Source organism: Beta vulgaris, chromosome 3, assembly GCF_026745355.1.
Source record: "Beta vulgaris subsp. vulgaris cultivar EL10 chromosome 3, EL10.2, whole genome shotgun sequence".
Taxonomy (NCBI): Eukaryota; Viridiplantae; Streptophyta; class Magnoliopsida; order Caryophyllales; family Amaranthaceae; genus Beta; species Beta vulgaris.
In genome coordinates, this window is record NC_079204.1 from 33,962,057 (window position 1) to 34,034,145 (window position 72,089).

The 72,089-nt window shown below is 37.7% G+C and overlaps 4 protein-coding genes across 4 annotated transcripts in view; 2 read left to right on the forward strand and 2 right to left on the reverse strand.

The window, feature by feature from the left end:
- Positions 1-5,791, forward strand: part of LOC104884927 (hypothetical protein) — a 26,328-nt gene extending 20,537 nt beyond the window's left edge. Inside the window, 2 exon segments of the mRNA XM_010669629.4 lie at positions 48-126; positions 5,526-5,791. Coding sequence (XP_010667931.2) covers positions 48-126; positions 5,526-5,618 — 172 coding nt within the window. The 3' untranslated portion in view covers positions 5,619-5,791.
- Positions 5,792-12,111: 6,320 nt separating this feature from the next.
- LOC130590797 (uncharacterized) lies at positions 12,112-13,221 on the forward strand. The gene has a single exon (XM_057393353.1). The coding sequence runs from the start codon at positions 12,112-12,114 to the stop codon at positions 13,219-13,221; it is 1,110 nt and encodes a 369-aa protein (XP_057249336.1).
- An 8,270-nt stretch (positions 13,222-21,491) lies between these two features.
- On the reverse strand, positions 21,492-22,061 carry LOC104884928 (uncharacterized). Its single transcript, XM_010669631.2, has one exon. It carries the CDS (start codon positions 22,059-22,061, stop codon positions 21,492-21,494), a length of 570 nt encoding a protein of 189 aa, XP_010667933.2.
- Positions 22,062-41,688: 19,627 nt separating this feature from the next.
- Positions 41,689-56,241, reverse strand: LOC104884663 (hypothetical protein). The gene is made up of 6 exons (XM_010669349.4): positions 55,706-56,241; positions 52,320-52,476; positions 43,725-43,901; positions 43,543-43,626; positions 42,410-42,491; positions 41,689-42,301 (listed from the first exon to the last, which is right to left on the reverse strand). The coding sequence occupies exons 1-6, from the start codon at positions 56,074-56,076 to the stop codon at positions 41,871-41,873; spliced, it is 1,302 nt and encodes a 433-aa protein (XP_010667651.2). The 5' UTR covers positions 56,077-56,241; the 3' UTR covers positions 41,689-41,870.
- Between the last annotated feature and the right edge of the window lie 15,848 nt (positions 56,242-72,089).

A 72,089-nucleotide genomic window follows, 5' to 3' on the forward strand; every position in this document is an offset into this window, starting at 1 on the left:
TACTCACAAAAACAGGGAGTTGTCATCTGACCCTTTGTTTTTCTCAGGAGTCGTCTCTCTTATGAACAATTTGGTGCATTTTTAGCCAATGTGAAGGAGCTGAATTCACACAAGCAAACAAAAGAAGTATGTGATCCTTTACTTACCCACCATCTGTTGGATTTAGTTTTAAACTCGTGCGTAATGGTTTTCTTTGAATTAGTTTGATGGTATTATTCTTAAGTATGCATTATTTTACCAATTATTCTGCCTTGACTTTCTCTTTGAACTTTTGACATTTCCCATTTCTTGCTTCCCCTTTCCTCATCTACCGGTGCATAACTTAAGTTTGGATAAATTTTTGGTTTTTCCGGTTCTGTATCCGCTTCTATGAAATTTAGGTCACATCCAATCTGAACCAAAACATCCAATCTAAGTTAGTGATCCGGATAAGTTTGGAGTGGACTTTTGATATTATCTGAATAGTTTACAATTTTACATCCCTTTCCGGGATTGGAAAAGAAGCCACCAACTGGAAATAACTGATGGTCATTAATTGAAGCATCTCCCACAGCTAGCACCAACTTTGCAGTAGACTTGAATTTGTATCTCTCACAATAGAATCTGATCTCCAGTCCTCTCCCCTGGACAACAACTCTTCAAGTTTTACATTCTGTAAGGGTCTCCCTCTCGGCTGTGCTGGTTAGGCATTTTCTCTAGTGTAAGTAACCACTTCATTTATGCGTCAACTCTTGGAACCTCTGAACCAATAAAAGACCTGATTCTCCATAGCTCAAGAGAAATCACATAAGAACGAATGCTGCAATGAATCTTTGGGCTAGAATAGATGGCTTTTTCTGCCAATGATAACCAGTTGCCAATTTGCAGAACAATCCACAAAGACGTGTAGGTCTGTTGTTGCAGGCTAGGCAACCTCTATGTCCCCCCAGACTTTGACATCTTCCCCATAAATAACTTGCTGTTGATGCCACGCTTATCCATTAAATCCCTGGAGCTTTCTTATGTTGGATGGGCATCAATTCCATGGCTCCAGTTACAAAATTAGTTCAGGTACAGAGTGTATATAATTGTCTGTTTCATGTGGGTATGTTACCCACTGTCCACTGAGTAGATTAGATGTCTTAATTATTTATCTAGCAAGGGTGCCTCGCCTGGAAATCCTTCTCAAATCTTCGTGATTAGAGTGAATCGAGTAATCCTGAAATCTTTACCTTGATAATATAGTAAAATAAAAGCCAGTGCAGCATATTTTTCCTCTTAAAATTACCTCATGCCTCATTTGGCCTTATTTTGGAGGTTGTGCCTTATTTGCCAAGTTGGTGAACACCCCAATATGGCTTAATTGGATGGGGCTATGAATGATTATAGCGCGGTTAAGTTGATTTTCAGTGGAGAAAATACAAAGTTTTCCAATGATCGAGTATACATTTGGAGACTTTGATATGTATATGAGGTTAATCATGGTTATTGAAGGCCTTGAATGAAAAAGTACAAATGCATGATTTATTCTCCCTTAACATCATTCAAAACAAAAATCAAGATGATAGTATTTTAATGTATTTATTTGTGAGAATTTATGATCAAAGTTAGGTTGACAATAGAAAGTGAAGTTTTATTATTATTAGAAGACAACAAAGGCACAATTTGAGAAGTGTTAACTATTAAAAGACAACAAAGGCTATGAATAAGACAATATGGATTATATCACGTGCTTATTTTGTGACCACTAATAATGGGGAAGTGAGATTTATAAGAAATATGTTTTTAGATAGCTTCAACTCGTTTGAAGAGTACACAAGTCAAGATTTTAATCACAAAGTATCCATGTAATTGAAAAAATTATTCATGTAAGCTTTAAGATAAATGAAGTGAAAGTATTAGGTCAGATCGTTTGATCTAAACATTTGGTAAAACGGTCCACCTTGAAGCCCAAAGACCAAAAGAAGGAAAGTCCAAATCTCTTGTAAACTTTCTCTCTCCGTCTTTTCCCCTCTTTTCATACAAATCCATTACCAATGACTCCTTTTCACCACTACCGTCGTCTACATCTCCGATGGAGGCGGATCAATATGGGTGTTACAGCTGCGCGTCGCCTGTGAAATCGAACTGTGTCAACCCGACCACGTCATCTACACCTATTGCATGTCAGAAAACATCGAAATCTCCGACGAACCTTCCCCTGGCAACAAGTTCCTAATGGACCTCCGCCTCCTTCTGGCGCTTCAAGAAGATGCTCCACCGTCTCAACTTGTCCTCCTACATTGTGCTTTAAGTATATAATAAAAAATTATGCCAGATGCTCAAAGTTTAATATAAGATAATCAAAGTTTCATATAGTTAATTGAAGTTATAAATCAGATATTCGATGTTTTTTTAATTAGAGCTAATGTTTTTTTTTTTTTTGAAGGATTTTCAACTGAAATAAGATATTCAATATTTGATATAAGACATTTAATTTATGATATCATACATTCAATATCTGATAGAAAATATTGAATATTTGAATTAGACATGAATATCTGATATAAGTTATTCAATTGCATTGGTAAGTAATAAAAATTATGTCAGATCTTCAAAGTTAAATATAAGATAATCAAAGTTTGCATTAATTAGTTAATAAAAAATTATGTCAGATGTTCAAAGTTTAATATAAGATAATCAAAGTTTGCATTAATTAGATAAAAAAAAATTATGTTAGATGTTTAAAGTTTAATACAAGATAATCAAAGTTTCATATTAGCTAGTTGAAGTTTTAAATTAGATATTCGATGTTTTTTTATTAGATATTTAATGTTTTTTTTTTTGTTTTTTAAAGGATTTTCAACTGATATAAAATATTCAATATTTGATATAAGACATTCAATTTTTGATATCATACATTCAATATCTAATAGAAGATATTGAATATTTGAATTAGACATGAATCTCTGATATAAGTTATTCAATCGCATTAGTAAGTAATAAAAAATTATGTCAGATTTTTAAAATTTAATATCAGATTTTCAAAGTTTCATATCAATTAATCAAATGTTCAAATTAGATTTTCAATAATTTTTTTATCAGATAATAAATGTATACTCATCTGACCATAAGTTTCGGTCAAACAAGTCTAACCTAATACAACAATACCTTCTCATAAATGGATCATTCACTAAAAAATTACTATTAATATGGAACATCGCTTTAAAAAGTTACACTTATTACAAAAAGGATATTGGATTTAGGGTAGAAAGTTACTTCTTATAATAATTGAGCATCTATTCAGAATCTAACTCAAACATGTCAATAACAAGAGAAGGTATTGTGTCGGACCGTTTGACCATAATATTTGGTCGGACGACTTTCAGTTGGTTTCAATTTTTTTAAGTTGGTTTAAAAAAAATTCAGTTGGTTTCAATTTTTTTTTTTCAGTTGGTTTCAAAAAAAATTCAGTTGGTTTCAATTTTTTTCCAGTTGGTTTCAAAAAAAATTCAGTTGGTTTTAATTTTTTTCAGTTGTTTTCAATTTTTGTTCAGTTGGTCTGACACAATGAAAGCAACTAAAAGAATAAAATAACCAACCGAAAGAATAAAGTAACCAACTGAAAGGATAAACCAACCAAATGAAAGAATAGACCAACCAACTGAAAGAATAAAACAACCAACTGAAAGGATAGACCAACCAAATGAAAGAATATACCAACAAACTGAAAGAATAAAACAACCAACTGAAGAACTCCAATATTACCATCTTTTTCTGGTGGTACCACATCTCGTTATCTGCGTTGAAGATTTCATCTCCCAGTAGTTCTTAATAATCACCCTTTGGATCTGTCAATTTCAAGGCTTTGCAAGGAAGAAGCACAACTCTCTAATGCTCGTCCAAATTTTGATACACTACTGTATGTAGGGAGTAAGAAAGCATTAGAGTTTCTCTGGAGAAATCTTGCAGGGTCTTTGATACCTTCAGAAATGGAACCATCAAGCAAGAAAGTGGTGGTTGGAACTTGCTCGTCAACTGTTGTTTCAAATGGAGATATCATGGAGAAAATTCAGAAATGGCATGTTCTTGATTTAAGATATCTCATATCATCGATTTCCATGTCTCGTAATCTAACAATGTCTTCTTCTTCTTTACCTGTGCTTTTTACTAATATTTGAAAACTTAGTTGCGAGGGTCGCGCGTCTCTTCGTGAAACTTGTGGGCTCAGCCCGTCTGACCAAACACATTGGGTCAGACGGCCTGACCCAATAGTTTCATCAATAACAATTCCTATGGAATTGTGTTAGTAAATTATCTTTCAATTAATTTTTCGCATAAATTAACCGGCAATTGATCAATCAAACAATCATTGCTAGGTGATTTTTGAAGAGAAGAGAGATAGAGAAAGAAAATAAAAGGGTCTCATATGATAAGAGAGAGATAGAGAGAAGTGATTATCCAAAATGAATGTGTAACATCTAATTTGAAACTTGCTACTTCCTCCGTTTCAATTTAGTTGTGACACTTTTAAAATTACGGATTTTTAGGTAATTTTTGGAGAGAAGAGAGATAGATAAAGAAAATAAATGGGTCCCATGTAATAGGAGAGAGATAGAGGAAGTTATTATCCAAAATAAAAGTGTCAACTAAATTGAAACTTTCTAAAATATAAAGTGTCACAACTAAATTGAAATGAAGGTAGTAAAATACAAAGTGTCACAACTAAATTAAAATTCTTTAAAATATAAGCTCTTATATCCATGTGTCAAAATATTTGAGACATTTTCATTTCCGTGTTTATGAATACTTTAATATTTAAATTGTCACATGTTTTTTTTTTTTGAAATGGAAGAAGTTACTTTTACTTTATACTCCATGCGTTTGTGAAAAATTGACTCACTTCTCTTATCACAAGAATGAAGGAAATAGTGAAATAATTATAAAGAAAGTAAATGTGAAGAATAAATAATGGCGGACCTCTTGTCCAAGGAAAAAAGAAGTGAGTAAATTTTTTGTGAAAAGTTAAAAAAAAAAAAAAACACTGATTGATTGTTTGTGAAATCCTAGATCGCATAGATTTCAAAGCTGGTTAGAAATTAATGACCTTAACTCGAATTGATCTACCTAGTTAATACTCTATCCGTTTCTAAGTATAGTTCCCATTTCTATTTTGGGAGTCAAATTTTAAAAATTTTGACCAAATATTCTTATTAATATATACAAAAAAACATATTCATGAGGAGTCTTGTTAGATTTATCTCAATGTATAAATTCGTGATATTAACTTTTTTATATTTTTTTACTAATAAGAAATAGAAGATATCGTAGGTCAAAGGTACGTCTTGAAGACCGTGCAAAATGAAATGGGAACTATATTTTGGGATGGAGGGAGTATTTACTTTTTTTGTGTATCATGTGTTATTAATTTGGACTAGAAAAAAGTGTTCGTTTATATTTTGTTTTGCATTTGTATGTTCTTTTCTAATTTGTTATGTCAGATTTTACTATATGCAAATTATGTTAAAAAAAGGTGTTATATCTTTATTCAAATGATGTTAACTTAGGACACGCTTCGGAAAGCTGATGAGATTTTTGGTCCCGATAATCAAGATCTCTACACAATTTTCGAAGGGCTGCTGACTCGCAATATACACTAAAAGTGTTCTGCTCCGTCTTATCATTTTTTAAGGGTTGTCTAAAAGTGTGCAGCCAAATCTTGGCAATTGAAAATTGAAATCATTTGCATAATCATATGTTTTCCCAATTGTATATCTTCCTTTCCAATTTCCTTTGTATAATGAATGCAATGGATATAAAGGTTGTTTGGTAATCAGCTGTTGTTTTTTTTTTTTGATAATTTGGGTTCTATTTATTATTTCAAAAGTCCAACTCAAGGACCAGAGAGTATCAATACAGAAGGCTGACCAATACAGCAGCTAGATTACAAAGAGCTCAAAGAATTGACTATATCTTAAAGCCAAGCAATAAACTCATCGTGTCTGGTGAGGCCTTTTTTTGCCAAATAATCTGCCACTTCGTTCGATTCTCGCCCTTTATGAATGACTTTAATCCCATGATTTGCATCCATTGCATTCTTGATGAAGTTTATGTTCCATGGTTCCTTTGTAACACCGTTGCACCATTTTACCGCGTTCGCCGAGTCCGACTCCACAATGAGCTGACTATGATAGCAGTATTCAAGAGAGGATGAGATTTTGATTGCCCTTTGAATGGCTAAGATTTCCGCATGGTTTATGTCCATGAATGGGATTGAACTCGAGAAGAGACATATGAATTTTCCTTCGTGGTTGCGAAGGACCCCTCCAATGGCAGCTTTTGAGTCACATATTTTCATTGAAGCGTCCACATTCCATTTATAATTATTTGGAGGTGGTGGGGACCACATAAGGGGAGGATGGATGCTGCGCGGAATGGATTGAGATGAATGGTTGAGCTCCCAGTTGAGACATTGAGGATTGCGCAGAATTTCGTTCGAGTTGTATGGGAAGGGATCCCCCCATCCTTGGATCCACCAACTCAATCTTAGAAGCACAAGGTCTTGTAGTTGAGATAGAGAGCATGAGATATTGTCAAAACATCTGTTGTTTCTTTCTTTCCACAGAGTCCACAAGATTATGGGAAAAATAGCTGCCCATATTTTTTTAAAGAATGCACCACTCTTCGGATAACACCATTGATGAAGAGCTTCATAAGGGGATTTAGGGAAGCACCACTGTAGTCCCCAGATACCAAGCCACCAGTTCCATAAATTCAATGAGAGAGGGCAGTGGAGGAAGATATGGTCGATTGTTTCCATAGCTGACATACATAGAACGCAAGTGCCTGAAGATTAATCCATTATGCCAAGTCTGATGAGTTTATCTTTAGTGTTGATTTTGCCAAGGAGGGTAAGCCAAGTGAATATTTCAATTCTGTATGGCACCAAGTTTTGCCATAGCTCGTTGAAGAGTTTTTGAGGGCAAAAACAGTCATTTTTTGCGAGCTCCATTGAGAAGGATTTCACGGAGAAGATTCCCTTCTTATGTGGAGTCCATATGAGCGAATCCTGCTCGTTGGATGAGAGGCAGACTTGGGCGAGAAGATGTTGGAGTTGTGCTAACTCCTGAGAATCCTGGGGCCTAAGAGGTCGTCACCAATCAAGGGTCCAACTCCAGTTCCTTCCATCCCATAGACACATGGAGGCTACTAATGCATTTTTCGAGTTGCTTAAAAGATATAACCTGGGAGAAAAATATTTTAAAGGAGAATCAGTTAGCCAAGAATCATGCCAAAAAAAAGAGTTCATTCCATTTCCAACTTGCTTTCGGATTTTTGATTTTATCATAGCCTTTGATTGAGGGTGAGAGAGCAAGGCCTTGCATAGATTTCTCCAAGCACCGCCATGAGTGGGGATTTGCAGATCAAGGGCCGAAAACATAGGCCCATACTTGTATTTCTCTTGGACGAGTCTGCGCCATAGAGGATGGGGATCCTTAAGAAAACGCCAGGCCCATTTAGCAAGTAGGGCTAGGTTTTTTAATTGAATGTCCCCAAGGCCCAATCCTCTCAGAATTTTTGGACGCTCAATGAGATCCCAGGTAGCCGGCATAAGTCAGGATTTTTCAGAACATCCGCTCCAAAAAAACTGACGTTGAATCCTCTTGATTTTGTCAATTATACTCTTCGGCGTGGGGAAAATTGACATATGATACAGAGGGAGACTTGAAAGAGAGGCTTTTATTAAGGTTGCTCTTTTTCCCATTGAAAGAATCCTTCCTTTCCACATGGCGAGTTTTTTGTTCAATCTTTCCAAAATAGGATCCCACATTTTGATTCTAGATCCATTGTCACCAATTGGGAGGCCCAAATAGGTGAATGAAATTGTTCCCACTTTACATTGGAGAGAGATCGCCACTTCTTGAAGCCATAGTGAGTCGACATTTATACCAAAAATTGAGCTTTCATGGTAATCGGTTGTTGGTTGTTGGATTTTGACTGATTTAGTTGACTTGTTGGACTAGCTGGAAACATTGGTTGCATGTATTGGCTTTTAAGTTGGTTGTTTAAGTCAGTTGTCTGCAAAAGTATTTGGTAAAATTAGTTGTGGCTATTGGCGGTTTATTAGAGTGTTTGTAGATCAACAAGTTAAAAGCCAATTTAAAAGTTGCTCCGGATAAATTATTCATTTTGACTTAAAAGCCATTTTTTCAAGCAACCAAAAAGCTAATAACCAAACTTTCTTTTGTTGGTTTGACCAAATTAAAAGGCAAAAGGCAAAGGCCAAAACCCAATTACCAAACATGGTCACAATCTGGATATGGTGCATTTCCTTATTATCGAAAATCTTAAACTATTATTTCTTTTCTCTACATTGGTATTTCTCATCTAAGATTTTTATTTTTTATTTTTTTTGCCTTTTTTAGCTTTCTATTTTTTCAACAACTGCTAACTAGGATTGTTCAGAGTGTGGTCCAGACCGCACCAAATCGCAACTTAAATCGTTTTGTCGTGATTTTGGTTGGTTTACTGTTTCAAAATTGCAGTTTGGGTTATGATTTCAAGCAAATTGCGGTTTGGGTTGGGTTTTAATTTTTGAAAATCGAAACCGCATTGTAAACCGCAATTTATATGATTTTTTTAAAATTTCTTTTTTATTTATTTTGATTTTCTTTTTTTAAATATACTTGACAAGGTGGCATACACGTACATACAACTTAAAATAGAAGTTTGAGGTAAAGAACTTGGAAACTTTTGATAATTATTATTTATGTTTAATTATGAAGTCAACTTCATATTTATTTGGACTCTATATATATTAGCAATTTTTTTTTTTACTCTTAGATTACAAATTTAATGTCGCGAAGCAAAAAATGGTTAAACCACAAACCAAACTGCATCTATTTCTAAAATAATATCCTAAAGCAAAGAGAAAAGGAAGGAGAAAAAACCCCAATTTCAAATTCCAAAACCCTAGCGAGGAAAAAAAAATCCCTAATTCAATTTAGAGAATTCTTCTATCATCAAGCAAGGTAAATTGCTCTTAGTAATTGTTATTAACCTCCTATTATCAATTCTAATTGCAAATTTCAATCTTCATTGCCCAAAAAAAAAACCTCAATTAAATTCGAAAAAGTTAATCAAGAGGAGGTTCTTATATCTCGGAAAAAAATATCTTTTTATGAGAATTATACCCATCTTCTCATTGTTTTAGTGCAATTGAGAGTTTCCTCGTCATTTCTAGGATTTGAAATTCAATCATTTGAATGGATTAAAGGATTCATCTTCCTCCCATTCAAATTCAAAGTTCGATTCATGGCTAGGGTTTCTTGGGGAAATCTATGTTGGTTTTGTAACACCCTCCAAATTTAAATAAGTGTAAAATCAAATAAGTATAGTTTTAAGAAAATCATTTATTCAAACTTGGAGGATATTACCGCCCATTTACTCTCTAAGAGTAAACGAAAGGCAACAAAAGATAAGTTAACCCAATTGTCTTAAAATAGAAATATCATTACAACCAAAGTTAAATAAAATCTAAAATAGTAACTCCAAAAAAAAACTAAAAAAGGTCGTCTAGGTGAATTATCTAAACCTCCTCACACGAGATCCCATCACCAAGTCCAACCTGCAAGTAATAGAAAGAAGACAACAAGAGAGACAACTCCCAAAAATCAGAAAAACTGAGTAATTCGACTCCATCCCGTAAAAATAATAATTTTAAAAATAAATTTTGATTTTAGAAATAGAATAAAGTGCTCCAACAAATTCAACACTAATGTTTGGATTTTCAACGTTTGTATTACTAACTCCAAATACAAGTCACATATCATAACGTTTATGCACACAACTAAAACAATAATTTTAAATTAAGAGAGGGAAATGTGAACGCCAGTAGGCCGGGACTAATCCCTATTAACCGCCTACTTCAACAAGAGGTCGTACCCAATATAACCATGGCCAAAATCATAGAGTCCCTAGTGTGCACACCCCTTCTACTTGGATCACAACAAATAGAAGGAAGACAACAGTTCGTATCGTATTTAATAATCAACCTATAGATAGTTATACCATTGTATAGGGCAACTTGTTCAACCCCCTTTCGGGCTTCATTACCCTCCTTAGTTTTTATTAAAAGCTCATAATAAACATAAGTTCTCAAGTTGATAACCATACAATTCCACATGTTTTGTTAACATAAAACATACTCTAGTCATAAAGATTTGCCACAAGAATATTCACATACTAATACTTTAGTTTCAAAAGAATCACATGATTATAACATATTTATACTCTTACCAAGTTATAATAACATACTCCAATTCATAGTATTATGAGAATCCTACTTTTATAATAGTGACTATTAACTCAAAAATTCATAATGTTAGTCTACAAAATATTTGTTACATACATATTCACATAATCACATAATCACACAGATAGCCGTTTTGCAACGGGAACTAGGGCACGATGAACATCGAAATTACCTCGAGTAGCGCAGATACGAATAATAAAGTCACCCCTAGAAAGCTCCTTCTACAAAATCTCCATCTACAATAGTAAGTGAATGAACTAAATTAGTCACCTATGTAATATTCGAATCTATTAAGTTTATGAATTGAAGGTGGATGAAATAATACAATTTTCACAAGATTTAATTGTCAAAAGTAGGAAAAAAAAATCTTTGTTCAAAAATTAGAGAATGAAGAGAAAGAAAAGATAAAATAATTAATGAGAGAAAGTAAGAAGTTGTATTAAACGCACACCTGATTTCAAGAGGGATAAAGGGTGGAGAAACTTTCTCTCTAAGAAAGCGCTCTGGTGTAGGATAAGGTAAAACGCTATCGTGCACCAAGCTGCCCCCATGGGGAGAAAGAAGAAGGCAACTGTGCCGGAAAATGGTTCGCCGGCATCGGTTCAGCCTCTAGAACATCAGGAACAAACCCAGGAAGCTATTGTAGTTGAGGTTCATGAGAAAATGAATGAAACAGTAACTTTGAGCCCGTCAAATGTTACGTTGCCGGAATCGGTTAAGGCCAATGCTGCTGCAGGAGTTGTTTTTGGGGAAGAAGCAAGACAAAACTGGAAGTCCTTTACAGCTCAGAGCAAAATCTCCGATAGAGGTATGGGTTTAAAATTTGTTGCACCTACTGTAGTTGATGGAGTATCTATTGCAAAACTAGAGAAAGCAGAGGTTGATAAAATGAATGAAATATGGATGAATGCGGTGATAGTGTATGTAGTTGGTCAAAACCCAACACTTACAGCACTAAAATCATTTATTATGGCGAACTGGAATCTGGGGAATGAACCTCAGATGTTTAAACATGAAGAGGGGTATTTTGTGGTAAAAATGGGAAGTAGAGAAGGTAGGGATGATGTAATTTTTGCAGGTCCTCATTTATTCTATGGCAAGCCTATGATTGTCAAACCATGGACAGCAAGCTTTAACTTCCATAATGAAGTTCTGAAGGTGATACCTATATGGATAAAGTTGCCAAATTTACCTTTGAACTGTTGGAGTGAGGATTCTCTAAGCAGGATTGGTAGGTTGATTGGTGTACCCTTATATGCTGATGAATGTACTTCAAAAGCTTTAAGAGTTTCTTTTGCAAGGATATTGGTGGAGATGGATGTGACTAGGGAAGTGAAGAAAATGGTGAAAATAGCTGACCCTAATGGTCAGACTATTGTTCAACCAGTGTTGTATGATTGGCTTCCAGCTTATTGTAAGAAATGTAATGCAGTGGGACATAATTGTGAGGCTAAGGTGAATAGAATGCAGAAAGTTCCACAAAAACAGTGGGTTCCGAAGAAAGACAAAGTGGTCCAGATACAGGAAGTGGATGAGGCAATTCAAAAGGGTGATTGTGAAGCAGAGGGTCCCTCATTAGCAGTAGATCCACTTAGGTGGGGGTCCTGTTATTGAGGTAGATCCTAGCTCTCTAATTACCCCTACTCAAACACCTGCAGCTACAAAAGAGGATGAGCAAGCGAAGGAAATGGAAGCAGAAGTGGGTGGAAAGTGGTTACTAGAAAGACAAAGGATAAAGGGAAGCTACCAATGTATGCTTCTAGAATGATTGAATACAGTAATCATCTGGATCCAGGGAGAACTGGAGGTGCTAAGGGACCAAACCCTTATTTGTCTTAATGATAGTGGGATCTTGGAATGTTAGGGGTTTAAATGACCCTAGTAAAATAAAGGAAATCAAGCATTTCCTAGCTGAGAAGAAAATGACAGTATGTGCTCTTCTGGAGACAAGAGTTAGAAGCTCAAATATGTTAAAAGTGCAGAGAAAATTGGGAGGATTCTGGAGTTGGTGTTGTAACTACTCTTCTTCCCCTAGAGGTAGGATGTGGGTGGGTTGGCAAGCTGCTGAGGTTTGTTTGAGAGTGGTGAAGCAATCTGAGCAGGTTATGGTATCTGAGGTAACTAGCTTAGATGCAACTGTGGAGTTCATCTTTGTTAGTGTATATGGGCTCCATACTATCAATGATAGGAAGAGCTTATGGATTGAATTATTAGAGGTGATTGCCAATTGTGACAAGCCTTGCATTATCATTGGTGATTTTAATGCTATTTATCAGGTGGATGACAGAGTCAATGGGGCTATGGTTAGTGAGGCTGAGACTCAAGATATGGAAGATTTTATTCAGAGAGGGAATGTAATTGAAGCTCCCAGTATGGGTTTTTATTATTCATGGAGTAATAAAGGTCTTGGGACTTCTAGAATTGCTAGTAGAATAGATAGAGCTTTTGTCAATGCTCAATGGATGACTCAATTTCCTGAAGTGAAAGTCAATTACCTGCCAAATGGAGTCTCAGATCACTCCCCTTTGATTTTTGACTTAGTAAATTCAAGAGAGGATGGCAGCAGACCTTTTAGATTCAATAACATTCTCTGTGAACACAAGGATTTTGAAGAGACAGTGACTACTGCTTGGAGAGAAGGGCAAGAGAGATATAAAATGAAACTTGTCTGGAACAAGTTAAAGAAGGTGAAGGTGGCTCTCAAAGCTCTTCATACTAGACATTACTCTCAAGCTCATTTGAAAGTGGAGGAGCTTAGAAGAAGGCTTGCTGCTATTCAGGCTCTTCCTCAAATACAACATGATGAGAGGGTGCAGATAGATGAAAAAGAATGTTGTGAGCAATTGAGATATTGGTCTCGAATTGATGATAGTATTATTAGACAAAAATCTCGAATCACTGGCTGCAGGAAGGTGATTCTAATACCAAGCTCTTCTTCACTGCAATGAAGATTAGAAGAGCTAGAAACAAAATGGCACTTCTGTATACAGAAAGTGGTGTGCTATTGAACAACAAAGCTGATATAACTCAGGAACTGGTGGGTTTCTATGAGAATTTATTGGGCACTTGTGCTAGAGAGCTCCCTAGCATAGACCTCCCAACAATTAGAGATGGTGCTAAGCTGAGTCTTGGTGCTCAAGAGATATTAAGCAAACCTGTGAGTCCAGAGGAGATTGAGAGAGCTTTGTGGGATATTGAGGATTCCAAAGCCCCTGGAATGGACGGATTTAATGCTTTCTTTTTTAAAAAAAGCTGGAGCTTCATCAAACATGATGTTATTGCAGCTGTCCTTGAATTTTTCCAAAATGGTCATCTTCATGGTCCTGTCAACATAACTGCTGTTACTTTGGTCCAAGAAAGCTGATGCAAGACATGCAAAGGACTACAGACCTATAGCTTGTTGTACTACATTGTATAAAATCATCTCCAAGGTTATCACTCATAGACTTCATCAGGTGATTGGGGAGGTGATAAATCAAGCTCAGTCTGGTTTTATCCCTGGAAGACACATAGCTGACAATATCATATTAGCTACAGAGCTAATCAGAGGATATGGGAGAACCCACATCTCACCTAGATGTGTTATAAAGGTGGATATTAGGAAGGCCTATGATTCTGTTGAATGGCCATTCCTAGAAGGCATGTTATGGGAATTAGGCTTTCCTTCAAAGTGCATTACTTGGATAATGGCTTGTGTGAGAAGTGCATCTTACTCTCTGCTTATTGATGGAATCCCAACTAAGCCTTTTCAAGCAAAAAAAGGCATAAGACAAGGAGATCCTCTCTCTCCTTTCTTGTTTGCCATTTGTATGGAGTATTTGAGTAGGTGTCTGGGTAGACTCAAACTGAATCCTGATTTCAATTTTCACCCTAAGTGTGAAAAATTGCACCTCACCCACCTAATGTTTGCAGATGATCTGCTTCTTTTTGCAAGAGCAGATATGAGCTCTATTGTCAAAATCATGGCTGCTTTTCAAAACTTTTCTCAAGCATCAGGTCTAGCAGCAAGTGTGGATAAAAGTTGTCTATATGTGGCTGGAGTAGCTCAGATAGAAGCAGTACAATTGGCTGATGCTATCCATCTTCCAGTAGGGGACCTCCCTTTTAAATACTTGGGGATTCCTCTCACTTCTAGGAAGCTGTCCTTTGTACAATGCAAACCTTTGATTGCCAAAATCACTGAAAGAGCACAAAGTTGGATGGCTCACCTCTCTCATATGCAGGAAGGATGCAACTTATAAGAGCCATTCTAAGTAGTATGCAAAACTACTGGGCACATATCTTCCCTCTCTCAAAAAAAGTGATTAAAGCTGTTGAGAAATTTGCTGTAGGTTCCTTTGGACAGGTGAGACTAATCCTTCTCACAAAGCTCCTATTGCTTGGTCTCAATTTTATAAACCAAAAAGAGCAGGTGGTTGGAATTTGATTGATATGAAAATTTGGAACAAGGCTGCTATTTTGAAACTGTTGTGGGCCTTGGCTTTTAAAACTGATAAACTCTGGGTGAGATGGGTGAATGCTTACTACATTAAACGAGGAAACATTCACAGTGTTACTATTACTAGTAACACTTCTTGGTTGCTTAGGAAAATTATTGACAGTAGGGAATTATTGGTGCAATTAGGAGGCTGGGATAATGTATTACAGCAAGGAAAATACAGTATCAGAGCTGTATATAGAATGCTTGTGGAGACTGAAGATATAGTGGAGTGGAGAAGGCTGATTAGTAACAACAAGGCAACTCCAAAAAGCAAATTTATCCTCTGGATGGCTGTTCAGAACAGACTGTATACCACTGATAGACTTCAACAGTGGAATATACAATGTAACAGGAGATGTTATCTTTGTGAGAAGGATTTAGAGTCTACAAATCATCTGTTTTTTCAATGTGAATATGCTGATCAGGTGTGGAGGACTTTGCTTCAACTCCTGGGGATAAGCAGAGGTGGTAAAGGGTTTCAAGAAGAGAAAGTTATTGCTGTAACTAAAGCTCATAACAGAAGTTGTAAGGCTAAACTATATGGTACAACTGTTTACAGAGGCAGTGTACATGATTTGGAGTCAGAGGAATCAAAGGTTGTATAGTGGGAAAAACTTAACTGTTAACCAAGCCATTAGAGAAATTGTTTTTAGAGTTGCTGGGAGATGTGATGTAAGAGATAGAAATCTTCTCCTCCTTTGATCATGTAGTTGATGTGCTCTTTCCTTAGATGATGGGAAAGTTGCTTAGTTTGTATTAATTTTTTTGGTAGCCAATAATAATTTTGAATTGCCAAAAAAAAAACTTTACTGATTCAAGGAATCAGTTAGTAAGAAAAAGACAAAAAGTAAAACTAAAGAAAATAAAAGGAAAAGAAACAAAAAGAGAAAAAACAGTAAAGTGACACAAAGCTGTGTTAGAAAAGAAGGTCCTTGGGACTCCAATTCAGTTTTGTACGAAGGAAAAATAAAATGAAGAACCAAAACAAGACCAGAGAAGAGAGAAAGAAGAAAGAAGAAGAAGATAAAGATGAAGAAAGAGGGTCGGCCATCCCGCGGCGGTACACGACCCGTCCCCCCCGTTTTTTTTTTTTTCTTCTTCTTCTCTGATTTTGTTTAACAGAAAAAGGATTTCTCACCTACTGAATTTTTGAAGCGAAAATTATGTTTGAATGAGGTGTAGAAGTCCGGTATTTATAGTCTTAGAAGAGGGAGAGAGGAATAATTCAAGAAGGAAGGAAAGATTTGATTGAAACAAAGGAGGAAGGTTAGAATTGATTGAGAGGAAATTTTGGGTGATAATTGATTGAGAATCAATTTGACAGATTGCTTGATAAACTGACGAAATTCTGGAATCTGCGTGAGATATTTGCTTCAAAACAATTTTTTTTATTATAAGATTATTATTTTCGAAATTCAGATTTCCAAATAAAATAAATCAAGTATATTAGGTAATAAATGTATTTTTGAAATAATAATAAAATCATGAATTTTGTAGTTTGGAGAAAATAATTATTTAGGAGTTTTAAGAATTTCGGGATATTACATTCACTCCTCCTAAAAAGCAAAGTTCGTCCTCGAACTTAAATCGCTAAGACTCTCTAAGTTAGAAAACGAAAAGTTAGTATTACACTCTTCCCTTCATTAAGAAGTTTCGTCCTCGAAACTTTACCATACCTGAGGAAAAAGTTCCGGATATCGGTTTCTCATGGCATCCTCAGCTTCCCAAGTGGCTTCCTCGGTTTTCTGATTCGACCATAATACCTTAACTAACCTCACAACTTTGCGTCGAGTATCTCGCGTTTTGGTATCTAAGATTTTAATGGGTCGGTTTTCAAAGGTAAGGTTTTGATCTAATTCGACAGTTTCTGGTTGAAGGATATGGTTTGGGTCATGAACATATCTGCGAAGTTGAGACACATGGAAAACATTATGGACATTGGCTAATTCCGTAGGTAATGCTAACCTATAGGCCACCTCTCCGATTCGCTCCAAAACTTCATAAGGGCCAATATATCGAGGGCTTAGCTTCCCTTTTCTCCCAAATCGCATTACACCTTTAGTTGGGGAGACCTTGAGTAAGGCTTTTTCTCCAATTTCGAACTCTAAGTCTTCCTTTTTTATCTGCTACGATTTTTGGCGATCTTGAGCGGCTTTCATGTGTTCTTGAATGAGTTTCACCTTTTTGGTGGTCTCTTCAATCATGTCGGGCCCAAATTCAATGACTCAGTCACATCACTCCAGCATATAGGGCTTCGGCATTTTTGTCCATACAAAGCTTCATAGGTGCCATCTTTATACTTGAGTGATAACTATTATTATAGGAAATTCTATATACATCAAATGGTCGTCCCATGATCCTCCAAAGTCCATCACGCACGCCCGTAACATGTCTTCGAGTGTCTGAATAGTTCTTTCCGTTTGTCCATCAGTAGCTGGATGAAATGTTGTACTAAACTTGAGTATGGTTCCCACAGCTTCTTGAAGCTTCTGCCAGAATTTGGATAGGAATCGAGAATCCCGATCAGAAACAATATCCTTGGGTACACCATGCAATCTTACTACCTCCTTGAAATAAGCATCTGCTAGTTGTTGCATTGACCATGTGTCCTTCATTGCCACAATTGCGCTGTTTTTGTCAAACGATCTACTATAACCCAAATGGCATTCTTTCCTGACTTAGTGTTTGGCAATCCCATAACAAAGTCCATAGAGATCGATTCCCATTTCCATCCTGGAACCGATAAAGGTGTAGCTTTCCACCAGGTTTCATGTGCTGGATCTTAACCTTTTGGCAAGTTAAGCATTTGGCTACGAATTCCGCCACTTCTCGCTTCATTCTGGGCCACCAAAAGTGTTGTTTGAGGTCTTTATAAAGTTTGTCTCCGCCAGGGTGTATAGAGTAATGGAATTATGAGCCTCTTTCAAGATCTTGTCCTTTAGGGTTTCATCATTAGGAACACACCATCTTCCCTTGTACTTTGCTATTCCTTTAGCATCTACCTCAAATTCAGGTGCTTGACCCTCCTCTTTCATTTCCTCAACTTAATCAACCAATCATCTGTGCTCTGCTTTGCTTGAATTTCTTCGAAGAGATTAGGCTCGACAGTGACTGCATTTAATCTAGCTTCTACATAACCATGTTCAACCACCTCTAAGTTTAACTTATGGAAGTCCTTGCATAACTCGTCGGCTAAGATCAATACATTCAATGTATGACTACTCTTCCTGCTTAGAGCATCTGCGACTTGTTTGCTTTCCTTCGTGGTAGACAATGTCGAGATCATAATCATTGATGAGTTCAAGCCAACGCTTTGTCTCAGTTTAACTCCTTCTGAGTGTAGAGATATTTTAAACTCTTACGGTCTGTGTACATTGTGCACTTGACTCCATACAAATAATGTCTCCATATTTTGAGTGCAAACACAATCGCTCCTAACTCCAAATCATGAGTAGGGTAATTTTGTTCATAAGGTTTCAGCTGCCTTGATGCGTACAACTTTTCCATGTTGCATTAACACACACCCTAACCCATGCTTTGAGGCGTCACTGAACACCTCGAAGCCTTCTGTTCCACAGGGTAAGGTCAACACTGGTGCTATTGTAAGTTGTTTCTTCAATTCTTGGAATGCTGACTCACATTGGTCGTCCAATGAAATTTAGTGGTTTTCTTCATCAGGTTGGTTAGAGGTTGAGCAACCTTAGAGAAATCTCTAACGAATCTCCTATAGTACCCTGCAAGACCCAAGAAACTTCTAATTTCCGTAACACTTGTGGGTCTAGCCCAATCGGTCACTGCTTGTATCTTTGAGGGGTCAACAGCAACTCCGTCCTTTGAAATCACATGGCCTAAAAATGCGACCTTCTCTAACCAAAATTCGCACTTTGAGAATTTGGCATACAATTTCTCTTGGCGAAGGATCTCCAAAATTATCCTCAAATGGGCCTCATGTTCTTCCTTATCTCTTGAGAAGACCAGAATGTCATCGATGAATATGACCACGCACTTATCTAAGTACTGCTTGAAGGTCCGATTCATGAGGTACATGAATGCAGCAGGCGCATTAGTGAGTCCAAATGGGATAACTGTGAACTCATAATGGCCATACCTTGTGCGGAAGGCTGTTTTGGGTATATCCTCATTCGCGATCCTTAGCTGATGATATCCAGAACGCAAGTCGATTTTTGAGAATACTTCAGCACCTTTTAACTGATGCAGGAGCATCTAGCTTAAACCAAGGTCTTCTTATTCAACATGATCACAAGGAGAAGATGGTGAAGGAAGTACAATTCATAAGCTTAACTAACTCGGTTTTCCCTAAAACTCTTCTTAAGCATCTTAATTAGGTTAATCTTTTCTAATCTCTTTCTAAGCAAGATTAATTAGTACTAATGATACCTTAATCATCATTAAGTATTGATAATCAAGTTTAGTAGGTGATTAACTAGCCTAATTAGGTGTATTAGTTAAGCTAATCATGTTTAGAGCTTAAGCTAGCTTAATTCACTTGTAATCCGATTTTGTTAAGGCATTTAGGAAGCTTATTTTTCTGAAATTCTAAGCCACCTCAAGCTTAGGATGATCTCTTGGAAGTGTAGAAGGACCATGTGAAGTTCACATGGGCAAAGAAGCTTCATCAAATGAGAAGAGAGTACTTCATAGCAAGGAAAGCAAGCTGCCAGCCCCCAGCCGTCCAGCATGCCTTCACTTTGAAGCTTTTGGGCAATGATCATTTCTACTGCATATGCCTTGTACTTTTGGGGATATTTAGTTTAAGAAATGTATTTTAATGTCCCATTGGTTGTTTTTCTGAATATCAACTTCCAATAGGGTAGCTTAGCTATTTTGTAAGAGATGTGCTGTAACAGTTGTAATATTTATTTCTCTTAGTTTATTGTCCTAGTTGGCATAGCTATAGTCATCCAAATGAGCTGATTTTTGGACATGTTGTAAACATATATGTTAGCTTTGTACTCCTTTTGGGATTAGACCATTCCAGTTGAAATTAAAACTTTTATGACAAGAATACTAAGTTGTGGGCATAGTGTCTTTTTGGGTCAGTTTAGACCTTTTATCAAAACTTTGCTAATTTGATCATCTAAACGTTGATTTGGTGATTGAATCTCAAAGTGGACTCAAACTAGAAGCTCATTGTTATAGTTTGGTCTTGATTGGTGGTACTTTGGCTTGTGGAAAGTGGTGGTTGTTCGAGTTAATCGAACCGGTTTGATACATTGTTCTTATCTTTGTTCTTTCTTAATTTGAATGCTCTTGTTGCCTTAATCAATATGTATCATTAACTGATTGAATAAATCCTCGATTCTAGGAAGTGGGTATCTGTTCTTGACAGTGACGTTGTTTAACTCCCTATAATCAATGCATAATCTTAGAGACCCATCCTTCTTCCTAACGAACAACACTGGGGCTCCCTAGGGTGAGACACTTGGTCTTATATATCCTTTCTCCAAGAGTTCTTCTAATTGCACTTTCAATTCTCTTGTTTCTGCTGGGGTCATTCGATATGGTGCTTTAGAAATAGGGCCTCTTCCAGGAACTACGTCGATTTTGAAATCAACTTCTCTCTCTGGTGGCATTCCTGGAATCTCTTCTGGAAATACATCTGGGAATTCACAAACAACAGGAATGTTGGGTATCTCCTCATCCTCCTTACTTATATCTTTCATGTGACACAGGTACACTGTGTAGCCTTTCCTAAGGTAAATTTGAAGGTTCAAAGCTGAGATAATCTTGATTCCAGGTGTAAAGACAACCCCTTGGTAAGATATCCTATTCCCTTGCTGTCCTTTAAGAGATACTTTTTTTTATGACACTCAATCTTGGCCTTATATCTACTCAACCAGTCCATTCCTAAGATAACATCAAAGTCTTTCAGGGAAAACAAGATCAGATCAGCAGGTAGATCAGTCCCGCCTATGGTAATAGGAATGTCTTGAAAAAGGGTATTACATGGGATTGTGGTCCCGGTGGACATGACAATGTTGGCTAGACACGACGATGAAGGTTCTAAAGAAAACTTTTCCACAAAGGACTGAGAAATAAAAGAATGAGACGCTCCAGAGTCAAAAAGTAGGAAAGCAGGATTAGAGTTTACGAGAAAAGTACCTGTCACGACGTTACTGTTGGTGTGCGTTCAGTTCTGCTCATGACGTGAATTCTGCCATAAGTTGGACGTGCACATTTCCATTGATCTGGTTGTTGCTCTGGGTAGCATTTGGAGTGGCTTGATTACCATTGGTGTTTGGAACTTGAGGATTGGCAGGGCGATTAGGGGTCTGGTATTGGTTTCGATTGGTATTCCCATTATTGTTGTTTCCCTTATTTTGCCCTTTTTGGTCAGTTTGCCTATTTGGACACTGATTGGCCTTGTGTCCAGGTTCGCCGCACTGGAAACACTTAATTCGCTCACCCTGACATGTGAAACCTGGGTGACTCTTATTGCACTTCTTACAGACAAACACCTTCTTATTATTGTCTCCTTGTCTCCTTTGACCTTGATTGTTGTTGTGAGAACTGTTTAGTGTGGTATAACGACCTCCCTGATGGTTACCCCACTATTATTTTCTCCATAGCGAGCTTTTTTCTCATAACCTTGAGTTTGAGAGTTCCCACTTTGGTCCTTCCTCTTGATTCGTCCCAACACTCCTCTTCTCGTTTCAAAATCTCTCATGTTGCAAGCTTTACCATAAGCCTCCATAAAAGTGTGGGAGGTACTACCGCCTAGTCTCTTTTGGATTCTAAAACTAAGTCCATCCTCAAATTTCTAGGCTTTGAGGCTTCATCAGGAACCATATTAGGGCAAAACCTAGCATATTCATGAAATTTATGAGCATACTCTTCTACACTCATAGTAGATCCTTGATTGAATCTAGTGAACTCACTACATTTTTGTCTCCTAATGTGCTCGGGAAAGAATCGGGCCCTCATAGCAGTCTTAAAAGTAGACCAATCAAGATTAGGTTGCATACGAATGGTAGGTCCTTCGGTTTCCCACCAAAGATCAGCATCCTCTCGAAGGTAAAAGGTATCATGGTCAACCTTTTGGTTGTCAGGGATTCCATTGGAGGTGAATATCTTCTCTATATCGCACAACCAGTTTTCTAACACAAGAGGATCTTCTCGACCAATGAAGGTTGGTGGTTTCAAATTGGCAATTTTCTTGGCCATGGTTGCTTGGGATTCCTCACCGACATGGTTGTTGAGTTGGTTTTGAAGAACAAGTCCAAAACTTTGGGATAATTGCTCAAGGGTTCGCAAACGAGCAGCAATTTGTTCGAGAGTCTCAGACATATTTTTGTTTGAGCGGGAACGAGAACGAGTATAGACGTTAAATTGCATAAGCTACCTAGAAAAGAGAAAACAATGGTGTGACCACCATTTATTATTGATGTAAAGTATAATAATGAGACATAAGTATTTAGTTTGAGCTAGGAACACAACTTTAGAAAAAGTAAACATCTTTATTCAATCATTCAATCAACATAACATCTTGTTCAACATAACATCTATTGGTTCTAAAAAAAAAAGAAATCTTATTGCACGTAATAAAATAAAAGAAAGAACAACTTAAAGGTCATCATCCTCCATAAGCTCTTCATCTTCCATCTCAGACTGAGGGTGGGTAGGGTTAGGGCTTCTATTAGCTTCTCCTTCATTAGAACTAGAGCCATTTACATTGAGATTGTAATAGTATTCTTCCATAGCATCAATCATGACCCTTCGTAGATACTCAATAGTCAGAAACCATGATCCTTTATGCGTGTACCTCTCAACATTAGGTGTATCATTAACATAAACATCATTGTATTTTCTTTTGATTGCTCCTAATGGTCCTCGCTCGGGTAGGGTTGTCAATAAAACATATGCTTTCTTTTCAGGAGTGCAAAAGTCTGAATCTCCATATAAGTCATTAAAATGGTAGCTTTCAATAGCCAAGTTCAAACGATGGACATAATCACAAACATCCTCCCCGTATCTCATGCGAATCAAGTAAGGTGAAACAGAGAGAGGGCCAGTGAGTTTCCTCGCTGTCCTTTTTCTTGCGGTTTGGTGAAGTCTTGCCATCTAAAACATAAAGAAGCATATATTAAGTACTTAAAAGTAGTACTTCAAAACATTAATAAAATAATCCCTTTTCGAACCCACTCTCATAACTTAATTCATTTAGTCCTAATTTTATTTATTTAATTTACTTAACCTATTTAGTTCGTTTAGCCCAATTATCCCTAGTTAATCTTAAACCTAAGATCTGATACCACTTTGTAACACCCTCCAAATTTGAATAAGTGTAAAATCAAATAAGTATAGTTTTAAGAAAATCCTTTATTCAAAATTGGAGGATATTACCGCTCATTTACTCTCTAAGAGTAAACGAAAGGCAACAGAAGATAAGTTAACCCAATTGTCGTAAAATAGAAATATCATTACAACCAAAGTTAAATAAAATCTAAAATAGTAACTCCCAAAAAAAACTAAATAAGGTCGTCTAGGTGAATTATCTGAGCCTCCTCACACGAGATCCCATCACCAAGTCCAACCTGCAAGTAATAGAAAGAAGACAACAAGAGAGACAACTCCCAAAAATTAATTCGACTCCATCCCGTAAAAATAATAATTTTAAAAATAAATTTTGATTTTAGAAATAGAATAAAGTGCTCCAACAAATTCAACACTAATGTTTGGATTTTCAACGTTTGTATTGCTAACTCCAAATACAAGTCACATATCATAACGTTTATGCACACAACTAAAACAATAATTTTAAATTAAGAGAGGGAAATGTGAACGCCAGTAGGCCGGGACTAATCCCTATTAACCGCCTACTTCAACAAGAGGTCGTCACCCCAATATAACCATGGCCAAAATCATAGAGTCCCTAGTGTGCACACCCCTTCTACTTGGATCACTACAAATAGAAGGAAGACAACAGTTCGTATCGTATTTAATAATCAACCTATAGATAGTTATACCATTGTATAGGGCAACCTGTTCAACCCCCTTTCGGGCTTCATTACCCTCCTTAGTTTTTATTAAAAGCTCATAATAAACATAAGTTCTCAAGTTGATAACCATACAATTCCACATGTTTTGTTAACATAAAACATACTCTAGTCATAAAGGTTTGCCACAAGAATATTCACATACTAATACTTTAGTTTCAAAAGAATCACATGATTATAACATATTTATACTCTTACCAAGTTATAATAACATACTCCAATTCATAGTATTATGAGAATCCTACTTTTATAATAGTGACTATTAACTCAAAAATTCATAATGTTAGTCTATAAATATTTGTTACATACATATTCACATAATCACATAATCACACAGATAGCCGTTTTGCAACGGGAACTAGGGCACGATGAACATCGAAATTACCTCGAGTAGCGCAGATACGAATAATAAAGTCACCCCTAGAAAGCTCCTTCTACAAAATCTCCATCTACAATAGTAAGTGAATGAACTAAATTAGTCACCTATGTAATATTCGAATCTATTAAGTTTATGAATTGAAGGTGGATGAAATAATACAATTTTCACAAGATTTAATTGTCAAAAGTAGAAAAAAAAAATCTTTGTTCAAAAATTAGAGAATGAAGAGAAAGAAAAGATAAAATAAATAATGAGAGAAAGTAAGAAGTTGTATTAAACAACTTTACTGATTCAAGGAATCAGTTAGTAAGAAAAAGACAAAAAGTAAAACTAAAGAAAATAAAAGGAAAAGAAACAAAAAGAGAAAAAACAGTAAAGTGACACAAAGCTGTGTTAGAAAAGAAGGTCCCTTGGGACTCCAATTCAGTTTTGTACGAAGGAAAAATAAAATGAAAAACGAAAACAAGACCAGAGAAGAGAGAAAGAAGAAAGAAGAAGAAGATAAAGATGAAGAAAGAGGGTCGGCCATCCCGCGGCGATACACGACCCGTCCCCCCTTTTTTTTCTTTTCTTCTTCTTCTCTGATTTTGTTTAACAGAAAAAGGATTTCTCACCTACTGAATTTTTGAAGCGAAAATTATGTTTGAATGAGGTGTAGAAGTCCGGTATTTATTGTCTTAGAAGAGGGATAGAGGAATAATTCAAGAAGGAAGGAAAGATTTGATTGAAACAAAGGAGGAAGGTTAGAATTGATTGAGAGGAAATTTTTGGGTGATAATTGATTGAGAATCAATTTGACAGATTGCTTGATAAACTGACGAAATTTTGGAATCTGCGTGAGATATTTGCTTCAAAATAATTTTTTTTATTATTTTTTTATAAGATTATTATTTTCGAAATTCAGATTTCCAAATAAAATAATTCAAGTATATTAGGTAATAAATGTATTTTTGAAATAATAATAAAATCATGAATTTTGTAGTTTGGAGAAAATAATTATTTAGGAGTTTTAAGAATTTCGGGATATTACAGGTTTTCTCTTTCAATTCTTGGTGTGGGTCGTCTTTTTTTGGCGTTGTTTGTGCTGGTTTTCTCGTTTTCGATGTGACGGCCATGCCATCTGGCTGCTGGGCCGTGGCTGATGCGTTGTGCAGTTGGTGGCTCGGTCTCTTCGCTGCTGCTACTATATTTGTGTGAGAGAGACTTCGTTGAAGTCATCAAGGCTTCATCATCAAGGCATCGTTACTGTAAATTCCAACAGTTTCAGTATACTGTATTAACTGTGAGGAGTAAGAAAGTGTTTTTTTTTCCCGATGAAGTAGTTCAAGAATGCGGTTGTTTACTGGTTAGGAAATGGTATAAGTTTATTGCTCATATCTTTTACTTGGTATCCAAGGATGAAGATAAAAGGCTCTCAAGCCCAAGCATTCAATGCTATTTTGTTGAATCCCATCAGGAAGGTTCATGTAAGGTGAGCCGTAAGGTATGCTTTTTACCTATTTTAGAAAGGTTTTCATTAGTATCTTCCTTTTTAGTATTGGGTGAGAAGTTTATCTTCTTTCTAATTAGTATGGTGGTTTATTTTCTTTGTTTCACTGTGATAATTTCAAGTTCGTATGATTTATTATAAACTTGCAAGCTATGAAGGAAAGTCAATTCCTTCAAAAAATTATTGTAATTGTCTGCTTTTGGTCTTTTGGAATTTTGGTATGCCTATTTTTCGGAAGTAGGTTGACGTCCTACCGAATAGCTAAGGTAGATTTAGCTCTCATCTTTGCTCAGCTTGTTCTGGTCAGCTCCGATTATGGAGTGACTGCTCTCTTTTTGTCCAACTTAGCGAAATCCAATCTAGACTATTGAAGTTACCGGATTAGATTTTGTTGGTTGTTTCTAAAAAATCATTACTTTTATAAAAACTCCGATTTAGGCTACGGAAGCTATTGGATCGTTTTTTCACTCCATTCTAGGCCGCATAAGCTATTGGAATGGAGAAGAACGTTTTTGTCAACATGTGCCAATAGTAGGACTTGACTATTTTGTGCAAATAAGGCGCTGTTAAAAAAAATATGCAATGTCTTTTTGCAAGTTATTATTCATTTTTCGATGAATACATATATAGTTTGTCTGCTATTCATTATGTAATGCTATCACTTAAGATCTTGACCTAAACAACACTTATACACTAAGTAATACGATTATGCTTCTTAATGGAATGCGTTTAGTACATGGACTTGTGGAGTAATTGTGATGATTGAGGTGGATTTGTTATGTTATTGTTGTTGTGGAGTTGTTGTGGTGGTTGTGGTGAAGTTGTTGTGGAGTTGCTATTGTTGTTGTTGTTGTTGTTGTTGTTGTTGTTCTGTTGTAGTAGTGTTGTTGGGTTATTATTGTTCTGTCATTGTGGTTGTGGTGGAGTTGCTGTGAAGTTGTTGCCTATTGTTGTTGTTGCGTCATTGTTATGGTTGTTGTTGTAGTTGTGGTGGCTATTGTGGAGTAGTTGTGATGGTTGTGGTAGATTTATTATGTTGTTCTGTTGTTGTGGTGATGTTGTGGTGGGTTATAGTTAAAATAGTTTACTAGTTTGGAAGATGAATTAGTTTGGATATGATTAAAAAGGTTACGATGATGTGTCCTGAGCTAGTATATGTGGTTTATAGTTTAAGTATATATATCCAAAGTATTCAGTAGAACAATATGGTTCATCTTGTTATTATGATTCAAGAAGTTGGAGTGATAAATTTGGGAATATGATTTACTTAGGTTTGTTATGAACATAGTAGGTGGTGGTTTCTGTTGTTGGTTGTGCTGATGTATTGTGGTTGTGTTGTTCTACTATTGTGCTTAATGTTGTGTTATTGGTGTTGGTGTTATTGTTGGTGGTGGAGGTGGTATTATTGTTGTTTGTGTTGTTGCTATTATGTTGTTGTTGTGTAGTTCTTATTGGATAGTCGTTGTTGATGATGCGAGGGAAGTTATAATCTTAGAATTGGGAGACTGTTATAATTATTGTAGTTGGAGTTGATATGTATGAAGTCGAGTTATGAGTTATGGGAATGACTTCATCAATTTCTATTTGCGGGATTCAGTTTGATTAGCATAATGGTTGCGTTAGAAGAAGATAATTAGAATATTAGTAAAGATTGGTTGTTGATTATTGTTATTGTTATGAGGTGATTATTAGAGGATGACTAGGAATGGAGTATCATTCGAAATTATGAAGGAGATTGTATTATTGGAATTGTTCGAAATACTATGTTTCTTAAAATATGATTTGGTATGATAATGAGGAAATGATTCGGATATGAGTTAAGACCAGATAAAGTCGAATATGGTGTTATGTTATAAGTATTGAGGATTCAAGTATGAATCATTAAATATCTTATTTTATAAATATGAAACTGACGCATGAACATGCACCCCGAGTTAGGGCGGGTAGAGTCCCTAACTGTTGCCTTCCAGGAAGGGCGAATTCCTGGCGTTATAGGACATGTCCGGTTAAGTCTTGCAAGCAGAACAATAAAAGGCGGGGTGACGACCCTCAATAGTTTGGAGACATCTGGTACTGCGTGGTACCCCCTCCACTCGCGTTCATGCCAAACGATTTGATTTTGTAAAACTATAATAACTGAGTTAAATGTGATTATCTGTTATTATAACTATGTGTTAGTTTTCAAAATACACCTAAACTTGTATTTTCTATTACACAGTGTGTACTCAGCTTTGCTGATAGTGTTGTCATTTCTGTGGCCTGTCACATGGTGGGTCGCAGAGTCAAACATTGTTGCAGGTTTGGTGTTGTGAGCTCAGAATTTTGAAATGAAGCAAGATAAAGATGTCGTGGATTATGGATTGAGTTTGCATTTTATATAGTCAATTAAGGAATAGTTTCTGATATTTTTCGTTGTATACAATATTTGGGAATATTAGTCGAGATATTGGTGTAATTGAAGTCTTATATAAAGGATTCTGTTTTGTGGCCAAATGACCCACAGGTTCAAGATCGTTTTCTAGGTTATGTTTCCGCTGCGAGTAAATATTTTATTCGAGGCTTATTAAGCATTGATTGTGATTAGTGAATCTTAAGTGTATTTATCTAGCAGCTCGGGAATCGGGCTGTTACACTCTCTCTCTCTCTCTCTCTCTCTCTCTCTCTCTCTCTCTCTCTCTCTCTCTCTCTCTCTCTACTACTACTACTACTACTACTCTCTTGCATTCAGCCGCAAACTCAAGTATACTTAGTGAATTGGCATAATACAAATATTTCTGTGGTTTTCCATTTTTTCTAAGATTTATCCACGAAAAACTTCCTTTGTGTCCTTTACAATTATTCGCACTTTATTTCACACATTTTAATTGATATTGCAAGTTAATTATCAATCCATCTCCAAGCGAATTAATCCTTGTTTAAAATTTGCCTAAAATAGTTTGACGTTGAACGTGGGGCTAATAATTAAAAGCAATCTTATCAATCCTAGCAATTTTCCAAGTATCAAAGCCGAGATCAACAACAAAGTCGTAACCCTAGCTCCCAACACTCCTTCCAAAGTGCTATGTCAAGAAGCCATATCGAAAATTGGTAATATGTCTGAAAAAGTATCTAAAAATAGAAAATTTAGATATTTGTACCCTGTCGAAGTAAGGAACCACGACATATATGTTTGGAATAGATTCCATTTTGAGAGAGTTGAAAAAGCACTATCTCGTTGAAAGGTTCTATAAATCTGCCCTTTCTCAACGCATTTCATTAGACATAGACTCTGTTTGTTTCCTCTTTTTCGATAGTAAATATTTCACAGGTCATGGAATGTAAACAAAACCCACGAGTGAATCGAAAGTTGGATCTACATTGGATCTCACCTGAATCGCCCCATCAATCCTATTGAGAAGAAGTTTGGTTTCAAACAAGCCCTGGTTCGAACAAGAGGAGTACGCCATGCTAATGTGCCTTGGATGATCCACATCCCAAGGTCAGATGCTGATGGGCACATTGGACTATCCATGTGGTTGAGAGCCCTCACAGCCCAGGCACAACGATGCAATTATCAGGGGTGCGCTCTACCACTAAGCTAATAACCCATCGTGTGAGTCCCTGGCGAGAGGCCCACTATGCCAAAAGCGAGGGAAACCCCCTTTTTTGGTCCCCATGTCGCCACACGGGGGGACATGGAGGCAAAAAAGGGGATCATATTGTTCTGACCTAGGATAATAAGCCCATGAGCTTGGTCTTATTTCGCCGCCGAGAAACAAAAGAAGACTTCTACCTCCAAGTTTAACTCAGACATCGTTCGCTTCTTTTTGGGTGTGAAGCAGTGTCAAACTAAAATACCCAACAAGCATTAGCTCTCCTTGAAGAGGAGGTGATCCGGCCGCACTTTCCAGTACGGCTACCTTGTTACGACTTCACTCCAGTCGCTAGCCCTGCCTTCGGCATCCCCCTCCTAATAACTCCTAAGAATGCAACTAACAAATTCCTTATTCTTTAGTCTTTTATTGTGAAGCAGTTATTCCCGCAGAATTGCACATGCCAACTGCAAGATATGGACTCATGACAGAAGACAGGAACGATGCGGATTGTCTCATGACTTGGATACTATTGACTAAATTAGATTTGCGTCCAAAGTTAGGATGATAGCTTACCAACAAACAGTGGCAAGAAGTTACAACAATAAATTCCAACTTAGAGATTAGGTCCTTGGGAAGACGTTCCAAAATACTAAAGATCCTAAAGTAGGCAACAGCACATATTGGTCAATCACCAATGGTGTGCAAATCCCATGAAGTTGGAATGCAACTCACCTCAAACAGTATCATTTCTAAACTCAACTTCTTGTTTCGCATTTACATTACATTTTCCGCCTTGAACTTTTACTGACTAAAGCATCGGAGGGCTGTTGACAAAATGTCGATGGCATAAGTTTGAAAAGATTTATTGCAAGGGGCAGCAACAGCCAAAGTGCAAATTCATGAGCAACATTACCAAACATTACTCGGACTTGCATACCCAGGTAACTTGCGAGCCGCAAAAGTCAAGCAGGTATCCATTGGTAGCACCTTTCACAAAATTTCCTTTTTACATTTGTTTATCCGAAATTCAACTAAATCAAACTATAATCGAATTACATTGAAGTTGTAAACGTACTCAACTGTATTATTTTTATTCTATTATTATTATTTTTTTGTAAATAATACTAAAATACCTTTCAATTATATTCTTTATATTTTCTTAATTATGAATAAATAACTCCAAAAATACGGAGTATTACAGGCTTCCCCCCTTTAAGGAAGTTTCGTCCCGAAACTTTGAGGTAGCCAGTCTTAGCGACGACCTTTTGCACTTCTGAGTCCCAATATTTCACAAGCGTTTTCTACATTTCGTACATCAGATAAACAATAATTACACATAATTAGCATAATTAACATACTTTAGGGTGAAAGCGCGAAATTCTATCGCATTCTTCCCTCCTTAAAAGAAAAGTTACGTCCCCATAACTCACCTACCTCTTGAAAAAGCTCAGGGTACTTCAGACACATCACATCTTCGGCTTCCCAGGTGGCTTCCTCGGTATTTTGATTTCTCCAGAACACCTTGACAATTCTGACGTCCTTATTCCTCGTACTACGCACCTTGTGGTCTAGGATCTTGATAGGTTTCTCCTCGTAAGACAAGGTGTCATCTAACTCGACATTTTCAGGTTCTAGGACATGTGACTCATCAGGTACGTATCTCCGGAGTTGGGATACGTGAAACACGTTATGGGCCCTTTCTAAGTCGTTGGGCAATTCCAGGCGATAAGCGACTTTGCCTACTCTCGCCAAAATCTCATATGGTCCTATGAATTTAGGGCTTAACTTCCCCTTTTTCCCGAATCGCATCACTCCTTTTACTGGAAACACTTTAAGCAATACTTTTTCCCCGACTTTGTAATTCTCTTCCCTTCGCTTCTATATAGCATAGGATTTTTGCATGTCCTGTGTAGCCTTAATCATTTCTTGAATGACTCGCACCTGATTCACTGTCTCCTGAATCATCTCAGGTCCTAACACCACAGTCTCACTAATGTCATTCCAACACAAAGGGCTACGACATTTTCTCTCATACAGTGCTTCGAATGGTGCCATTTTAATACTAGCATGATAGTTGTTGTTCTATGAGGATTCTATGAAGTCCAAATGGTCTTCCCATGATCCCTGGTATTCTAAGGCACAAGCTCGTAACATGTCCTCTAAGGTCTGGACAGTTCTTTCAGTTTGACCGTTTGTAGCTGGGTGAAAGGTTGTACGCATCAATAGCTCACTACCAAATGCTTCATGGACATTTTTCCAGAAATTCGAAAGGAATCACGAATCTCTATCTGATACTATACTCGTGGAAACTCCATGCAATCGAATGACATTTTTTACATAAGCCTTGGCTAAGGCTTCCATACTCCACGTATCCTTCATAGGTATGAACCCGACAGTCTTGGTTAGTCTGTCCACTATTACCCATGGTATTATTGCCTCCTCGACTCCTAGGTAAGGCTACAACGAAGTCCATGGATATCGAATCCCATTTCCATGTTGGAATATCTAGAGGTTGGATCTTTCCTTGAGGTCTCTTGTGTTCACTTTTGACTTTCTGACACGTTACACATTTGAAAACATCCCAGCTACTGCTCTCTTCATCCCAGGCCACCAGAACATCTTCTTAAGGTCCTTATATAACCTATCTCCCCTTGGTTGGACGGAATAAGTCGTGTTATGGCCCTCACTCATTATCTTCTGTTTCAACCCTTCACACTTTTGTGGTACACACCACCTACCCTTTTATCGTATACTTTCATCTTCATGGATCGCAAACCCTTCTACTTTGCCCTCTTTAAGCTTTGCTTTGACTCGCTCAAGTTTCACATCCCAAGGTTGGCTCTCTCTTATTTCGTCTAGAAAGTTGGGATCGATGGTTAGGGCACTCAGCAATTTTTCTACCTCCCCTGCATGAACCACTTCTATCTGGAGTTTAGAAAATTCCTCATAAAGTTTGTCGGCAACAACCAAGGTATTCAGGTTATGGCTAGACTTGCGACTTAACGCATCAGCAATGACGTTTGCTTTACCCTCATGGTACTGATGTCTAAGTCATAGTCCTTAATGAGCTCTAACCATCTGCGTTGTCTCATATTAAGGTCTTTCTGGGTGAAGATGTATTCGAGGCTTTTGTGATCAGTGAAGATTCGACAGGTCACCCCGTAAAGGTAATATTTCCAGATTTTTAGGGCAAATACTATGGCGGCCAATTCTAGGTCGTGTGTCGGGTAATTGACTTCATATGGCTTCAACTAGGGGTGTTAACGAGCCGAGTCGAGACCGAACAAGGCCAGGCTTGGCTCGGCTCGAAAATGTGAGGGTCCAAGCTCAACTCGAGCTCGAAGCTCGTTGAGCTCGAAAATCCGGGCTCGGCTCGAGCTCGAGAAAAGAAAAATTCGGCTTGGCTCGAAAGAATTCGCGAACTATTCGGCTCGAAAAAGCTCGAGAATGTTTCTACTACGTTTCAGCACACTTGCTTCCAAAATCGAATATCTAGTTTTTTCCAACGAACGAAATGCATACTTCAAACTTTAAAAAGAAAAAAAAAAGTTGATAACAAGTTTAACAAAGTTTATATCAAACTTAACAAAGTTTATAAGTCACAACTTTGAATTCATCATACTATGGCACATAGAAACCTCGAATTCAGATTAAATCGAAAAAAAAAACTGAAAATAAGAAAAACAAGTGGAACATTACCTGTCATCCTGCTCGCCGCCGAAGAAGATGTCGCTCACCGCTGCAGACTGCTTCTCGCCACCAAGAAAACCAAGGCACGCTGGTCGCCGTCGAAGGTTCGCCTTCGAAGGTCTGGTACTCGAGATTGGGGATGTAGGGTTTTCCGAAAACCCTTTAAGAAGAACGGCTGAAAAATCTGAATGCTGGTGTTTAACTTTCCAGTCTTTCTTTTTGGTCTTTCTTCAATTTTTTGTTTTGTTTTAAATTTTAATTGGGCTGAGAAAAAAGCCCTTAGTTTGTATTTTTTAATTGGGCTAAAACTTTCAAATTGGTATATATTTTTAAAGTGGACTTGAAATTGAAATTCAAGTTGGGTTAAAAATTAATGTATAAAAATTTACTTCAAAATTTTTCGAACATGTTTGCGAGCTTTCGAGTCGAACTCTACTAGGCTTAGGCTTGGCTCGTTAAGGTCACGAGCCGATCTCGAACTCGAGCCGAGCTCGAACAGTTTGCGAGCCACCTTGGCTCATTAACACCCTTAGCTTCAAATGACGGGACGCATAACCTATAACCTTCCAATTTTGCATTAAAACACAACCCAACCCATTTTTGGACGCATCACTATACACATCATATCCCTCGTTCTCGTTAGGCACGGTTAGGACAGGTGCTGATTTTAACCTCTCCTTGAGCATTTGAAAGGCTTTCTCACTGTTAGGGATGGCAGTGGGGCGGGTCAAGTAGGAGACCCGCCCCATCCCCGCCTAAGTGGGGCGGGGATTGGTCTAGGTTTGGTGGGGATGGGGCGGGGATGGGGATCAAAATCCTACCCACAATGGGTGATGGAGCAGGTATGGATATTATGATATCCCCGCCCACCCCGCCCCATCCTTGCCCGCCTCGCACCACCACCGGCCGCCCCACATATATATGATTAATATTCGACTTATATACTTATATTATTAATAATTTTATCTTGCAAAAATATAAATATGTGGGTTTGACGCAGGCACGAAGTGGGTGCGGATACTCATGAGGGTGGTGGGGGTGGGGATGAAGTGGGTACGATACGGGTATGAAGCGGGTGTGCGTACCCATGCGGGTGGTGGGGTGGGGATGGGTATAAATAAATACCTGGTGGGGCGGGGATGGGTCTGGAATTTTCCCTCGCAATGGGTGGTGGGGCGGGGATGGGGATTGAAATTTTATGCGGGTGCGGGTGTGGAGGTACCATCCTCCGCACCCGCCCCGCCCAATTGACATCCCTACTCACTGTCCTCATTCCAGTTCAATCTACAATCCTTCTTCATCAAGTTGGTCATGGGCTTTGCTATTTTGGAGAAGTCTTTCACAAACCTCCTATAGTAACCGGCTAAACCCAAGAAACTTGTTATATCTGTGACATTCTTTGGGGTAGGCCATTCACTCACGGCTTTGATCTTGGCAGGATCTACTGACACACTCTCCTTGGAGACGAAATGACCCAAAAATGACACTCTTTCCAACAATTATTCACACTTCGAAAACTTGGCATACAATTGGTTGTCCCTAAGTGCCTGTAAAATGACTCTCAAAGGACCCTCATATTCCTCCTTGCTGCTAGAATAGATCAGTATATCGTCTATGAACACAACGACGAATTTATCGAGGTAGCTAGGGTCGAAAAATCCTATTCATGAGGTTCATGAAAACTACAGGTGCATTAGTTAGCCCAAAAGGCATGACCGTAAACTCATACTGACCATATCTAGTCCTGAAGGCGATCTTAGGTATATCATGATCATCAATCCTCAATTAATGGTAAACGTTACCTTAAGTATATTTTGGAGAACATCCCTGCACCCTGAAGTTGGTCAAACAAGTCATCAATCCTAGGTAATGGGTACTTGTTTTTTCACAGTGACATTGTTCAACTCACGATAGTCTATACACAACCTCAAACTACCATCGTTCGTCTTCTCAAATAAGACGGGAGCTCCCCATGGTGACATACTAGGTCTAATATACCCTTTGTCGATCGAGTAGTTCCTCCAACTGGTTTTTCAACTCGTTCATTTCTGCTGGAGCCATTCGGTATGGGGCTTTCGAAATTGGTTCAGTCTCAGGTACTAGGTCAACGGTGAACTCTACATCTCTCCTTGGAGGCATACCAGGTATTTCTTCAGGAAAAACATCCTGGAACTCTCGGACTATAGATACATCTTCAGGTCTCAATGGATCATCCTCAACTCTTCTCACCGAACACATAAATAGAGGTCATCCCTTGTCTACGTAGTTCTTAAGCTGCAAAGCATTGATCACCTTAATTCCAAGTTCTCGAGGTATTCTCCTATATGACACCCTTTTTCCCGAGGGATCTCTCAGTTCCACTTTCTGTGCATCACAATCTATCTTAGCCATGTACTTCCCAAGGCAATCCATCCCCAAAATGACGTCTAGGTTCGATAAGTTATATCTATCAAATCAGAAGGAAAGAAACCCTCCCCTATTTTCAGTGGCACTTTTAGAAATCTCTTAGAGCAAGTAACAGTCTCCCCAAACAGAATAACTATAGGCATAGAAATTGAATCTGACTCGACCAATGCTAAAGTTCTAACAGTTGAATGGGCAATAAATGAAAATTATGCTCCATAATCGAACAATACTTTAACAGGAGTAGAGTTGATAGAAAAAGTACCCGTGACAACATCTCTACGAGCCTCTTCTTCGCTAGTCGTCATCATATACAACTTCCCCTTGCCCTTATTATCATGGGTATTGGTTGCATGGTTCCCATTAGATGTCTGATTGTTGGTGTTGGTTGTTGAAGGCTTGCAGTAATTAGAATTGCCATTGTAAGCGCTTCCCCCATTTCCATTCCCGTTCCCATTCCCATTTCGAGGCTTGTCCCCATAATTCCCCTTCTTTTGGCCATTGGGGTTAAGTTTATTTTTCGAGTAGGACTCATATGCTCTATGTCCCAATTTTCCGCATTCTCGGCATTCTACCTTGTTACCCTCACAGTCTCTCCCAGGATGGTTGTTAGGGCACTTTCTACACCTATACACACACTCAGGTATGCGGTTGTTGGTATTATTATTGCGGTTATTGTTGTTTGGACTAAAGTTGTTGTTATTAGGTCCCGTTCCGAAATTCATTTGAGGGTTTTGGTGGTTTTGGTTCCCATTATGCTTATTTTGAAACTTCTGGACCTCGAGGTTTGGATTATCTTTCCGTTTCTCACCCTGTTTACCCCCTTCCTCTCGCTTCCTTATGGCATAAAGATGAGCAGCTTTGCCAAACACATGATCTAAAGAGGTGAATGTATCTCCCCCCAGTCTTCCTTGCAGGTCAAGGGTAAGTCCTAGTTCGAAACGTAAGGCTTTAACTTCCTCAGTAGGGGCAATTTCCAGGGCAAATCTCATCAGCTCAATGAATTTTCGGTAGTACTCCTCAACCGACAGGGTTTCTGCTTCTTAAGGTATGGAGGGTAATATTTGTCCCTTAAGGCCTTTTTGAAGGTTTTCCACCCAAAATCAGGTTGATTTAGGAGGTTGTCCTTAGCTTGGGTCCACCAGAAATGGGCATCTCCCTGTAGGTAGTAGCTAGCTAAGGGCACAGTTCTCTCATCAAGGCAGGATAGGGTGAAGAAAAGTTTATCGAATTCTCCAACCCAGTTCTCTAATTCCTCGGTCCCCCTTTCCCATTCAGTATCGGTGGGTTCCTACGAACAACTTTCTCAGACAAATCCCCATCACGGTTGTGACCTTGTGCTAGGTTGGCTATGATTTGCACCAGGTCACGTATCGATTGCTCGATATTCAGAGAGGCTTCAGATGTGCCTCCCGACCGAACCATTCTACGCCGAAAATAACATAATAGCTATCTCAGTGACGTACACATAATCTTTTACTCACCTAACAATCACATTGCACATATAACCAGTTATGGTTGCGAACAAACATTAAGTTTCTATTGACTTGCACAAACATCTTAAATAAGACGTCACAACCAATAATAGAGAAAACACAAATGTATCATTAAAATTTTTAAGACATATTATATGTATATAGGTATTTAAGAGATAAAACGATCGTTTCAAGCAATTAAATAGTTTGTCGTAAAATAGGGTTTTAGTTCAACACCATTTTGGAAACATCTTTTATACCACTTGAAGCTAACTTAGTCTTTGAACCACTATACACTAACCTATCCTTGTACATCCTCTTAATCTATTCATATTTGAAAATTTCAAGAATCTTTCACAACTTCAATTGAACATCAAACAACACATACGAAGGCACGAAATGAAATCACAATTGAAATCATCCCTATGATTTAATGCACGTAACATAATCTATATGCTCCTATCCCATACTACCCATTTTAAAATCCTTTTAAAAACATCTTTGAATATAGGAGTTTCTGGCGCTGATACCAGTTTTGTAACACCCCCAAAATCCATACACGTCTACGACTATGTCGCACCGACTTTGGAAGTGTTACCGCTGCGATGAAACGCAAGGCATAATAAGAAAGAATGTGAACTCAAAACGTTATCTCGAAAACTGAAATGCAGCGGAAATAAAAACGTAACTACAACTCTGAAATCATCAACGACCCCTTCTATTCAAACCACAAACTAATATAATAAATCATAATTATCTTATAATACTTAATTACAACACTAAAGTGTTCAAAGACTAAGGACTACCCCCGTATACTCGGATATCATGCAGCAGCACCAGTACACTTAGTTTGCTCCCCATTGTAGCATCAATGGTTCATTATAGGTCAACAAACACATAATAACATGGAATCAGCCATGCTGAGTACATAATAAATCATTGAATGCATATAAACATAAACAAAGCAATCGTGAACAATCCTAAACATGATACTACAATAACGTTACATCCTTTACTCTTTATTTAGTTGGCAGCGTACGGGCAGAGTCATCTTACTAGAATCATACGGGCTACTTAATCCTTAATAGACAACTTGGTCTATTAGATGAAATACAAATACGGTTTCGTTCCGTCTCACACCCATCACCTTAGTATGCATACCCCCAAGATCGTACGAAACCTTCCACCTACTTGAGTTATCAAAATTTATAAGGACACTATTGTCGTCGCAATAGGCCTGCGTAAAAGTGTTGAACAAATCCCACATTCCCCCTATTGTTCATCACTTGTAGGGAGTCCAACTATAAGTTTATTACCATAGTTCATTCTTAATACTGTCTATTCATATCACAATCACATAGAATCATTTAACATGTTCTCTTAGTTACAATACTCAAATCTTTTCTCTTGTAATACTCTTGTTACACCATGGATCTGATAATACGAATAAAATGCTCATGTTCATAATACGAAAGAATTACGTATTTCAATGCCACATATCGATTTCCAATCATTAACATGTTACCAAACAATCTCAGCAATCAAACCGTTCTTTATCATGATTCTAGGTTCCGATAGAATAAATCACAACCTAATCATGATACTAGTACTTGCAACTAAACTGGTACGCGTACGTACCTTGTAACGGAGAATTTTCGTTGTCTTAACCAAACGTTCTGCTTATAAAATTGGGACCTAAACGATTAAGTAAGTACTTCAGTGTTACGTCCTTGATAATATTATCAACTAATACGTAACTAACTATAACAACTTAGTAATTCGAAGTACAACGATAGATAATCTCATTGTTTATTAACTTCCTTTTCTTTTCTACTCTATTGAGTTTAACGTCTTTTAAGAGTCAATGTTAGTGAGCCAAACTGATTTTGGTTAGTTTAATAATCTAATACCTTTACCAAGTCCATTCAAGTCTTATGTCCAATACCCCTAAAATCAGGTTCGAATAGCAAAGGTCAATATACTTTCCATCTAAAATCAGTAAACTACTTTCTTTACTTTTTACCTTACTTAATTAAAACACCTTAAATCAGATTTACAACTTAAATCAGATTAATAACTTAAACTAATTATACAACTTAATTAATTACTAACTTGCTCAAATTACAAATTAATTACTTACAACTTAAATTAATATATAAAAACGGAATATACAATATTAAACTAATATAATATAATATACATATTAGGTTTTTTTATACCGCTAGACTCGTCGGCGCCAAACTCCAGCAATGAAATTCCGGCAGCCCACGCTCGCCACACAGCCACACCCGTTTGCGATGCTGCTTCGCACGCCACACTCGAGGTCTCGCCCTCGCACACACCGACGCACAGCACTCGCGTCGCACAGTGATGTTCGTCGCTCGACCCACCGCGACCACAGCACACTCGCACAACCTCCTTGCGACTTCGCACTGCAGCGGCGCATAGATTCACTCGCTCGCACAACCCTTGTCGCGAACGCTCGAATTCGCTCGCACAACCCTCGAATCGCTCGCACAACACACCCACCTCTCTCGCACGTCTCGCACACCACCGCGTCACAGTCCGATGCTCACGCACTCGCTCGCACGCCAGCTTCGTCGGTTAGCCTCGGACTCCCTCGCTCGCAGCACACGACGACGCACAAAGCACCCGACCACCACACACACACAACCCCGACGAGAGAGAAGGACAGAGGAGAGAGAGGACAGCGAGGGAGAGGAGAGAGAATTTGAGAGAGGGAGAGAAAAAGCAGCTGAGAGAGGAGAGAGAGAGAGAGTTAGGGTTCTCTTCTGATTTTTTTATTCTTATTCTCTCTATTTATAGTGTGGCATAACTAGGTCTAATAGGACTCGGTTTGATTTATTAATTCCGAAATTCAACTAAACCGAACTATAATCGAATTACATTAAAGTTGTAAACGTACTCAACTGTATTATTATTATTCTATTATTATTTTTTTGTAAATAATACTAAATACCTTTTAATTATATTCTTTATATTTTCTTAATTATGAATAAATAACTCCAAAAATATGGAGTATTACATAAACACATATAAGGTGTTTTGGATAAGTGAACATTACATTCTGATTTTAGATTAACAACCTAAATTTTTATACTATGTAAATTGAATATAAATTTTCTTACAAATTCGCAATATTATAATAATTTTTGTACAATTGAAGATTGCTTGAAATATGTTTTGAAATAAGTTTCAAATACAATATAGTTTACAACTTATGGAAATTTCTTTTTTTGGATGTAAAAAAATAACTATAAAAATAGCGTATTATATGTGGGAAAATATCAATTATATCTTTGAAAATCATACTTTCAAAAGTTGAGTTCTATAAAGATAAAAATACATATTTATAACTTTTAACCTATAGCATACCATGGTGGGCATTACATGAATGAAATGAAAGCTTGTCAACGACATTACAAAGGTATTATGCAATTCACTAATTATTTTATTCATAGAATATTTATTGTATACATAATTATTCATGTTTGTTTTTCACATATATCTATATGCCAAATCATATTCTTTTCTCCATGAACTTGATTCTACTAAACTAATTGGAAAATCAAGATTCGCGTTTCTAGACTATTTGAGGTCACAAATCATAAAAAAAGGATAAAGTTTGATAAATCTTGACATCGTCGTGATGGATGAAGAGGTATATTTTTTTCTTAAACAATATTTTTGAGTATTAGTAGAGTTTAGTTTTATATTTAATTAATTATTTTTGTGATACCGTCATTATGATCTTTTTTTCACTTTTCCATCATCCATTCTATATGCGTTAGTATTTATGTGCTATTAAAATTAAAGTTGAAGTTGTGGCTCACACTCATGTTTTCTATAATTTTTCTATCATGCATCTATTAAATAAGTACCCTCTACATTCTTCAAGTATCATTGGGGTGTTCTTCATGTTAAAATTGTGTAATCTACGTTAGTCATACTAATTATCGGGATACTATTTAATAATAGATTTAGCTACAATATTTAGTTTAATATTAAAAAATAGGAACATTTGCACAAAACCACCTTAAGTTTTCACTTATTTAGAAACTTCCACCTTTATGTTTTTTTCCCCTAAATTTCCACCTAAACTTTACAAAATCTTTATAAACTCCCACCACTTAACGGATTTTGCCAACTCCGTTAGTGGTGGGACCCACATCAGTTATTTCTTTGTTTTTCCCTCCAAGCAACTCACTTCCCTCATTCATCTCTACAAAAATGTTGTCTGGAACCCAAAAATTTACCCAAATTTCAAGAGAGATGAATGAAAAGAGAGAATGGAAAAAAAAGGGGAGAACTTAAGTGTGGGAAGAGGAAGACGACATCATTTTTGGAGAGATGAGTGAGGGAAGTGAGTTGTTTGGAGGGAAAAACAAAAGAAATAACCGATGTGGGTCCCACTACTAATGGAGTTTGGCAAAACCTGTTAAGTGGTGGGAGTTTATAAAGGTTTTGTAAAGTTTAGGTGGAAATTTAGGAAAAAAAAAACATAAAGGTGGGAATTTCTAAATAAGTGAAAACTTAAGGTGGTTTTGTGCAAATTTTCCTAAAAAATATATAATTTATATATCGCAACAAAAAATCTAGAAATAAGAGTATAATGACAAATAAACTGCAACAATGGGTTTGGACATGGTTTTTAAGGAAATGAAAAAATGGGTAGTTTAGCATAGAGGTACCCCTTTAATTAACAAGTGTAGGTAATAAGTAAATCCTTAACATAATAAAGTAAAAGCAACTTTATGAGGCAATTTGATGACTAACTAATCATGATTTTATTAACATAAAGTAAAAGCAATATTGTCAATTACAGTTTTTACTAAGAGTGGAGTGGTCCATATAGATAAAACTACCCAAAGTGATGATTATTGCAATAGAAAAAGAACATAGGAAGTATGTAAATAAAATGGTGTGAAAAATCTTATTTTACAGCAACACGAAATGAACAATGTTAACAAAAAATTTGCAAAAAAATAATATAAACAAGAATCCGTGCAACACATGGGCTTCAAAACTAGTATAAATATAAGTTCCGAATAGCTCCCACTTATATGTCTCAGCTCAACAGGACTTTTCTCCGAGCTCCAACCATCAACGCTTTCCGTATGACCCCTGAGTGAAGTCCACAAAGAACTGCTACAGTTCCTCCTAAAATAATCAATTTCCAGTGTATGCCTCGCTCTCTACACGAATGAGGATGTAAAGTTTGACTTTGCTCGTTTTCATCAGATGCACCCTCGGAAACGGTATTCTCGTCGAAGGGAATTATTGTAGTCATACTTGCCATTAGAGCACACCTAGAAAGGGTTATGTCAACATTCCGAGCATTTTGGTAGGCTCTCATGCCAGCATGTAATTTCTTAACAGTTCCCCACATTCCATGCCTGACACCTAATTTTGCCACATCTTTAGGGATACCCATGTCCTCATAATGAACAAGATTTACTTCAGAGGCTGTCATATGTCCATCTCCTTTTAGAGAGTTTGCTGCAATTTTACCAGTAAAACTATCAGTATATCTGGATGAGATACTAGCAATAATATCAGCAAAGACTGTACAAGAATGTAGTTATGAGTAAAGTTGGCCGTACTCACCAGGCTTTATCACCCAGCTAGAAAAATAACGCTCTACACGCCTTGGCTTATCACGCTTGGGCAAACTCGAATATGGGATTCCCTATAAAGTTGCATCGAGCAAGCTGATATCATTGATTGAACTCGATTACTTGACAGGATATTGTAGTTGCATTTAGTGATTCAAGTATTATCGATCCGGCCATATAAGATAACACAAAGGATAATAAGGTGAACCGAAAGGTTGCAACAAATTAGGAATTCTTCCAATGTGATTTTGTTCTCTTTCAACATAACTCGCAAATAAGTATCCCCACTATGCTGAGGCTATAGAGGTCTGTATGTGAATTACCTTAAAATTTAACGCACCAGAGCATTGAACAGATATGGACTAAATATACAAGATATCATCAACCCTACACAAGTAGACAACTTTAGAAATATTATGCTCTCATGGGGAAATCACTGAAATCCAAACAACCTTTTCTTATAAATTTTATTTTCCTTTTTGAGAGTAAATCCAAGAGAATGACTCCCTTAGATACCTATTAACTGACATACAGCTTGTTGATAAAGGAGAAACCAATTTTAAAAGTACATTTATGTTCGTGGGATTGACCCCTACTTCCACTAATTACAAGTTTGTAGTCTCAAGAGTATTAATTAGTACACGTTTCAAGTGACAAAATGAAGTCCTTCGACTTGGACGATATATCCATTATATTCCTTGGGGAAGACCTCTCCTTAGCGGACTATGCACTAATGAAAAGCCAGATTGGGATAAATGGGGACCAGTACTGACTAAAGGAAGCAACGCACGCCTTGGGAGCTTAGCTTACCTCTCGACAATAAGAATAAAGGAAAACGAAGTCCATATTTTGAATATTGGTTAGCATCTCTTTGGATTAACACAAATCATTTTCGATGTAGCTATCGGGTTCTCTTCACCTTAAAAATAAGTTTTAGGTTTGATCAGGTCTAATACGGTTAAAATATAAAGTGAAATTAGGGTGATCAAGTCGAATAAGGTCTAATAAATTCAACTGAGATAAGATGGGTGAAGAGAACACATTAAGACTTCTGAAGGCCTTTATTCTACTATATACTATGCAATACTATGTTATTAGTTAAAAAGTAAATTCAATATATCATACCTTCGTGATGCAGTAATATGTTCTTCCAGCCTCCCATATTCTTCGAGCAATAATATATTCTCGGTCACTACAGAAAAAGGGGAACTGCGCATATAAGACATAACTGGAAAGTTTAGACTCTACGGAGGCGGCAGATCTCGGCAATAAAATAATAAACCAAAAAGAAAAAAAGGTAAACACACCTTTTTGATCCAGTGGACGATCATTCTTCCAGTATCTGAACAATCCTCCAATATATTGAAATATGTGAGCATAGGATCCCATTTTGGACGAAATTCATCATCCCAAAAAAAATCTCTCACCAGCTCAGCAGTTGTATCTTCAAACACCGTTCGACTGCGATATATAGTTGGGCCATTCTGATGAACATCAACACTTTCACATTTTTGACATCACAAATTTTACAATGTTCGAGCATCAAAGGGTTAAAAATCAGAAATGACTGTTGATATAAGCTTCGTATCACCAAAACTTTTATCAAGAGGAAGTGTTTCTTATTCAACTCAAAGTCTCATGCTCTTCTGCTTGGGTTCTATCTCTTTCGCACTTATTAGTTTAAGGTGAGTTAGGATCAACATCATGCTCTTCTGTTTGGGTTCTATCTCTTTCGCACTTATCCTTAAATTAGTTTACAGTGGTTAAAATCAACCTCACAGAGTCAAACATATATGTCATGGAAAGTAGAATATAAGTAAGGTTGTTGAATCGTTACAGCAGGGAGGGCTGTTCATTTGAAAGTTCGTGAACTTAGAAACAAAGAAACCCATTAATTTTTGTTAGGGTAGAGGTCATTTGCATCAAAATTTCAAGTTCCTTTTTTTCAAAAAAAATTCAAGGAGTTACTCATCTGCCCTTCGTTGGTGCATGAATGAACCTATAGCTCAAGGAATGTGATGGTGTAAATTTTGGATATAACAGTGAAAATTTCCCAAATTTCAGAAGGTATTCAAAAATTTACTACCATACAATAGTTCCTAGATAACTTAAACATGAAAAGGCCAGCTTTTAGATAATTATTAATTTACATATAGTATTTTCTCCTTACCAACTTACACAATTTCAAAATGGTAAATCTGTAGATAGTTAATGAGATAAATTTGTAAAGCCTTTCTGGCATTTTATCTTTCTAAGCGACGGAACTTGAACTCATTCTAATTCAGCAAGATTTCCAACAGAATTCAGTAGATAAGATTGAAGGGAAACTTAATTGAAGGCACCAAGACAAGAGAGTGATGTATTTAATTTTAGAGATCAGAAACTAGTTTGCAAAAACCGTGAGAATTGATCCGAACACTCACTACTCAACGTAACAAGTAACCAAGATAAACTTAGATCAATTTGATAAAGCAAATTACTACCAATTAATACAAAGGTTCGAATAAGCCGCCAGCAAATACAAGGATTTGTGTTTACCCACTCAAGTAATTAAACTCACTATATTATTCATCAACAAAAACAAAGTTATATATACTACTCGGCTACTAATAATCCTACTAAGCTTAGGACATGATGTATTTAATCTTGTAAGATCAAATACTTGTGCGGAAAACTTGATTGAAATAGTAACAAAACGAAAGATAGTACTTAAACCAATTGATAAAGCAAAGCACCACAATATAGTTTAAGGGTTTAGAAGCATAAAGGCAAAGCCACCAACTTCAAGAGATTGATTAACATCTAGGTTAAACGAAAAGCTCAAACTCAAATTATCATTAACTAAATGAAACAACGTACAACTTAACTATGTAAATGTAATAACAACTCCTAACATGCTTAGGACAACTCCCTTAGTCATACTACTATCAAACTCTAAAACAAGATAAATATCACACACACAAAGCTATTAAAGATATGAAGAGTTCTAACAAGACTAGAACTCAACTAAGCATGCTCATGGCACGCCACATTCATTCCTAACATAACTAGGAATGCTACCATGCACCACCTATGTTGCTTCTTGCCCTAAATTAGTCACCATGCACACGCACACCTTTGTAGCAAAGAAACCAACCAAAGAGCCATGAATTCCATCTAACTCTAATTGAGGAACTTTAGAACCAAGAGCTACTAATTAAGCAACTTGATCATCATCTACTCCTCCCCTTCTTCGAAAGCAATTGTCCTCAAGTGAGCATATTCATCATCATGTAAATAAGGTGACAAATCACCTATATTAATGTATTGTTTTTGATAAATTCACAAAACCCTATATCTAAACTCTTAACTCCTAAGTTTATCTCTCGGATCCTCCTTTGTTTCCTTTTTACTTGCTCCCTTATGACTCAAAGGTCTTAAGGATGAACCACTAATAGCTCATCAAGTAGACAAGCATTACTAATGCTGAACAACCAAGTCGGCTTACAAAGGTGATCATGATGAAATGCTTTTGGGATCATCCTTAACTTTGAAAATGTTATTATTTCTAATAATCTCATTTTTCAATTATTCAAGTACTACCTCCGTTTTTTATTATATGCAACGATTTGACATAAAGTAGAGAGGGAAAATGTCTAATCGTTGCAAATAATAGAAAACGGAGGTAGTATATCGAATTCCAAGTTCGTTGTTAGCCAGATTAGTCAAGATTTGTATGTTTTGACCAGGGAAGAAAAACTCGGCCGTTCCGTTCTAGAACGGGCGCTTTGTAACGGGTTTGAGAGTTGCCGTTCCGAGAAAACCCGTTCTAGAACGATGGAAGGAAATTCACACCAAACTCGGCCGTTCTGCCGTTATGTAACGGATTTGCGGCGTTCTAGAACGGTTTTTTGGCCGCTTTGTGTTAAAACGCGAGGCAAAGAAGGAAAAAGGAGAACAAAAGCATAAATCGGACTAAAATTTCTCGAATTAAATCTTACCAGGCTTCTTCATGCTCTAATTCGACACAAAACCCTCAAGTAATTTCATTTAATTACTTCAAATTGGAGTCTAAAATGGAAACCCTAATTTTTAAACAAACCCTAATTTTTAAACAAACCCTAATATGCGTATGGGAGGAAAATAGTGGCCCCTGCTTCGCCGGTCACGACAGAAAATGCCGGCGATATACCTTTAGATGCTTCTGGCATCGTAGCCGCCGGTAAACGCCGGCCGTTGTTGAAGCAGGTTACTTCTCTTTTATGGATCTGATGATTCTTCTTCTTTTCTCTCTCTTCTTTTTTCTTCTCTTTTTCATTTTATTTTGTGACTGCTAGTCACGTGAGAACTGAGATAAAATATCTCGCTCGTTCTCCACTTCTGTGTCTTCTTTTCTTCCTTTTTTTATTTTTTATTCCCTTTTTCTTTTTTGTCCCCTATTTTTGTTCTCTTTTTCTTTTTATTCCCACACTCTGTCACACCTTTACTATTGCACCCAAAAAACACATGAGTAATTTCCATTAAAAGTACCCCAAATGTTGTATTGATAACAAAACAAAGTTAAAACGCTGCTTATGTGAATTTTTTCACAAAATTCACGCCGTGACGACCGCGAAACGTTCTGTTTGGCCGTTACGGGCCGTTCCCGCGAAAACGCGACCGTTACCGAGAACGCGACCGCGACCGCGTTTTTTTTCCCTGGTTTTGACACAACATAATGTTGTTTGTAACAAGTAAGTTTTCTCGTTGGTAATCGGTCACATCCTATTAATGAAATGCGTTGGATTGGATCCTCTTATATTTTGTTACTCCATATGATTGGGACTTTGGGAAATTCACTTGTTTGGTTTTTATCAATCTAATTGGGTTGTGTTTTGAGTTTAGACTCTGAGTTTAATTTGCTTCACCTAATTCTTTCCAAGGTGTTATCATATTTCTTCTTTTTATGCTTATAGAAACATGCATTTTAGTTGCATATGCAACCTGTGTTAAAAAAACAGATGATGATGTAAATGCAACCATCACTTCCTCATTTAATTTAGGTTGAATTTGTTGTAAAGATTTGGCTCTTCTTGTTGAATTAGAACGGATAAAGAAAAACTGAAAATTTAACCGTAGCTCTCAGGACACACTCAAAGAACAATAGGATCTTGATACAACTAAACAAGACACTCAATTTAGTCTATCAATTCTAAACAACCAAGACACAATCAAGTTGTAATAGGGGGTTTTTGAGACACTTAAAAGAAAGTTTCATAAAGAAACAATTTTATCATTCAACTTCAAATCTGATCTTTTCATTGTATTAAGTTCTCTACATATAAGAATAGGAGAACCAAACAAGAGACTTCACAAACCAAGCCTAAAAACTGTCCAATCAAAATGGTTTTGGAGCATGAGAAGCTCCTTGATTCACGCCCCATTATTAGTATCATCAATGAGCTGTTACAAGGATGTTACAAGCAGCAAAAGATGACCTAATTAGGAAGCTAATTACACGCCTAATCAGTAGATAAACACACGCCAAATCACACTTTAGGAGTAATCTCAAGGTTTATTACAAGCTTAAATAAACAAAACCATAAAACATATGGCCCAAACTGCATATGGGATGACTACATGAACACACCCATACCCAATCATATGCACGCCTAGCAACAGCTCCAAATTGTTTTTAATGAACAACCCATGTAACTATGTAAGGCATGTAGCAAACTCGGGCTTAAGAGCAAATCAATTGTAAGATGATCCAAATCCAATAATTGAAACGATCATCTAATTTCAATATTTTGAGTGGCCTTGTCGCATGTGTATCAGATGCGTATGCAAAGGTAAATTGAATTGGTTATTGAACATATAGGGTTCAAGCTTAAGGCAAGAAATCAAGTGTTAGTAACTTTGCTAACATGGCTCGTGGATGAAGAAGAATTAAAATGGAAGAAAGGCTCGAAGAAATGAGTCCTATGCTCATTAAGACTTGTTAGTTACATAGATTTCTAATTCTGTTAGGAATCATATGTATTTCATTTGCTTTAGAATGCTTTTGCTTGTAAGTTATTACTCTTCTACTTCGAAGAGGTTTTTCTTACTTTAAGCACCATTAGGAGTCTTGTTTAAGCAAAGAGAAAGATATGGAAAGGGTGTGTGTTTGTATGCTTGCGGCCCAAGGTTAGAGGAATGTTCTAACTGGGCGTGCAAGTTGGTGAGTTGTTATATGTTTATCCTTTCTTCTTGTAGTTATCTTGTTTGTTTTCATTTCCTAGTTCAAGTAAGAGTGTTATAACGCCTATTTAAGGCTTTTTCAAACGTTTTATGATAGTAAATTTTGTTAAAACATTGAATCTTAATTATTGTTTATGCATTCTTGCTTAAACATTGTCGAACCATTGAATACTTTTCAGGAGTGATGAGTGTTTAGTGTTAAGCATCTTGATTCCAGGAGTGGTGTTAAAGAGTGTTTAGATTCTTATTTAGAGTTCAGTGGCGATCTTTAAATCAAGAAATATCCTTCTTTAGCTTTCTTGCTCGAGTGAGAGTGATTCTTAGATTGAAGAACATCCAAGATTGGCGTGCAACCTTAATTATTAGGCTTAATTGGCTTAGTAATCATATTAAGTGGTATCAGATTTTCCAGTGGGGTGAGAATAGAAAGGATTCTTCTATTCTATACAAGATATGTGGCAGTGAAACATCAAGATTCATTCTTTTCTTTCAAGATTTGATCAATTCCTTCCAAGATTCAATCTTTTGAATGCAAGGCGTGAGAAGAGACTGTTATAGACTCATCTTGAAGATACATGGCGTGGTTACGGAGTCGAAGTGGAGAAACTAGCAAAGGCTATGCAAGAACTTACTAAGTTCCAGTTTGATTCCCAAATAGGGCACAATGAGACTTCCATTAGTCTCACTAGCAACATGAATAGGCTAGAAAGGAGGATGGATGCAATAGCCTGAGTTCTCCAAAAGAAACTAGATCCAAATAGTGCATCTTTCATGGGAGCACATTCGGATGAGGAAGAACGTGGAGAAAGACCAAACAAAACCTCCTACAATGATGATCGTGGCTTGAAATTGGAGGATTATAGTGGTGATTAGCCCTGACGAGTTGTTGGAGTGGATTAGACAATGGAGAAGGTATGTGACTATAGGGGATTCGACGATAAAAAAGAGGTTTAAGATAGCTTCAATTCAACTCACCAAGTATGTTGATATATGGCTCGAAAGATTGAAGGTTAAGCGTGCTAAGAAGGGCACGGAGAAGCTTAGTAGTTTGTGAGGTTGAGGAGAAACTAAAAGAGAAGTTTTTGCCAAGTGACTATGAGCAAAAGCAATACCCAAAACTCACAACTTTGAGTCAGGACACGCTTAGTGTGCATGAGTATAACATGGAATTCGACAAGTTGTGCCTTGTACGTGACTTGGAGGAGGAGCCTATAAAGATTGCTAGGTACATCAAAGGGTCGTCTGATTGCAACGAAGGTAGAGGTTTCCACATACAGCAACTTTCATGATGTGACGAAGTTGGCATCGAGATTCGAGGATCATGAGAAAGCGAACAAGCCTAAGTTCTCTTATGGAAGCAAGTTTGGAACAAACACCTCGAAACCTTCTTCTTCCTTTCATTCTTATTCAAAGGGTGTTGATGGAGGAAAGGAAAGTACATCCAAGGAGGAGAAAAAGGGGGAAAGTCGAAAGTTTTTGTGCCAAAGGAGAAGTTTGAAGAGATGAGAAAGTGTTTCAAGTGCCAAGGACGTGGGCACATAGCTAGTAATTGTGCTACAAGGAAGGCTCTCACGATGAAGCAATACTTGTCATTGCATGAAGAAGAGGAACTTATGAGTTTGTTCTGAGGAGATGCATATAATAGATTAGATGAGGAGGAAGAAGACGCCTTTGATGAGGATGATTTGAAGCTAAGAAGGGTAGTTAGACGTGTAGTTCATGTAGATCACACTCCTAACAAGGAGCAAAGAGAGAACCTGTTTCATACCAGGTGTAAAGTGAGCGAGAATACATAAAATTTATCATTGATAGTGGATCATGTACGAATGAAGTGTCGTCTGATGTAGTGTCAAAGCTTAATTTGGCTATGAGAGATAACCCAAAGCCATACAAGCTTAGTTTGTTGGATGATAGCACTGGAATGAGAGTAAAGAAGCAAGCTTTGATTGCATTTTCCATCGGGAGTTATAGGGATGAGTTAGGGTGTGATATGTTACCTATGAGTGTGTGACATCTCTTGCTTGGGAGGCCATGGCAGTATGATAGGAAGGTGATCCATGAAGGGGACTTCAATGTCTATTTTGTGATGGTTAGTACAAAGAGAGTATGGTTGCATCCTTTGGCTCCTAGTCCAGTGGCGCCAAAGGAAGTAGCAAAGAAGACTAATCGCTTCCTTTCATCCAAGGAGTTTGAGAAAGAAGTGGAGTTACAAGGCTATGGCTATGCTTTGTTTGTGAGACATGCAGCTACGAGCAATAAGATACCTAGTAACGAAAGACTAGAAGCCTTGATGAGGGAATACGGAGATGTTTTTGAGGAGGAATCACCACAAGGGCTACTACCTTTGAGGGGGATTGAACATTCTATAAACTTGGTTCCTGAAGCTCCTTTGCCAAACAAGCCTGCTTATAGGTGTGAACCCGTAGCATCTAGATAATTGCAACGTTAAATAATGGAGCTAATTGAGAAGGGTTATGTGAGGGAGAGCATGCGTACAGCGTACATGTGTTGTGCGAGCTTTCCTCATTCTAAAGAAAGATGGGACGGAGTGAAGGGGGGAATCATCGGTGAATGTGAGAAGTAGTGGACTTGGGAGAGTTGGGAGCCTCTCGAATGCTCACCATTTTTGTTATCTTTCATCTTCTTATCAATACAAACCTTCCTCTTCTCTATCTTATTTTTCTCTTTTTTTAGTACCGTGCTTTTATTCTATTAGGAATTTCCCAGAAATCTTATCCCTTTACAGGACTTTGGCTTTCCATACTAAAAACGGCTAAGCAAGACAAAGGTATATGTAAAGACCATTGAAAATTATATAGGAAAGATCTACAAGCAAAAAGAAATTGAAGATGTCATGTCTATGTTGCTTTTAACACAAAATTTTGATGATCTATTAGGAATTTCTTTTTGCTTGTAGATCTTATTACACTTTCTTGAATGAGCTCCACATAATAACCTTTAGTGTCTCTCATTTCCTCTACTATTTACTCATGTCTTCTCCCCTCTCTCACACTAATATCTTTCACAGCTCAGCGAACAACAAATCGTAGTGAGCCACAAAAGGAATTGAATGAGCTGAGCCTAAGACACAATAAGCAAGCTAACATCGAACCACCACTTCAAAAGCCCGTTAAATTGCATAGATTGTTATGGAGGAAAGAATACGGGGTTCTACTCAAACAACTTAACAAATAGTAGATAAAGTGAAAGAACTTAAGGAAAAAAATTACCATAACTACGATAAATAATTTAACAAGAGAATGAAGATTAATGAACCCTTGATTAATGAACATTTTATATTTAGTATTGTGGACATGAACCCATGGATTTCGCATTTGAGCACTTTCAACTAGAGGCCTAGATCTTAATAATCATACCAAAAATATAGGCTCATGGTGGACTCAATTTGTTGAGCTCCTAATTCTTTTCAAGTTTAAAATAGATGGTGTTGGTTTTCTTTCTTCCATCCAGGCAAAGGAAGATAACTTAGGAAGGTACCTTTTCAGGATATTATGGTTCTTACTAACATTATAGTTCTTCTTTAAACAACTTTCTCATCCTCTGAAGTAGCTGATAGTTTATGAATCTCTTCTTCTATGCTATCCAAGTTATGGAAACTCGAAATATAGTAAATTATATTGGGAAAGGTTCCCTTCTACTAGAGATGTCATCAATTAATAGTTCTTGAAAAAAAGATCTACCTCAGGGTCATGACGCCATGCTTGGTATGACATATTTGAAGTCGTGCGTTCCATCATGCTTTGCCAAGAGAATTCTCCGTCCTTTCCCTCAAGAATATGCAAGAGATGTTCTAAGTCATTTTCAGTAACATCATGTTCAGCCTCTGAAGCTTGGCAACTGCAAATTAAGCCAATATGTATGTTATAGATAAACATCCAATTAAGACACTCATCAGAAGCAACAAGGTTGACTTTTAGATGTTAAATTAGACGTTAAAAAACACTTTCACATGGTACTTTTATCATCTAACATTTCAAATCCAAAGCCGCAGTTCCAGCAAGTTCAGCCTAGCCACAATTACAAACAAATATACATCAAGGAAGATGAACATCCAAGTTCGAATCTACATAACACACAGAACCAAGAACAGCACAGACCCATTTGCTTGATTCATAACAAAATTGCAGCAATATGACATTGAGCAGGAATTTTGTACATCAATAGATAATTGAGGAGGGTTTCCTACAACTTTGCTTCTTAAAAAAGAGAAGCTGCAGCAGAGCTAGATTACCAGAGTTTGAAGACCTTTGCATCACCTCAAATGGCACAATTTTTACATCTTTCTCTCTGTCCAAATTCATAAAGCCAGCACCAGAGTAGAAAGAATTGCCGTTTAGTAGTTATATATAGAGACAACTCCTAGCCTCCTATACTCATACTGCAATAGAAGATTCTTTCATTCTTTGCATCTCATATACACATAGGAAGCAGTTAACCACAATACGACTCTCCTCTATATCCTCCTACAAGGCTACAAGATACCATGTCATAATAGACTCGGATATAGAACAAAGCAAAAGACGAGTAAATAAATAAGACCCTCAACAGCAAGTCATCAATCAGGGTGGTTTGGCAAGAATTGGGTTGTTCCTCTCCTACGCTTTGTAGCACATTCAATTAAAAGCTGCCAGATGTTCACTTTGCAACAAAATTAAATGCACAGGAAGTCATTATTCAAATCAGAATCTCAACTTAACAGTGGGATGCCTCAACCATGCAAGTTGTAGGGTAGGCAAATATCTCATCATGTGAAATTTAAGATTCGACTTCTGAGGAAGAAAATATGCCAACCACAAGGTCTAACAAACTGGAAATGATTTGAGCCACCATAATGAGTAATATTGTAAGAAGGTACTTCCCTGTGACTAGATATCTTGTGGCTGCACAAACTGTTAAACATGATGCTATAAAAACTAACGTGTTGATGCAACTGAGTCCTGCCAGCATCGTTCCACGTGACTAGCAAAAAAACTTCCAGGCAAAAGTATGCTCCAGAGTGGCAAGCATGATATTTACATACAAAACATCCCATTTTGAATTCAGACAGCCCCTTCCAAATGCAAGTGCCAACAGCTAAACCAGCCAAACCCAAAATTTTAAAAAACCAACCAAGTAGTGTTTATGTAAGAAATAAAGAAAATGATCCTTTATCACTATTCCCTTCTTGGAGGGCTTTGATTATGAAAAAAAAACTCAAAAATAATTCGTGTAATCTAGCAGATAAGAATGCAGCTGACTTTCAACAATTAGAACAGTCGAATTCTTGCTGACCCCTCTTGATTTCCACGTTTTTTAAGGGACACGAGAAACCCATAATGAATGCTATGGAATAATACAAAAGTTGTTGGCATCAATTTTTCCTATAATGAATGCTATTTTGTTAAGTAAAATACTCATATATTGGTATTGCCCTCAACAACAAACATACAAAGGGCGTCTTAATTTCGTTTAACCCTTAGATCCATTAGACCTGGACAGCAACTCAAAACTAACAAATTTGAACCCACCCCGACCGACCTTTCCGCAGTTCTACCCACAAAGCATAGACTCTAACTTCTAGCAATGGTAATCAAACACAACATCATTCAACACGATCTTCAAGAACATTTTTTTACTAAATTAACAGATTCATTCGACGGGCTTTGCCCAATTCAAAATCGTTCAATACTTTTTTTGTTCAGATTATAAAAAATTAAGCACTTTTCTAAATAAAAAATAAAAGTAGTACTTTTAGTAAATAAAAGTTCTACAATTAATTAATAACTGTGTATTAGAACAAAAACATCAAATGCGATAATAAACCAATAATTAGGTTTGAAAAGTACAAACTACTTGTTTTTAATAAATATACTACTTCCTCCGTTTCAAAATAGATGCTACATTGTCTATTTATGGGTGTTTCAAAATAGATGCAACATTGTTTTTTTCCTTATTTAGTAACTTTTGCCTTACACTTTTACCATTTTACCCTTACTAACTTGTTTTAGGTACATTAATCTACTTCTAATAATCTGATTAATCCTAACCTCTCCACTCACACTCTTTAGTCTTTCCCCACACTTCCTCTTTTTCTCTCTCCTCCATGCTTCCTTCAACATCATCATCTTCCCCAGACCGGAATCCGCCATTTTTACCAACATCATTCTCTCTCTTCTCTCATGCTTCCATCAACATCATCATCTTCCCCAGACTGGAATCCGCCATTTTTACCGACATCATTCTCTCTCTTCTCTCATGCTTCCTTCAACATCATCATCTTCCCCAGACCACCTCATAAAAAAACCCAAAACCCCACCCAAATTACTATCACCATCATCATCTTCTCCAGATTTCACTAAACCTTTCACTTTCTCTCTCCTCCACCCACGCACATGTCTCTTCTTCTTTATCCTCTTTCTTCAACTCCTCCTCTCCTTCTCTCGCCACAATCCACCTTCTCTATCCTCTTCTATAACACCTTTCTCAATCTCCAATTCCTCAAACCCTAATTCCACCCCCAATTCAATTTGCATCTTCGGGAAATTCTTTGTCTACGACCTTCCTAAACAATTTAACTCCGACATTTACAAAAACTGTGATAAATTAAGCCCTTGGGGATCCCGCTGTGAGGCCCTATCAAACTCGGATTCTGGAAGAAACCCACCGGAATTCAAACAATAATCCCGGAGCTTTGAAGACCCTCAGTCACTTCCCCAAACCTGGCGGGCCATTTACATGTGGTCCCCAACTTTTTCTTTTTCCCTCATTTTCACATGGGGACCACTACAATTAATCTACCTAACTTTATACTACTTAAACATGCTTAGGAAATTTTGCCTAGGAGTCCGTTTTAATAACAATGTATCATCTATTTTGAAACGGATGAAGTATTAATTTTCTGCTGTGTATTACCATCAAAAATTATTCTGAACAAAAAGTGTTTTCCCGAACTGTTCTGATTCAGGCAATTTTTCTTTGTTGGACAAAAACAACAATGAATTTCGGCAAAACATAAAAATTTGAATCAACAAGACCCACCAATAAATCAGATAAAATCAAAAGTTAAAAAACACACACACAAACTTACTCAGAAAAATCGTCGGTTCCTAACTGAGGCAGCGATGATGATGATTGTGAAGAGGAATGCGGTTGTTTGGTATGGCCCATTAAAGACGGCCAGATAGTTGGAAGAGCAGTGAAGGCAGAAAGAGCAGTAAAAGCGAGCCACAAACGACGAGCACCGAAACCGGGTGGAGCAGGCCAGAAGAAACTGAGTTTGCTTTGAAGGCCAAGAAATATTAGACCAGTCCAACGAGGTCGCCATGACCAGCCGATCACCAACCCAATCGAAACGGCCAACCATATTGGGACTGTGCAGAGCAAGATGTCGACGAATGTTTCCATGATTGCAGGTTGCTTTAGGAACTCTGTTAGATTGAGGCCGTTTCCGCCCTCCATTGGAACTTAGAACTTAGAAGCGATGATAGATTTGGTTTTGATTTTGGTTTTGGTTTTGGTTTTGGTTTTGGTAGAGGGAATGTCGATGATCGTCCAACTGTAATTGGGGGGGAGAGAGACACGGACGAGGAGGTCAAACGGCACTCGCGCGTGGACAATCTGTGTATCGAATGGTGTTAAAACGGGTTATCGAATGGGTTTTGCGTTGACCCACGTCAAACCGGATTCGATCCGGACGGGTCATGTTTATGCCAGCCAACGCCATGGGTCAAGTGCTGGATGAGCTTGGTCCATACGAGTCGATCACGTTTGAATCATCGAATTGCCTAGTGCCGGACATATTTGAGTCAGTCCATTTACAACTCGATCCATTTTCGAGTTCAAGCGTCCGAAAACAAGTTTTAGTCGTGTTTGTACAGGTCAAATTGTTGAGAATACAATTATAACAATCAATCACAAGTCAACTGATATCAATAGAATTGCTTAATTCACGTTATAATGAGAAAACTTTACAAAAAACAAGAAACTTTACTGTTATAGCCTAAAAATCAACGGCTATGAGTGGGACATGTGGCTCTATCTCGCCCCTACACGTGACCCTTTATTGTTGCAGAAAAGTACATGGCTCGGATGGGTGTAGGGCCTAATGTACACCTTTCTGAATAAAAGGAGTTGTACTAGCTCTCCTTCTGGCCCAATTTGTACTTAGGCCCACCATTTACAAAGGACATCTTTTTAGATTGGATGATGTGTACTCTCCGATCAATGATCGCCACGTACCATAAAACTATTGCTCAGCCAATCAGATGCTCTCAAATTAGGGTGACATCAAGGTACAACAGTCACTTCAAACACTATAAATAGTCCTTGAAATCAGGGAAAATGTATGTTTTTAGGGCAGTGTACTGTTATTCTGACATAAATTCTCTCTCTCTCTCTGTGTGTCTACTTTCTCTATCTAAAAGTTTCCTTTAACTCCTGATACCTGACTTAAGCTTTGAAAGAGGAAATACCACCCAAACCTCCAGGGTGGGTCCCTTTTTGCAGGTCAGAAGGTGGAGCTCAGGTCCAGGCTTTGGATCCAGACATTGTTGCACAAGCCTCTTATTATTGAACCTATTGTTAGGGATAATCGTATTTATTTACGAGTTTAGCACTACTTAACATTTGGCATCATCTGGGGGGGGGGGAGAGACGCAACAATGACTGATTGTCACTCATCTAATGTGGCTAGACACCGGAGTTTTGAGATCCAAGTGGAGGATACGGTGGGTGATGAAAGGCCACCGAGGAGATAGGCCCCCTACTTTCGTCAACCTTTCTGGACGAAGTAGGGAGCCTATCATTCAAGAAACCGCTGAGCGTCCAATGACGGCTGCCCATCTAGAAACTGTCTTAAATGACTTTCAGACCAAGATGACTGCTGTCATGGAGGAGCAAATCAAGAACAACATGTTCTTCCAAGTCAATCCGAACCTAGCTAATGTAGCCCCGCCTAGGGGACAGTCTCAGGAGGGTCCTCCAGGGACAAGTAGGGCTCCTCGGCAGGAAGTGTCCAAGCGGGTGTCAAAAGAAAAGCAGTCGGTGGTCAGTGAGCCACAGAGGAAAATGGATTGGAAGTTGGTGGTCCGACCAGGAGACAATATACCTCCTAATGGTCACAAGATGGAGAAAGATGCTAGGGAGTATTTGGAAGCAAAGAAGGCAACAACCTTGCAACGCTCAGCCTCAAGGTCTACATCGTATATGAGAGATCCTTCATTAAGGGTGCCATCCAAAACGGCAGGAAGGAGTCAAGGACCATCTGTTGTCCAACCAAGACAAGAAAAAATTGTATTGCAATAGTGTATAGGCGTCCAAGCCTAGTTAACACCTCTTCTAATCCTGTGTTAAAGGAATATCCTCGAAAGCACAAACCCACTGAGGGACCTGCGGGAGCACTCAGGATTAACTAGCCGACCCCTTTCTCGGCCAGAATCATGGAGTCTCCTCCGTTCCCAAAGGTTAAGCTACCCATAATAGAACCCTTTGACGGAACTACTGATCCAGACGATCACCTATCAGCATACAAGTATCAGATGTATGTTCAGACAGTCCATGATGCTTACTTGGTGTAAGAATTTTTTAGCTACTTTGAAAGGAGTAGCGCAAAAGTGGTTCAATAACCTTCCTCCTAACTCAGTGAATAATTTCATAGAGCTTAGTATTCTGTTCACTAGTCAATTCGCAGCAAATCGACAGGAACATAAAACTAGCATGCATTTGGGGAAGGTCATCCAAGGACCAAAGGAGGGTTTAAGAAGTTTTGTGAAGAGATTTAACCAAGAAGCATTACAGATCTGAATTTCGGAGTGGCCTTTGAAGCCTTCATAAGGGGTCTAAGGCCAGGAAGCTTTAAATTTGATCTTGTAAAGAAAAAGATCACCACTCTTGCCGAAGTCCTCCGGGAGGCTGAAGCATTCATTCACGCGACAAAAGTATGTGCGGAGGCAAAGCATCCGGAAGTAAAAAAAAAACTGAAGAAGCAGTTCAGCCAAAGAAGAACAATCCAAAGAAAGCTGAAACTTAGGCATTGACTTCAATGACAAACTCATCCAAAAGAAGCAAAAGAAGTGAACCAGCAACATCGGCGGAACCTATAAAATTCAGCAAAGATCAATACTCCATTCTTATGGAGATAAAAGATCAACATGAATTAAAGGCACCAGCTGAAATGAAAATTTCCTAGAAATAGGGATAAGAGCAAATATTGCCACTTTCATAAAGATTATGGTCATGAAACAAATGAATGCAAACATCTGAAGAGAGCTTTGAAACATTTAGCTCCTAAGGGGAAGATGAATTCATATCTACCCCAAGGAGGAAGAGAGTTTCAGAACAAGATGACCATCAGAACCGAAGGAAAGAAAGCGACAGTACTGACGAAGATGTAGTGCTTGTCATATCTGGAGGTTTTGCAGTAGGAGGAACAACCAATCGGGGGTATAAGAATTACCTGAGGGAACTCGGCCAGATCATGCTTACCAATCAAGCAGAGTCTGACCCCTTCCATAAGGTATTCGTCAGTGAGTTGGATCGCGGGAAGATAAGAACTCCCCATGACGACCCTTTGGTTGTGGAGATGAAAATTACAAATCTCAGAGTAAGAACGATTTTGATTGATACTGGGAGTTCGACCGATATCATCAGCGCAGACTGTTTGTCAAGATTGAAGTTTAATGAGAATGACTTAGTCCCCGTCGACCATCCCATAATTGGGTTTCAAGAAGGAGTAATCCACCCTATGGGAACTGTCACCTTACCCGTTAGGGTAGGAGATCCACTAGTACAAAGTTGGTCTTAGGTAACATGTATGAGGTAACACTTTTCAAAATTCAAGTTTGTCGAATATATATGTAACATCTTGGTAACACTTAATTAATATGTAACACTTAATGTAATACATTTTTATAAGTAACAATTTGAAGTAACACTTTTTCAATTGAGTAACATTTTGATGTAACACTTTCAGATAGGGTAACACCTTTAGGTAACACGTAATAACCTTATTTTTTAAAAGTATTTATTAAATGCTAATTATATTTATTAAGTTAATTATGTTTCAAATTTTCTTATTTTATTTGGGTTAGAATGTGAATTTTTATTTGACATATTTGTGATATATTTATTTATTCAAATTTATGAAGTTTTTATTATATTTATTATCTAATCTATACTAATATATTAAAAGGCGTTCCTAAACAAGGAACGGTGCCACGTGGCGCTCTCCATACTAAAGTATTAACCACTAGACCAAGTATTATTTAGTGTTAAAATCTTAAAGTATAATATTAATAAATGAAAATTTTCCCTACTTGGGGCATAACCCGAATCTAATAACTAGTAATTAAATTATTTGGGTTTTAGTTATTGTGTGGTATTTAACCAAATAGGAAAATGAAGTCGGATTTCCTCCTTGCCTTTAGCCCATTTGTCGGTTTTGTTTTAAAACCATAAACCCGTCTCATTTCTCAAACCTCCTCGTCGTTTCTCACCCAAAACCCCCACTCCTCGTGGCTTCTCTCTCTCACACGAAAACCTCAATCCTCCTTCCTCTCTCTCTCTCCTCGCATCTCACGCTCTCCTCCCCCTGTCCGGTGCTGCCGCCTTTTGCTTGCGGTGATTCTGCCTCAGTGAACCTTGTGCCGCTGTTGCTGTTGTTGATGTTTCCCCTGCTTTTCTCTCTCCTCTGTTCGTGTTCTACAACGCGTTGCTGCCGCTGCTCTGCTCCCCTTCTCTGCCGGTGCTGATTGGTGCCGCTGCTGTCGCCATAGCTGCTGCTGTCCCAACCCTTTATGTCGGCGCCATAATTTTTTGTCGTCGCTGTTGATGGTGTTGTTCTCTCTCTTCATGCCGCTGCTGCTTCTGCCTTCATTTCCCTCCTCTTGCTGCTGTTCTGTCGGTTGGTGGCTGGTGCGGTGCGCGAACAGCGGTGCGGTGGTGCGACATTTTGCACCCTAAATCTGAAATCACCTCTTTCTCTCTCCTGCTAGTCAAGTTCCCCAATTTCAGTAATCCCGAAGATATACAGATTCGAAGCTATCTTGCTCTTACTCAATGGTCCTTATCTTGAGAATGGTATAATTTCTCCTCCTAATTCTTAGTTTTCTCTGTTCACAGGTTGAATTTTTATGATTGAAACTACATTTTGAATTTTTGTTGTGCGATTTCAATTTGTGTGACCTGTTAGAAATTCTAAAATTTCAATTGCTTGGTTAGCTTTTTATTTCTTTGTTGCCTAAATTTTCTTACTTCTTTTTTCATGTAAATTTAGTTGTTCATTTATAGAATGGACTTAGGAATGATCTATGAATTTGCGGGATTTATAGTTTCAAATATTATTTTGTTGCTTTTAATATGTGAGTTCACTTAAGCCAAACTCCAATGTATATAGGACAAGGGAAGGTTGAAAGTGTTTTCGGTCACTAGAACACCTTGGTTCTGATATTTTAAAGCACATGGATCATTCTAGGTTCCTGCAGATAATTAGAATTAGATATAGTAGCACATAATCGAGTTTTCCTTATATCACATAAACAATAGTAGGAAGATATTGGTAGTAAAGACAAGACCTTAATTTTCGATAAACGTATGCGATAGCTTTGTTACATATATACTCTGAGGGTGTGGTTTCATTGTCAGTTGGTGGTGCATCTTTGTTCTCAACAATATATAAGCTCATCTTAACCTTGTTTTTTGTTCCTAATGGTCTAGTAGATTTTAGTGTCATTCCACCACCAATGGTGGAACCATTGAACTACTTACATGCAGGTTAGTTGCATTTGTTAGTGTATCGACCATTCTGGCTTGATTTTTTTTTTTTTTTGCTTTAATCTCATGGTTAGCTGTTCCTCATAGTGGTTGGTGCTTTCAACTCTATGCTCCAATAACTTTAGCGCATACCCATGATGTCATAAAGTACCCTTTTGAAAGGAACTTTTTAACTGGTGTTTGTTTTATTCTTAACATGCAGGAAGAAAGCAAGAAGAAAAACCTAAGCGGTACCAAGTAAAAAGACAAGCACATTATGGGTTCTATGAGCTTTGCAAGGAAGGAACATGAATTGGTAAATTAATTACAATGAATAATAATCACTTTGTTTTATTTTTTCTTATCATCCCTTGGTACGATCATGTAACTTATATGTATCTTGAATTCTTTCATATTATTTCCATGTTAACAACAACAAGATAATGAGAAGAAATGACCATCCCAAGCACAGTTGCACAAAGAATCTCAAAAAAGGAAAGTGGACAAAATATACAAAACAACTTATGAGTCTATTAAATATAATGTTGTAAGTTTGGCTGCCTTTACATTTATTTAGGCTAACTTTTTCTATCGCAACTTCAATTTGGTAGATATTTATAGTGCTTCCATTATTTCTAATGTAAGATAAGATGGAGGAATTTCATTATGACGTAATGAAGATTGATTTGCTTTTCTTTTTACAACAAGTATATCATAACTAGTCCTCTTATTATATAAGATTTTGAAAATTCTTATTCTTTTGTTCATATTGCAGAATGATGAAGATAGTGGATTAGAGTTCCAAGTAGGCATGATGCTTCGGGAAACATGCATGCATGGGTAGAGCGATGAAATTGAAGACGAAAGAAAGAAGTGACCATAAGATTGATTTAGGTTTATTTTGGGAGTTATATATATCATGACTGGATTTTCATATAAATTATATGTATTTTGAACGCAATAGTACATTTTTAATTGATCAATACTACTTTTATGGCTCATTCTTTACAATAACCGTCGAGTATTTGTACTCATTTATATTATAATATCATTTCATTATTTCCTGTTCGTTATTACGTTTATAAGTTTTAGTATTATAATAACTGTATGAGTCGATGAATTTAAAAATGTTACTATAAGACAAGTGAAATAGAAGTGTTATATAAAAAATTTACAAGTAACACTACAAAAATGTTACATTAGTAAAATAAAAGTGTTACATTATCAGAGAAGTTTAAGTAACACTTGAGAAAGTGAAACATTAACATTGGAAAGTGTTACCTTAGAGAATAGGTAGCACGGGCAGATTTTTCACTTATAAAAGTGTTACCTATTGTTTAGAGTAACACCTTTAGGGCTTTAGGTAACACTTTTGGGGTGATACTTTTGGGCAATTATGTACTAGTGAGACAAGGAGGCCTTCAGGACATTGTTTGTTAAGTTCTTAGTAGTCCGAGATTTGACGGCTTAAAACGTCATTCTCGGGCGACCCACTTTGAATGACATCAAATAAGTGATTGTTACTCATCGGATTTTAATGAAGTTCGAGTGTGATGGAGGGAAGATTGGATCTATATATGGAGAACAGCAAGCAGCAAGAGAATGCTACCTTACTACATTAAAACCCTCATCATTGAAGGGAGAAAAATCAGAATAGCCAAAGGCAATAGACGTTGAGGCGGCCGAGATGGTGAAGGGCCAGATAAATCAGTTGAAGACGAAGGTAAATAGAACTCAGGTGAAGGCCCCCCAAATGAGTAAACCGTCCATTCTCTTGCCAAGAAAGAAGAGGAAGTGTATGACCATCAAAGAAGAAAAAGTTTTGTCAAAAGAAGTGATGGCCATCATGGGAACTGGACTAGACCGACCGGAGCCAGTAGAAGTGCCAGCAGAGATTTGCTTGGATGAAAGACGTCCGGAGAGGACGCTGAAAGTCGGGTTCATCATAAATCCCAAGATGAAAGTTGAGTTGGTCAAGCTGTTAAAAAAATGTAAAGATGTTTTTGCATATGCGGTAGAAGAGATGCCGGGAATTGATCTCGAAGTTGTTGTTTACAAGATGAGCATCGATCCTAATCAAAATCCAATCCGGCAGAAGAAGAGACACTTGGGTTCGGCCAGAAATCAAGTCGTCGATCAACAAGCACAGAAGCTGTTGAAGTCTAAAGCTGTTGAAGTCCCTAAGCCGAATGGAACTTGGAGGATGTGTGTGGACTACACTGATCTAAATAAGGCTTGTCCAAAGGACAATTTTCCTCTGCCAAAAATAGATCGGTTAGTCGATTCCACGGCTGGGCATGCACTATTAAGCTTCATGGATGCTTACTCTGGTTTTCATCAAACCCCGATGTGGCCATATTATCAAGACAAGACCTCATTCATTATTGAGAAAGGGCTCTATGGGTGGCTGAGAATGCCATTCAGCCTAAGCAATGCGCCAACTACTTTCCAACGGCTCAAAAACATTGTTTTCCAGCCACAACTGGGGCGGAACATGGAGGCTGATATTGATGACATGATTGTCAAAATCCGGGAGGAGTTGGATCATATTAAGGATCTTCGAGAAACCTTCCTAACACTTAGAAAATTCTTGCTGAAGTTGAATCCTCAGAAATGCATGTTCGGAGCGGTGACTGGAAAGTTCTTAGGATTCCTGGTCGACCAGAGAGGAATTGAAGCAAACCCTGATAAGATTCAGGCAATTCTAAACATGACATCACCGTCCAAAGTCAAGGAAGTTCAACGTCTGACTGGATGCTTGGCGACCCCAGGACACTTTCTTTCTAAATCTAGGGATAAATGTCATCATTTCTTCTCAACGATAAACAAAAAGGCAAATTTTGAGTGGACGGAAGAGGCGAAGCAAGCTCTCTAGCAAGTAAAAAAGCATCTCCGGTAGTTGCCTCGCTTGATAAGTCCGGCCGAGGGGGAAAAACTGTTTGTATACTTGGCTGTCTCACCTCATGCAGTGAGCGTCGTCTTCCTGACCGAAAGGGAATTAGTGCAAGTTCCCGTCTAGTTCGTAAGTCATGTGCTAAAAGATACAAAATGTAGATACTCACTGGTGGAGAAGTTTGGCCTAGCGTTACTTATGGCCAACCGAAAATTGAGGTCATACTTTCTGGCTTATAGCATCGTTATCTACACTGACCAGCCCCTAAAACAAGTTCTGCATAAAATGGATGCCTCCGGATGAATGCTAAAATGGGAAGTGGAGATGAACATGTTTGACCTAACATTCGAACCTAGAAAAGCAATCAAAGGACAAGCCTTGGCTGATTTCATCGTAGAGCTTACTCGGCCTACGGTTGAACCCATCCTAGATCCAGCAGGGGGCAGAAAGCATTGGACGCTTATGGTTGATGGGTCTTCCACTGCTAATGGTTGTGGGGCTGGGATAATTTTCCAATTGCCAGAAGGGGACAAATTTGAGTATGCGCTCAGATTTAAGTTCCAGGCATCAAACAACGAAGCAGAATATGAAGCACTGTTTTCCGGTATTAAAATGTGCAAAGGGGCTGGAGCCTTGGAGATTGAGGCAAAAATAGATTCCCTGTTGGTCGTCAGTCAAGTGAATGGAGACTTCGAGTGTAAAGAGGCGTCCATGGGAAAATATATGAAGCTAATTCAAGAAGAAATAAAAACTTTGAAGACCTTTAAGGAAATCCTTAGCACAGGGTAAATCACTGTTAATGAACAACCTCATCAGCGCAGGTTGACAATGGTAGATGGATTCCTCATAGTATGTCATAGTCAGATTTTCTATCTCATTCTGAAGGGCCATCAATTGACTATAGTCCATCTTTTCCTTTTTAGCATCCACAAGTTTCTGAAACACCTTTTCTTTAAGACCAAGGAGTCGGGCGGAAAAGGGGGGAAAGCTCTCTGTTCCTGGTTCTCCTGTAGCTGGATCTTCCGGAACCACAAGATTATATGATAGCTGTCTTCATTCTGATTTGGGATGTGGATAGGCCAATTATCAGCATCGTAGTATTTCATACGAAAGATGCTTAGAGCCAGTGAGGGAAGAGTTATCTTGCTTTCTATGTCTACCTTGTAGACATTCCAATATATCTCTTGAGCTTTTTGCATTACACCCCCAAGGAGTCGAATGTCCTGCTTCATATAGTCTAACAAACTTCTTTTCATACTAGCCAGATTTGACAGTGTCACCTCATCATATGGGATAGAGCCTTTCGTGCCAAGACCAAGGCATAGAACTTTCTTATCGGAAGGAGGTCTTCTCGGACGGTCGCGCACTCTTCATCGAATACAAAGTGCAATAAAGATTAATGATGCAGGTCTTCTATGGCAGCTATTGAGCTTTCTTTGGGACTGATTTCTCACGGGGACTAGTGTCCAATCAATCTTTTGTAGCTGTAGCTTTATCAACCGCTCCTACGGGGCATGTGGCTACTAATATAGAAAGGTACGTGGGCCGGTTGGGGATAAAGAAAGACTCAGTAACCTGGGATTAGGCCCTCTTCATGACCAATGAGTCTCGAGCCTTTAGGCAACCCATACGAGTCAGAGTTCCAAGCAATAGAAAAGCTCATTCCTCTACTCTTCTTTTATTGGTTGGTCTGAGAGTTCATGCATGGATACGTCGAGTCCCTGAGTGGGGACTTTGACCTCGTTTAGTTCACACGCTTTGGGTTTGAGATTACTTTGTCTGCCCACTGGCTACTGTTTTAGGAGTTGAGCCCGAGTCATGATGGCATCATAAATAGTGAAAACCTGCTTTCAGGGGATACCTTGACAGGTAATGCAATTTCTAGTTTTCCCAACTGCAGCTAAGGGAAAGATCCTGTTCTGACTTAGTCTTCGTCTTCTATAGTGGGAGTCCCATTGACCAGGTCGGTTAGAGAGAGCCAAAGAGTTCGTATCCACTTACCTGCTATACAGGCATAAAACCGTTCACCACTATCAATTGCCTTTTAACATCTGTATTTCAATTGGAATCTTTTATCATAGTAAGGTAAGTCGACCAAGTTGATTAGGATTAGCCCCTGACTGAGAGGAGTCGTTGGAAGATTCTTCCTTTTTACGGCTTGGAATGAATATTGTTTAGAAAGAATGTATTAGATCTAGTGGCAATGCCTTTGTTCTTGAATTCAAGAATTCTCCGCCTTTCTAAGTACTTTAAAGCTTCCTTGAGAGCATCCCCAAATTCCCCCACTTTTTTCTTTTTATTAAGTTTAGAAGGACTGAGACTAACCTCACCTTAGATAGCAAGCGAAGAGATAGGAAGCAAAGCTGCTCCTGATAAAGAAAGTTCGCCCAATGGATTTATATCAGGGAGATAATCGTTCAAGAGTCGCTAGCTCTCCTAGTTATCTTAGCGAATCCAATGCATTGGATCTCCTTACCCGGAAAAAAGAACTCTAGTTAGTGAGTTGGTTTCGACATAGTAAGGGTTCGCTGGATCGCCGACGAAGAAGAGATATCCTGACTCCTCCATTTATAGAGTTAGTAAGCTGTGTCAAGCGCCTTCTGGGCTCCTTCTCTACCAGATATAAGGTAATCTAATGGCAGGGAATTCTATTCATTGTTCTTTCGACTGGCTTCCACCTCTGCTCCGAGCCAAGTCCACAGACGCCTAGATCGCTCCCTATTTGCTTTTGAATCTTTCTCTGGTAAAGAAGGCAAATAGCTAGAACCAAGAGTGGGAGTCTCGATGATGGAGCTCCCTTCTCCTTCCGATACTCAATTTATATAGTAGCACCGCATACCGACTATGAGCAGCTCTACAGGTGTACGAAAAAGCTTTCTTCTCCGATTGAAGAGAATACCAAGTAAGGTCAGGAATGTACCAAAGTACCGAGGGCTAGGTTCAAGGGCTGGTCGAGCCAGCAAAAAGCTTCCTCTACCTACTCTTTCTTTTTAGGTAACAACGGAACTTGAGCTTGCTCCTATGCCATGGCTTAGTGACAAGTAGTACCAGGATTCCGCTCCCAGGTCCATCTGACTGACCTTTAGACTTAGGGCTGGAAAGGCATCAACTGAGCTAAGCTCCCTAAATTTCCGAAACTAGATGTCCGGCTCAGGCAACCTCATCAATGCAGAGTTTGACCTTGTCTTTGAACAAGTTCATCCAACTCTTTCCTTAGTCCTATGCCAGAGCAGATTGGTCTTTGAACACTGTACCAGCTGAGCGGACACAGATCACGATTCGATGTCTGTATTTCCCGTTGCTAAGTCAAGCCAGTCTCTCGACTCGCGAAATTTCATTCTACCCTAGCCTCTAACAAGTAAGCAAGTAAAAACTACCAAAAAACAAAAAATGATAGATACGACTACTAGCCTTTCCACCTTCCTCTATGGCTACTCACTCTTGGCTATTTCATTTAAAGTCAGTGAGGAGAACGGCATTTCTTGAGGGTGAGGGCTCACTTTTCAAAAAAGCATCCATATCAATCAAATTCCTTCCTTAATGCTTTGCTTTAACTAAGTAAGTCAACTACCTTTTCTATAGGCTAGATCGAGGGCTTTCGAAACAAAGTACTTGGATTGCTTTCCTTTTACTTGTAGATACTTTACCACCACCAGCCTCCGGATCGTTGCTATCTGTATGTGCACGGTGTTATTTGTATATTCAATAAAGAAAAGCTTTCTAGGCTACAAGGTTGAATACAGTACCGAAAAGACCCAATCCACTACTACCTGCCCTTTAGGTCTTAGTCGTAGTAGTGTCGGCATAGGAGAAGACGATTCCTAGCCTTTCGATTGAATCGATCGTTCCACCACCCGGCATCTGAGAAATATCCGGCATTGTCGAGGGAAACTCAGAGAACCGGAATGAACTTTTGAATTTCTATGAGCTGCCCTACCTATACCGACACCCAGAAAGCAAGCTACGTTAGGGTTGGTTCACTTGCTTTATTTGAACAGGAAAGATAGCCGAAACTAGCAGTTAGATTCTCGAGAATCCCTTTATCTGGGCATCATTCCCTTATGAGGATGACATAGATAGAAACTAGGTTTCTAACGAAAAAAAGAAAAAAGGCCTTCATTACATGAGTTTCGAAGCTTACTATTGACAGCAAAGTCATGATGGGTATCTAAATATCCCCTACCTTTGTCCCCGAATTTCTTTTACCTAAGATGTACGAAGCGATAAGGTTCTATGTTTGGGACAAGGCGAAGCATAAACTGTATCCTTGCCAGCTCTGACTTTAACCCCTGCTCTCCTTGTATGATCCTATAATCCATTGCAGCCCTCATTTTATAGGCCAGACGTCCCAATCCTTCCCTATTCGGTGTTTCATCGGGTATTCCTTGGATCTATGTCGTGAACCATCTGAGAAATTAAAGAAATATAATAGTTTAATAAGTTTTTGTGTATAATATGTTTTAAAAACGTATATTATATATATATACATATTTAAGAGATAAAAAGATCATTTTAAACTTTGAAACTCCTAAAGCACGATCAAGATTATTTCGAACAATTAAATAATTTTATACTAAAATAAGGTTTTAGTCCAACACCATTTTTGAAACATTTTTTTATACCAACTTAAATTTAACCTAGTCCTCATAACCACTATACACAAATCTATCCTTGTACATCATCCTTCTAATCTATTCATATTTGAAGATTTCAAGAATCTTTCACAACTTTCAGTCGAACAACACATACGAATACAAAGCACGAAACGAAATCACAAATGAAATCATTCCTATGATTTAATGCACGTAAAGTAATCTGTCTGGTTAGCAGCAAACTTCTTCCATACTTATGAGCTAATTCTGACATGTGCTTCTCTTGGATTTATAATTATAAATATGCTACAGGTTGCTTGAGCTTTAACTCTGGTGAACCTGTTACGCAAGTGAATGCCAGAAAATGATTGGAACGATGAGAGACCTAAGATTTTGTGTTCCCAGAAGCATTGTCTTAATTGTCAGTGGTTTGTTTCTTATTCTCTCGATGGCCCTTAGTTAGTTGTTTGCGTGATAAATCTTTCATTATTTCTTTTTGAGCGGGATTAGGGAGGTGCTTCTATTTTTGTACACATGAATTGGAAGAACCAAGCCTAGGTGCTCTATTATTTTTTTATAACTTAGTTGAATTTTTGGAATCTTCTAACATTATATTGATATGCATGTGATTTTGTAGTGAATGATATTGAATGAATGAAAAGGTATTCCAATTTTAAAGTTATCTGAATTATCTCAATATAAGTGCCTAGATGTTCTATATATATGTAAATTACTTGTATATTATGAAAGACACGCATGGAGCAGGTGAAACAGATTGGAGAAGCGTATGATAATATTGAAATATTGTTATTGTCGTTTTAATGGAGATATGTGGTCCGAAGAGGGGAGTTTTAACAGAGAAAAGCATACCTATTGGAACCATTACCTTCCTACGGAAAGACACTTCCTTGCTGACCTTAAGTACTGCGAGAATGAGTGGAAGATCCGCGAGGCAAGAGGTTTAGACCCTTCTACTTCATCACCTTCAGTCCGAAGAACCTACCACGTAGATGAGAGTTTTGAGAACCCAAGAGTTAACCCTGAGCCACAAACGCCACCTAGAGCTGCAAAAAGGGCAAGATACTAAGTATCTGAGGACGAGTTTATACCTGAGAACTACCATGTAGCCTTAGACCTTAGAGCATCAATGGTTCATCACAGGTCAACAAACAACACAATAATACACAATCAGCTATGCTGAGTACATAGTAAAGCATTGAGTGCATACAAGCATAAACAAAGCAATAAGGATCATTCCTAGACATGATACTACAATAGCATTACAATCTTTACTTTTTTATTTAGTTGGCGGCGAACGGGCACCGTCATCTTGCTAGAATCATACGGGCTACTTAATCCTTAATAGAGAACTTGGTCTATTAGTTGAAATGCAAATACGGTTTCGTTCCATCTCATAAAATTTACACGAAGGCAAAACCAAAAGCCAACAGACTGAAAGTACAAGCAAATAGATGTAGAAACAGAGAATATTTACAACAATATGAAGAAGAAAAAATGAGTGATTTCTTTTCTGATACACTAACCCAGACTTCAAAAAGAATCAGAGGAAAAATGAATCGCCAGCTTGTGCGAAATCCTAGTGTTCACAGACATTTTCATAATCAGTTGACAGTAAGGAAGTATGTAGACCATAGACTTACAGAATAACAACTAGACCAGATGAGGGTTAGATATTTGAAGCATAATTTACGCATTACTGCAACTACCTTTTCTTTTCTTCTTCTTCCTATTTCTATTTCTTTTTGGCTTCCTTGCGCTCAGCTGATGCAACACTTGGACTGCGGGACTTATGCGGAGGAGAGCGACACTAACTTCTACTTTTCTTTGTCCTGTAATGCCCTGTTGTTGGAGAACAGCTCTTATGACGCCTTACAAGTGAACGACTTTTACGACGATGGGGGGAGCTTGACCGACTTCTCCGTCTGCGAAAGATTATAGCCATCTTAACTTACAAAATGAGTACAGACAACAGAGTTCAAGCAGAAATTGTTTGCTTTACGAAAATTCCTACTTCAAAAGAGAAGAGACATTGGGTTATCTTCAAAAAACTAGTGCACTCATCAGATCTGGAAACCTTATTATCACCATATTCCAACAAGTATGATATATTCCTTCAGGTTGTATATATACTGAGCTAAGATCTGTGACAAAGTTCTAGCATGATAACTTAATTAGATATGATTCATATGTGCCATAAAAGAAATCACTGGCTCATCATGGAATTTCTACAGCCTCCCATACATTATGATACGCCTGCACACACATGCATTAAGCAAATGACCAAAGTATCATCTATCAAATAGATACGAGAAAATTGTAACTACTAACTCCCCATCCAGAAATATTATTGGTCACATCCATACGTTCGCTCGAGCAAATGCGCTCACTTACAAGCCTATATGCTCGGTGTTGGTATGCTCTATAGTCAATACACTCGCTCAAGGCCATGCACGCTATCACAACCTAACATGATACTAATAATTGCAACTGAACTGGTACGCGTACGTACCTTGTAACGAAGAATTTTCGCTGCCTAATCAAACGTTCCGCTTATGAAATTGGGACCTAAACGAGTAAGGAAGTACTTCAATGCTATGTCCTTGATATTATTATCATATAACACGTGACTAACTATATCAACTTAGTATTTCGAAGTATAAACAATAACTAATCTCGTTGTTTATTAACTTTGATTTCTTTCATAAGTCTATTGAACTTAGCGTCTTTTAAGAGCCAACAACAGTGAGCAAGGCTGATTTTAGTTAACTTAATAACGTAATACCTTTACCAACTTCATTTAAGTCCTTATGTCCAATACTACTAAAATCAGATTTGAATAGCAAGGTCATTATAACATTCCAACTAATAATCAATAATCTAATTTCTTAACTTTACACCATACTTACTTACAAAACCATAAATTAGATTTACAACTTAAATCAGATTTACAACTTAAATTAATTACAAACTTAGTCAATTAATAATTTACTCTAATTACAAATTAATTAACTTACAACTTAATATAATCGAAAATAGATTATACAATGATAATTAATAAAGGACGAATTATATTATATACATATTAATTTATATAAAAAGGGAAAGGAAAAGAGAAGGTGACCACCAGAACCACCGGCGACCGACGACATCGACCAAGTCGCAACTCTCGACTGCTCGGCTGGACAGCGCGACACCTCGCGTGCTGAACCCACGCACGC

Coding starts and splice junctions, on each gene's coding strand:
- LOC104884663 (XM_010669349.4), bottom strand. CDS start 56,076: ATGGAGGGCGGAAACGGCCTCAATCTAACAGAGTTCCTAAAGCAACCT. Junction 43,627..43,724: donor TCGTCCACTGGATCAAAAAG/GTGTGTTTACCT, acceptor TTATATGCGCAG/TTCCCCTTTTTCTGTAGTGA. Junction 42,302..42,409: donor TAGCTGGGTGATAAAGCCTG/GTGAGTACGGCC, acceptor GTAAAATTGCAG/CAAACTCTCTAAAAGGAGAT.
- LOC130590797 (XM_057393353.1), top strand. CDS start 12,112: ATGATAGTGGGATCTTGGAATGTTAGGGGTTTAAATGACCCTAGTAAA.
- LOC104884928 (XM_010669631.2), bottom strand. CDS start 22,061: ATGTCTGAGACTCTCGAACAAATTGCTGCTCGTTTGCGAACCCTTGAG.